Source organism: Macaca mulatta, chromosome 13 (genome assembly GCF_049350105.2).
Source record: "Macaca mulatta isolate MMU2019108-1 chromosome 13, T2T-MMU8v2.0, whole genome shotgun sequence".
NCBI lineage: Eukaryota > Metazoa > Chordata > Mammalia > Primates > Cercopithecidae > Macaca > Macaca mulatta.
Window position 1 is genome coordinate 119,221,744 of NC_133418.1, and position 72,089 is coordinate 119,293,832.

Below are 72,089 nucleotides of genomic sequence, written 5' to 3' on the forward strand. Positions count from 1 at the left end.
TGCCCCACCCCAGTCATACCACCAACAATGTTTTCTCTTGCATTGTCATGGACTTCCACAGCACTGAGTTTCAGGAACACTTTGGCACCATCATCTCCTGAATCCCTGCTATGGACTGAAAGCTTGTGCCCCTTCCTGCAAATCCATATACTGAAGCCCTGATGTCCAGTGGGATGGTATTAGGCAGTGGGGACTGTGATGGTTAATATTAGGAGTTGGCTTGGCTGGATTGAAGGATGGCTACATGGCTGGTGAAGTATTGTTTCTGGGTGTATCTGGGAGGGTGTTGCCAGAGGAGATTGCTGTTTGAGTCAGTGGACTGGAAGAGGAAGACCCACCCTCAGTGTGAGTACCATCCAGTCGGCTGCCACTGAGGCTAGAACAAAGCAGCTGGGAGAAGGGGAAAAAGACACAGCCTGCCGAGTCTCCTGTCTCTCTTTTTTCCTTCCTATGCCAAATGTTTGCTTCCACTTTTTCTGCCCTTGGACATCAGACTCCGGGTTCCTTGGCCTTTGGACTCTGGAACTTGAACCAGCAGCCTCCTGGGACCTGGACTGGGAGTTGCACTTTCAGCTCCCTGGTTTTGAGGCTTTTGGACTTGGACTGAGCCGTGCTACCAGCTTCTCTCCCCCACTTGTAGGCAGCCTGTCATGGGACTTTACCTTGTAATTGTGTGAGCCTAATAAAATTCTTTTTCTTTTTTTCTTGAAATGGAGTCTCGCTCTGTCACCCAGGCTGGAGTGCAGTGGTGTGATCTCTGCTTACTGCAAGCTCCGCCTCCTGGGTTCACACCATTCTCCTGCCTCAGCCTCCTGAGTAGCTGGGACTACAGGCACCTGCCACCACACCTGGCTAAGTTTTTGTATTTTTAGTAGAGACGGGGTTTCACCATGTTAGCCAGGATGGCCTTGATCCTCTGACCTGTGATCCACCTGCCTTGGCCTCCCAAAGTGCTGGGATTACAGGCGTGAGCCACCGTGTCCAACCATAAAATTCTTTTTATATAGACACATATCTTCTTGGTTCTGTCCTTCTGGTTAACGCTGACTAATACAGGGACTCTGGGAGGTGATTAGGTCATAAGGGTGCAGCCTTTGTGAATGGGATTAGTGCCCTTTTAAGAAACAAAAAGAGAGAGGTAATTTTTCTCTCTCTCTGACATATAAGGACACAGCAAGAAGGGGAGTAGGTAATTACCCTCCGTAAACCAGAAGAAGAATTCTCCCCAGGAACCCAGTTGGAAGTCATTTTCATCTTACATTTTCCAGCTCTCAGAACTGTTAGAAATCAGTGTGTTGTTTATGCTACCCAGTCTACGGCAGCTTTGTTATAGCAACCCAGAATGACTAAGACAAACCCTCAGCATGGGTTATTTGCTAGACCATTCTCTCCTTGAAACATTATCTTCTCTGTGCTTTCCTTTAAATGTTGGAATCCTTGGGAGCACCTTGATTTTTACAACAACTTGGGTCCCTGAGTACCATCACCCATGCCAATGGCCTCACTGACCTGCTGCCTTCTGGTGCCCTCCAGCATGAGCCTCTGAGTTAGATTCTTCCCAGCTCTGCCCTGAATCTGTAACAGCCACTTCAGTATCTCCAGTGATGTGCCCACAGGTGTCTCAAAACTGGCATGTCCAAAGTGAACTCAAAATCCCCCACTCTCCCCAAACCTGTTCTTCCAGTGGAGGATATTTAGAAAATGGCACTACCTTTTTTTAAAAATTTTTAGATTAAAACTCGGAAAGTCGATTGTAACTCTAGAGTCTTCCTCTCCCCCCTGCCTCCAGCCCCAGCAATGACCAAATCCAATCACTTCCGTCACCAGTGCAGCGTAAGGGGAGGGAGCACCCCAGAAAGTAGAGATGGAAGATTCTTGAAATATAACTCCTCTATTTCAACTGTCCCACAACTTTTTTTAATTTAAAAAAATGATAATTGGTTAGTCTTTCAAAATGAGAAACCTTAAATGTTCAAATCACTTCACCAAAAACACATTTGGGAAGATCTTAGTGGAATCAAAATGAAAAATTAAAAGAAATACCTGCTCTCTGGGAGACAACACACCTTTCTCATATTTCTGCTCTCTTGTCTATGACTTAGAAACGTCACACTGTGGGGGGCTCCCCCTCCCCACATGAGCGCGGCTTTGAAAGTGTAGTTCATGTCTAATTTCTACTTGTTAGAATTTAGAAACTGTTTTAAGTTTTGAATGTACAGGGCCTTATATTTCATTTTTAAAACTGCTTTCTTGGACACCAGATCCTCTTATTGTATAAGTTACAGAAGCACGTCTAGACCATGATTATTTTTAACTGAAAAGGAGAGTTCAGAACAAGTCACTAGGTTGTGTATGTTAAGGTGGGCATGAGACGCCAGCGTTTGCTCCGAGAGGTAGGAAGAGGCCTCATTAGGTTGAAAGCAGTCTGCAACCAGGGAGCTTGGAGCAGGAACTAGAGGAGACAGAAAACCCTGAAAATACAGCACCACATTGTAAAAATGTAGACGTGCTGCCTGTGATCTTTCATGGAATTGACATCTATAGCAAATAGCAACGACTTCACCTCATTCTTTTCCTGTCCTTAACTAGGAACAGACCTGGCCTCCCGGGAGCCTCAGTGAGAGAGGGTGGGGAGGGGCAGAGATGGTGGTGGAGGAAGGGGAGGGGCTCAGGCAGTGGTTGGGGGATAAGGCTGGAGGCAAGACTCAGAGGGAGAGAATGTCCACCTGGAGAATTCAGCTAAATGAGATTTGTTTTGTTTTGTTTTGTTTTAGGAAAATAACTTACTTTTGGTTGCTAAATTAGTCCACCTAATGAAAAGTAGTGCTTCCCTTTTCTTTGTAATGCAAAAATTTTAAACTAATATGTCACTCAATTGAAATCCACATCACCAGTCCTGTGGGCTTTCACAAGCTTCCTTTTCCTGTCATCCAGATTAAGGAGATGCTGCACTGGGAATATGATCACTTTTGCAAGAGTCATAGTTGGGGAGACAGGCTGGGGACCACTCCTAGTTTTTGTTGATGGCTTATGGGTGTTAGCAGGTAATTTCATCATTAAATAATTCTATAAGGTAGATATTGTCATTTTCACATCACAGGTAAAGTAAACTGAGGCCTAGAAATATAAGGTGATTTTCCAATATTGTCTACCTGAAGCTCAGATCTTGAGGGGCTGAGATGGCTTTTAAAATAGCAGCTTCACCCGGCTGGGATGCACGCGGGGTACATGATGGAGATGGGCTGGAGGAGGAGGCACTGGCGAGCCCCTCAGCATCACCTGTATTTTATAAAGATGGCTCAAATAGCTTGGATGACGTGTGCACGTGTCTGAGTTTGAATACAGGTGTGTTGCCCATCTCCTGGCCATATCGCATTGCTAAGTAGTTAAAGTTGACAAAATCCTGGCCCTGAGTTATACTAGTAATTTCAGGTCTATAAGAAATACGTTTAACAAGTCAATATGTGGGACATTCATGGAATCCAGCACCTGACGTACAAAAGCTCCACGATCATTAGCGGCCTTTAGAGACCGTGCTCCTTGCAGGATGCATGTGACTAACAGGATTGCCCCTGAAACAGCGGCTGCCATTCTGGGTTCTGTTTAGAGTCTTCTTACCTCACATTTGTGCAGAGCCTTCCTTTTCCCACCACGAGGGCCCAACGCTCTGGCTTCTTTCCCTTCCTGTCCTCACTGCCGCCCACACACACTCAGCCTGGCCCCCGCAGACTCCGTCCCATCCACCCAGGGTCTCTGCTTCACACTGCAGAAGGAAAAGGGCATTTTCTTAGCCAAAAGTCCTTTGCAGAGCAGAGTGCTTTTAAAATGTTTATCTTTATGTTACTGTTGGGGCAGATATAAAGTGGTGAAGGCCATGACAGGTAACAGATCAGAGCCATAAACCAAAGGCAATGGGTCAAGGCTGAGGTTAAGAGGCTGCAAGTTCCAGTGAATTCCAGGAGGCGTCTGAGGTCATGGTCAGCAGGGCTGGGAGGTGCAGGGTAGCCCTCAGGTGGGTTCTGAAAAGAGCAGCTGGCAGTCCCTGGCTCCGAAGGGTCCACTGAGGGTCTGCAGTGCTATCACGGACTTCCTGTGGTTCCTACGGCTTCTGATTCTGAAACTGGAGAGCTTTGCTGTTTTTATCCTGGAAATGATGAATTAAAGCAATCCATCTTCAGGTTAAAGTAGCTCCAAGTGAGGCAGATTGGATCTGTGTGTGTTTGGAAAACAGAAGACCTACCCCTACTAAGAGGAGTTCTTTCCTTGAAGAAATCTGTATTTTTCTTTGGGGAAATAACAACATTTTTCTAATTATGTTCAGAAATGTCATGGCTACTTCAGGTTTCTAAAGCTTTACCTCTCCCACCAACCCTCACTTTCCTCTTCTTCCTCTATCCCTAGTTTTCCTCCTCTCCCTCACCCTCCATTCTTTCTTTTCCTTCATCGGCTTTTCCTACGCTGAACCCAATAACCTAAAAAAACTGTTATTTCCGGTTTTAAGGGAAAAGCTTTGCACATGGCCAGCATCAGAATGTGAAGCGGTTTGCTTGGTTTGCATGTGGGATTAAGCAAACAGTGGTCTTGGCAGCGCATTCCAGTGGAGGGCATGCCCTGGGGTCGGACACTCAGTATCTGCAGGTGAGTGATGTTAGACATTTGAAAGCTTATGCATGTCAAACAGTCAGTTAAGTAAGACTAAGTTAATTCCACATATTACACTTCCCCTAAACGTTGCTTTACAACAAAGGTTGCAGTTGAGATGCATAAGGAAAATTGTATATATTCTGATTCAGCATTTTGAAGTGGAGAATTAAATCTTTGGATGATCTTTTTGTTTTGTTTTTTCCTATTTGAAATTTATTTGCAGTTTGCATCTCCTGCTCATCAGCTGTATACCTCTCAGCAAGCAGATCCACCTCTCTGGGCTTGGGTTTCCCCTCTAGACAATATGACGGTTAGGGAGGAGTTCTGAGCTCTTTCGCAGTTTGATGTTTACAATGCTTTCATTAATATAATCATAAGCCCGACTACTTCTCTCAAGTTGTTTTAAAAAGTATTGGAATTTACAAACCTCACAAATTCTACTTCCTATAAATATTGGCAAGATGCATCTGGGGTAGAGCCAGCCTGAGGCCAACCTGGAAAGGAGACAGCGATTGTCTCTCGGGTGTCCCTCCTCTTAATACTTTCCCTGAGGCTGGATCCTTCTTGTAGCTCCCTTAGCTTCTGGTGCCTCCATCCCAAGGACATCAAATTGCTAAGGGAGCCTCTGCCCTGCGGCCACTCCTCTCCCCAGTTCCCGACCTCATACTTTCATTCTTTTCATTTCCTTTCTCTTGTCTCCAAAATTCACACTAACCAGGGCTGTCTTTTCTTCTCTTGAGATATCACCAGGAAACTATATAGTGTCAGGGAATTTCAGGGCAGAGGAAGATATGAAATATTGCCTAATCAGAGCCCTTCACTTTACCACTGGGAATTGAATTCAAGAAAGAGGATGTGGTTTGACCGCAGAGCTCAGTACTGGCAGAGCCCGTGGTAGATATAGGCTTCTTGATTTTTGCACTCTCAGTATCAGTATGTCACAACTGCCAGACAGATTGCATATTTGCATACAGCCTTAAATATCAGTAAATAAGGACATTTAATAATTGTAATACATTAAAAGTATTCGTCAGTGCTAATAATCATTCACTGTATTTTAACAAGGATCTGGAAGGGAAAAAATCCTCTCTAAAAGTCAGGCTGGCCTAAAGAGGACGTATCCAGAAAATGTTTGTTTCTGAGGGATGACTGAGCTCCATCACCAAGCAGGGTGGTGGAGACAATGTCCTGAGTGGGACGTGGGGACAGATGTTTCCAAGCATCATTCAGATGGTGCCACATATGCTACGGAGTATGAAAATCATCCCTGAAGCCAAGAGGTCAATGACTTCTAAATATTTTCTTTGCTTTCTGGGCAGACCCGTTAAATTCTATCAGTCTCTTCTATCTGTGCAACTGCTTTGGGATTGTTATTTTGCTATTATTATTATTTGTGTAAGTCCACGGAAGCAAGATTTTAATTTTCTCTACACCTGTCTCCTATCAGCTTTCTAAATGATATTGTCTAAATGTCACAAATGCTTTCTTTTGAAGCAATAAAATTTGATTGGAAGGTTTCTATACCCAGAATATTGACTGGAATGGGTAGATTTGCCATTTTCATTGTCTCTTAGATTTTCCCTCCAGTTTCCCTCGAATATCTCTTATATTAGGGCTAGACCATCCCCTTGTGGGTACTATTTGGTATGATCTCAGCTGTAATACCTAGAAAAAATTTTGGAAAACACCCGTCATGCAAAAATTAAAGGCTTCCCATTCTCTGTTAGTTTAGACCACAGGGATTTTCCAAACCCAATTTCCTTCTCCAATTTGTAAATATTGCTCTGTGCTCCAAAATCTATCTAAAGTACCATGGATTTTTAATCTCCTATATTGTCCAGATCCATTGTCTACTATATGGTCAGAAGATTCTGAAGGCACGAAGACACACTTCTCTGGGCCCTGGGAGACTTCTGACAGGAGAAGTCACATGCCTAGGAAGTATCCTAACAGGTAATAGATTTTGGATTCTAGATATTCTTTAGTGGCTACATGCAACCCCTTCATAAGCCCTTCCAAAGTGCCAGGCACTGGCGTAGACACACTGCTAAACGTATGCATGCACAGTCTGCGGTTGTCAACATAACTCTGAAAGGCTATCAATAGGAGATGGGTAAATCAAGACACAGAGAGGTTAAGCTCCTTCTTCAAGGAAGGGTAAAATGTTATGAGTATATAGAGTAGATAATCCTGGGCTAAACTCAAGCTTCTCGGGTTGAATGTAGTAACTTCTCACTCTCTTGTCCTCTTGCTCTCTTGCTCTTCCACCTTCCATCACAGGATGATGCAGCATTAAGGTCCCCTCAGATGATGATGCAATGTTCTTGGACTTCCCAGCTTCTAGAACCATGTTCTTTCAACATTTTACAAACTGAATCTGGGCACTGGAGTTAGAGGACAGGCTATTCCAAAGTTCATGTGTTCACTCCTAGGAGTCTTTTCCATGTGTGTATATTCTGTAAAAGTATCTTAAGTTATAATTCTGAAGGACGATGCTGGGGGTAGGGAAGGGCGTAGAGCAAGCAGGAATCCAGTAACAGAGTTTGGGAAGCTATGCCCACTAGGCCACAGTTTTTAAGCTTTGTGGACTGAAATTATTGGAATGTCAGAATAAAGAAGACTGGACAGTATAGTAGGTAAAAAATCCATGGTACTTTAGATAGATTTTTGGAGCACAGAGCAATATTTATAAATTGGAGAGGGGAACTGGATAGCAGATGTTTGTTACTGTAGGGATTGCATCCATTTAACAAACTTACAAGAAGTTAAATGAAGTGCAGAATGAATTTGTAAAGTATTTTCAATTGTCTATTGTGGATTTATGAGGTACTTATTCACAGTGCCAAGAATCATGAAAGAGGCAAGGAATACAGACATGGATAAGATCAAGTTTTTCCCACTGAGATGCTCAATCTAGAAGGATGGAAGAGCTGAGAGAAGGAGTTACATTATAATCTGCTTGCTTCCCATCTGAAAGCCTGTGCAAAATGCTAGGGGTGAGAAGAAGACATAAAAGCAATCCAGGGATGCTGCACAGAGAGAGACTTGAGCTGAGTCTTCCTATCTGAGAAGATATCAGATGGTTGGGCAGGGGAAAAGTACTTTCCAGGCAGAGAGAGAGGTGCTAGCACAGCCATAGGAGGCTTGAAGAGATGAGGCAACAGCTTGGATGCCTAGACCCTGAAAGACACACATCAGGAAGTATGGTAACCAAGAGCAAGAGTGAGCAGCCATGCACAGATGTTTGTCAGTGCTTTTATGAATTTCACCATATTCCTATGTGTTGAAGCAAGTCACATGGCAAGCTCAGATTTAAGGGGTAGAGAAACAGGCATCAACTTTTGATGGAGTTCTGTAAAATTACATTTTTAAAGGGGCCTGAATAGGGATGGCAAGAATTCCAGACTGCTTTTGCAGTCAACCATAAATAATGTATACCAGCACTAACCAAGAGACATTCTACAAGGATGGAAATGCTCTATATCTGCGCTCTCTGTCCAGGATGGTGGAGTTAGCCACATGTGGCTATTTTAATGCTAATTGTATTCAATTATAATTAATTTAAACTTAAATAGCCACACGTGGTTAGTTGTTAGTGTATTAGACACTGAAGAATTCATTTCAAATGTTTCTGACACAGTGTAGCTTAGTAAAATTTTATTTATTTTCCTTGGTTTTATTGGGAACAAGGTCACTGTTCTCCTAAGCGCCATCAACAATAAACAAATTCAAATTCACTCTCATTAAGTCTCAGTAGCTTTTTAAGTTTTCTATTGTAGAAAATAGGTTTGACCTCCTTAAAGCTTGTGGTAGTGGCAGTAGTCTTGTGCTAGATCCCCTCATGGTGTGGCAAAGTGACTCCTGAACCACATGTTTAGGAGACTGATGGCTTCACACTTCAAGGGTGCTTTAGCTTGAATGTGTTCACAAAAGTTAATGTATTGGAAACTTAATTCCCAGTGCAACAGTGTTGGGAGGTGTGGCCTAATAAGAAGGCTCTGACCTAATGAATGAATTTACATGGTTATTGTGGGAGTGGGTTAAGTTATCACAATAGTGGGCTTGTTATAAAAGCAAACTTAACTACTTTCTTACTCTTTTGTTCTCTTGCTCTTTTGTCTTCCCACAATCCGCCACAGGGTGATGCAGCATGAAGGCCCCCCTCAGATGCTGGTGCAATGCTCTTGGACTTCCCAACCTCCAGAACCATGAGTCAAACAAATTTCTATTGCTTATAAATTACCCAGTCTCAAGTATTCTGTTATAGCAACACAATTGGACTAAGACAGAAGATTACACATATCTTTCACATGACTTCCTTGGGGCTTAATACAAACCCTTGAGAGTTCTAGCCCAGATACAGCCTAGAAATGTGAAGATGAAGGAGGTAGGTAGTAGGGTTGTTATTAACCCTAGGGGAAACCCTCCACTATGGGATTCTGAAATGAGCAGATAAATGCTGCAGCCCCCCAAACTTGTGAAGAAAAATTTTGAGATTCATCTTCTCTGGTTCTTCAGCACATCACCAAGGCATGGACCCGCAGTTGGCTCTAGCTGTAACTAGCTCAGTGACGCATCCTTCACTGTTTTTCTTTCTTTCCCCATTTTTCTCTGTATGCTTCCTTACTTTAGCTTCCTGGGATTGACTCCCAAATAAGCTACCTGAAGCCAAGTGTTTGCCCAATCCACTGCTTTCAGGAAACCCACTCTGAGACATAAGAAAACAAATCAAATGCTAATTCAGTGGTTCAGTTGATAAAAATAACAGAGACTCAGCCTAGTTGGCACCAGTGGAGATAAACAAAAGAGGACAACTTTGATATGCATTTTATAGACAGTCGTGAGGCATGCAAATTCGTATAACAAATGCAGCAAAAGAAAGGGAAATTTTCAGTGTGATACAATAGTTAGTCCACTGTATACCTAGAATTGTCTTTTTCAGAGAAAGATGGTGGCCTCTGGAAAAGGTACAGGTTTAGGAGGAAGATTGTTAATTCAATTTGGACATGTTACATCCAAACTATATTAAATACCTGAGAACTATTTCTTTGATAATGGATGAGTGAAGTCAGTTCATTTCCATGCTTCTTATTTGTCTTATCTGTAAAAGAAAAACTGTGATGTCTAGTATCCAGATATGTAAAAAGTAAATGTAATCTACCACATTAAAGCCCAAAATGCTTGATGTTTTTGCAAATATAAAATAATATGATTTACTTTGGAGATAATAAATTAAATAAGTTTCCTAAACATGCCTTTTTGATTTCATCATGTTTTCCCTGCTCATGCAACTGATGTGTGCTTATTCCTCTGGGCAATGTCACCTTATATTTCTCTTCATCCAAACAGCATCTGCCGCAGCTTCATCTAGTGGAGTAGATAGGAGACAGTCGTCATCTTTTAGCTGTACAACTGATCAGTTCATCAAATAATGAATGCTGTTCAGTTTCTAAAATAGTGATATTTTCAGACATTCTTTTTATTTAACCTCCCAATAATTATATGATGTAGGTATATTTCTGTTATAGATTCAAAATTGAGAATCAGGAAAGTGCATTGCTCTGTCCAAAATCATGTACAGTCATGCATCGTATAATGATATTTTGGTTAATGATGGACCACATATATGATGGTGGTAGCATAAGATTATAATGGAGCTGAAAAATTCCTGTGGCATAGTCAGAGCACAGCCATCATAACACCATAGAGCAACACATTCCTCATGGGTTTGTGGTGATGATGGTGTAAACAAACCTACTGTGTTGCCAATCATATAAAATTCTAGCACATACAATTATGTATAGTACATAATGTTTGATAATAAAAATAAAGAACTATATGACTGGTTTATGATTTACTATACTACACATTTAATTATTATTTTAGCATATATTCCTACTTTTAAAAAAGTTAACTAAAAAGTAGCCCCAGGCATGATCTTCAGGAGACACTCAAGAGGAAGGCATTGTTATCAGAGGAGGTTACAGCTCCATGGGTGCTATTCCCGCGAAGACCTTCCAGTGGGACAAGATGTGGAGGTGGAAGACAATTATATTTATGATCCTGACCCTGTGTAAGAATAGGCTAATGTATGTAATTAGGTCTTGGTTTTTAACCGAAATAAAGTTTAAAAAAAGAATGAATTTTAAATTAGAAAAAAGTTTACAGAATAAGAATATAAAGAAATAATACTTTTGTGTAGTTGTACAATGTGTTTGTGTTTTAAGCCAGGTATCAGAAAGTTATAAAGTTAAAAATTACAGTTTACAAAGTAAGAAAGTTACAGCAAGCTAGAGTTAATCTATTATTGAAAGAAGAATTTTTTTAGATGGAGTGTTTATAAAGTGTACAGTAGTGTACAGTGATGTCCTAGGCCTTCACATTTACTTACCACTCACTCAGTGATGCACCTAGGACAACCTGCAGTCCTGGAAGCTCCATTCATGGCAAGTGTCCTATAGCATTTTTTACCTTTTATACCATATTGCATTGTACCCTTTCCTTTCCTCTCCTCTCCTCTCCTCTCCTCTCCTCTCCTCTCCTCTCCTCTCCTCTCCTCTCCTCTCCTCTCTTCTCCTCTCCTCTCCTTTTCTTTGAGACAGAGTTTCACTCTTTCCCCCAGGCTGGAGTACAGTGGCACGATCTAGGCTCACTGCAACCTCCACCTCCTGGGTCCAAGTGATTCTCCTGCCTCAGCCTCACGAGTAGCTGGGATTACAGGTGCCCACCATTGCACCTGACTAATTTTTGTATTTTTAAGAGAGACGGGGTTTTGCCATGTTTGCCAGGCTGGTCTCAAACTCCTGACGACAAGTGATCTGCCCACCTTGGCCTCCCAAAGTGCTGGGATTACAGAAGTGAGCCACTGTGCCCAGCCGCATTGTACCTTTTCTATGTTTAGATGTGTTTAAATACACAAGTACTCACCATTGCCTACAGTATTCAGTACACTAACCTGCCTGTTTGTACCCTAGACGTAATAGGCCACACTATACAGTCCAGGTGTGTAGTAGGCACTACCATCTTGTGTGTAGGTACGTTCTATGATGTCCTCACGATGATGAAATAGCCTAAGGACACATTTCTCAGAATGTATCTCAGTTGTTAAGTGACACATGACTGTAAAGAGGTGTCAAAAGTAGGACTCTAAATTTAAAACCCATCTTCCATAAATTATACCTTACGTGGTAGAATCTTTGATCTAAATTTTGTGCACAAGTCTAGTTCAAAGGAATTCTGAAATTCCTATATCTTTCTATTGCAAATATTTAGTCTACTTTGGCATTTTGAATTTAAGAGTGATGAAATGAAACTCCTGCCTCACTCTAAATAACTTCCTTGACTATTTATGCCAGAAATCTCATAATTGCAGTTTTTAAGTGAAGCTTAAGCCATTCAGGAATTTTTTCTCCCTTGTGTTAGATCAAAAATTCTCCTAGTGAGTTTCCAAATTGTGTGAAATAATTTACTTTTACCTTAGTGTAAACTATTTAATATATAAAAATCACAAATCAACAGCAAACCTTTATCATTGTTAATTATTCTTTTTGGTGTTCCAAATCCCCTGTATCTGGGTTGCCGCTTTCCTACAGATGCAAGTGAGAGTTGGAAGGCACCTCTGTAACAGGATGAGTCATGGTTATTGAGCACTCATTCTGTGTGGAGGGTTGGGACCTAGAGTTTCACTTTGATTATCCCATTAATTATTTCAACAACCCATTAAGATGGACCTTGATACACACTTTTTTTTTTTTTTTTTTGAGACGGCAGAGTCTCACTCTGTTGCTCATGCTGGAGTGCAGTGGCGTGATCTTGGCTCACTGCAAGCTCCACCTCCCGGGTTCACGCCATTCTCCTGCCTCAGCCTCCCGAGTAGCTGAGACTACAGGCACCCACCAGCCCGCCCGGCTAATTTCTTTATTTTTAGTAGAGATGGGATTTCACCGTGTTAACCAGGATGGTCTCGATCTGCTGACCTCGTGATCCGCCGACCTCGGCCTCCCAAAGTGCTGGGATTACAGGCATAAGCCACTGCACCCGGCCGATACACCCATTTTTATAGAGAAGGTTATCAGACTCAGAGAGGTTAAGTGGCATGTTCAACACCATACAGCTAGGAATGGATTTGAAAAGGAATGGATTTGAAAAGTCCTGGAAAGATTAGAAATGAGATGTTTTGAATTCCAGTCTATAGGTTTGACCATATAAAACTTCTGGCATTCTGCCTTGTCTCACTAACAAAAGCAGCAATTCATATGGCGCCACCTAAACCCTACATGAGGGTCCCTGCAGGAGCTCCCTGCCGTTCCATCCTCCATCTTTCAAGAATTCTCTGTACGCTCATGCTGTTCACCTGTATCGGGCTCTGTCGTCTCTCAGCTACTGACTGGAGAGGTGCAGGATCCTAGAATCCGTTGGTGTCTTGGTTGAAAATATTGGATAGTGCCCTGAAATCTTCACAATAAAGTGTTGTCCAATGCACACATCCCTCTTGATTGCCCTGTTCTTGGCCGTGCAACCATATTCTGTGTCCTCAGACTTAATGTGTCTACTGGGGCTTCCTACCCATTTCCCACCTTTCTCTTCTTATTTGGGGAAATGAGCAGCACATGCAGCCTTACCCCCTTCAACAGCACGTAGGAAAACAAATTTGTCTCGGCTTTTGAATCAGACATACCGGGCTCTGTTCCTTTAGACTCCTGTAGAAGCAAACCCCGAAACAAAGATATGAGTGAAAAGTTTATTTAGAAAGTGATTCTAGGAATGAGACAGGGATGGGAAGACAGTCAGTAAAATATTTGTTATCAAACAAGTTATGAGTGTGGTTAACTCAGCTTGACCCTGCTGGGGAAATCTGAACACTGATGTAGAAGTCTCAGCGTTTATATAGTGGAGGGGAAGGGAACTGGGCTGTATACAAGGCAGTCTTTAAATGAGCACCAACCTGTCCAGGAGATAAGAATCCTGTTACTTCCGGCATGCTTGTGGCTGACAGAGGGGGCTTTGGTGGACAGAGAAAGCCAGCAGACAGAAAATGCAGGCTCTAGTAATTAGAAGTTGGCTGGCTCTTGATGGAGTATTCCAGGGTTGCTGATAGAGGGGTACCTACACTGGCTTTGAATTCAATCTGCAACATTATATGGCCTTAGGCAATTTTTTGACATCTCTGAGTTTCCATTTACTAACAAAACTGTGAAATGGTGATATTTTACAAATTTTATTAAATAGTGAAATGATTACAGTTGTTCTGTATTGATTAGAGATGTTATACACATGTAAAGTAACATTTTACTGAAATCTGTTTTATCTGTTTGGGGCTAAGTTTTTACAGAATTTTACCCTATCTCTGGATTCTATTCTAGAACTCTCTGAGAAAGAACCCTGGGTTCTACCCATCTACCTGAACTTTGAAGTTGTTGGAGAACACTTGCTTATTCTGAACAGTAACGAAATTATAAGGCTATCTTGTTTTTGGTTTTTTAAGTTTCTTCATAACAAAAGCTATGTCTTACCTTGAGCAACTGCATAAAACTCCTGCCTTTGACTCTTGTTTGGGGCAATGATTTTTGAAGAATATTTGATGCTGTTTCAAAACTGACCAAAACATCTCATAGGTCCACAAAGACAGGAGATACTGACGAATTTAATTTGGGCAGAGACTGGGCTACAATTCAGTCAACGCTGGCCTGTTAGCCTCCATTTTAGGAACTGGGAGCGATACTGGGGACACACGGGCATGGATGAATGACCTTGATGCAGACAGAGGTCAAGTGGCCCTCAGTTCTCCAACCAGGTTCCCAGTGGCAGGCGATGCCTTGGCTTCCTGTACCTCTCCAGCAGCTCACAAGCACCATCCAAGTTCATCTTGCTAAGGCATGAATCAAGCAATCAGCACAGACCTAGTCAGTAACCACCAGAAGCAGTGAATAGCAGCTGAAAGGGATTTGGACTTAGAGCTTATTTGGTTTGATCTGGGTAGATTTTAGTCTCTTGCAACTTCCATGCAATTTGATCACTTGGGTCTAATTTAGACTTTGAAGTGAGACAGACCTTTTGCTCAAATTCCAACTCTGCCCCTCACAAGATGATCAAGACAACTTATCTTTCTGTTTCCATTTTTATATAAAATGAAAGCAAAAACCATCCACTTAACAGGATTATTGTGAGGCTTAGCAATAAGTCTTGTAAAATTCTTGGCACAGAGTCTATGTTCAATAAATTACAGATGCCTCTATGCCTTTTAGAGATACCTGGTAAGACAGCCCATTATCCCTATAAACTCAACATGTCAAATAAATATCAAATTTATTTACTTCTTCCCAAACAGATTTTTCCTCTGATATTCCTTTTCCACATTTTTCATCTTTCTTTTAGAATAAATTTGCTTTTACGGCTCTTTCTTCCAGGCCTTTCCATTTAGTAAGTGGCAGATCCACTCATCCTCAAATCCAGCTGGTTTCCATTGACTGTGGCTCTCTCTGTCCCAACTCATCTTCACACTTCTGCTGCCAGCATCACCCTAGAATGTCACTTTTACCCAGTGTAGCACAGGCTTCCACAGCCTCAGTGAGGAAGGTCACAGCCCCACACTTGGTCTCCAGTGATGTGGACTGATGAAACCTAAGTTTGCCAGGAGCCATGCGGTGATCATGTACCGCACCACTGGATTTTACAGGAGCAATTGCAGCTACAGAACATGGAGTTGAGCTGACAAAGACAACCTTTCGCTGAGAAGCCAAACCAAGACAGTGCCATGAGTACAACCATGAAGAAGTGGGAGGGAGACTGGGATCCAGTGAGGAGACAGGATCTGAAAGGAAGCAACATCTGTGTGGGAATTTGTTTTTCTCCCATCAAGCATTCACCCTCTTTTTTTTTCTGGCTACAGAACCCTGGATTTCCTTTGAGGGGATCACCACTCTCTCATTCTCAGACAGTAGCTCACATGAGTCCCAGACCTGACCAATCAGAGTAGAAATTCTCTCATGGACAACAATGCCTATTCAGGAATGAGCATGTGATTTAAGAACATTCAAACCCAGTGAATTCCAAGACTTGCTTGGGAGCTACTGCAAAGACATGTCTTCTCTATCTATTCTTCCCATACCCCAGAACAGGCAGACTGTCCTGCCTTTGCATAGAAACTGAGGGTAAAATCAACACAAGAGAAAGCTGAGAGATGAAGCAGACTGGACGCTGACGATCTGTTTAGCCTCTGGATTAAACCTTACTCCAAAATACATCCCCTGTTTTGCCCAAGCCACTGTTTGGATTTTCTATCACTGCCTCTCCCCAAACCCCAATCCTCATTGACACATATCCCAAAAACCTGTGAAAATTGTTGATGATGGCATTAATATCTGAGGATATTCAATTCTGTGTCTACATGACAATGAATTAAGAATTGTACAGTCCTTATTGGTGATCACTTCTTCCAGGTTCATTTGCACATGAAGTCATACCATGACAGCAAGTTTCCTCTTACAGACATGGCTGTGACCCACGGACAGAAAGGACAGCAAGAAAGGATCACTCATTGAATCAGAAGCAAGCTATGTGCAACTTTGATTTTAGCCTTTGCCTAATGCTCTTGTCTTCTCCATCTCCACTGACTCTCCTCTGCCCCCACAAAATCCAACAACCTTTTAAGGTTTAATCAATGGATTCTCTCTCAGAGTTGGTCAAGGGGAGTCTCTTGATAATACATTAAATCTACAGTTTCCCTCATCACCTCCCCTTTACTACTAAAACATTTATGCTTTAGTCATCTCTCTTCAGGACTGCATTTCCACATGGAATTCAGGCATCGTTATAAAACGACCTCTCCTGTAAGTATCTGTTCTCCCCAGTCACTTTAAAACTTCAGGGCTCAGCTCGCATTGGTCACCTTTTGGGTGGTGAGTGTGCACGTCCCATGAAAGAGACTTGGTGCCATTCCTAGAGTGGCTGCACAAAAAAGCATTTGTTCAAAGGTGTGCCCTGTTCCTATACTCTGAAATTATCCTATCATTTACAACTTTGAAAGCTATAATCATGCAAAGTTTTTTCCCTTTTAAGAAGTGTTTCTCTAAATATTATTTTGTGGAACATTCATATTCTATCAGCTGAACCTACAGGTGCACAAGAAATTATATTTTCTCAGTTTACAAGAGAATTTTCCTAACTCTATTTCCCGCTCTCTCTTAACATGTGCGTGCGTGCGTGCACACACACACTCACACTTATTTTTGTGTATTGATTATTTGGTTTTTCTCTATTTTAAGACTCACTCCATTTTGAAAGTATTGTTGTAATAAGTCCTGATGTATAACACCATTTTTAATGAATCTACAAACATTAATTGAAATACTCAAAACTGGATGATTGTACTTGGTTTAGCTGTTATTTTTGGCTGATAATTCTCATGACTGAAATATCATGTGGCAAGCATGGAAGAGAGGCATATTTCTGTAGCAACATTCTTCACGTCCATATAATAGGATTAAATGTGAATGAACACTCCATGGTGTATTACAAAGAGTACTAGGACTTTTCAAGTGCACTACTAACCAAATGAGCGTGAGAGCTCTTGTTCTAGACTGAATAAACTTGATATTTGCAGTGGAGGTATGATGGGATTGTGATGAGTTTATGCAATGATCCACGGGCAAAAGAATTTCAATTTGAAATGTGAATAGTTGAAAAGCAATTACTTGTGATTGTGTAACTCAAATCCACTACAATATAGACTAATTCATTAGACAATGTCTATGTGCTTTGTCTTCTTCATCTCTGAACAAACATATTTTTGAGTATGGTGATTAAGAGCCCAGTACATAAGGGTTTGAGGCTGAGATTGTTAAATGGCGATCTCACCCATTATTTTGTGACAAATGTTTCTCTCAGGCAATAAGAGCAATCCTAGCAAGAAAACATATTCACATATTCTCTTAGTGCTTCCTTATTATCTACCTGGTATTGACGTTATCTGTGTTCATAAACTTTCCCTCAGGTTTTTTAAGAGTGAGGGCAATGTAATTTCTTCATTTCTTCAGACCGTGTTTACATTCTGAGATGCAAACTCGTGTGTGTGTATGTGTGTGTGTGTGTGTGTGTGTGTGTGATGAAATAACGTATATTCAGATTGTTGACTTCAAAGTGTTGCAGAGGATGGAGGCTTGTAGCTGGCCCGACCTTGTCTGTGTATGAGCTGGAGTTGAGCTTGGTAAGTCTCCCTAAGGAAAAGACAAAATGTGAATCCTAGAGGGACCCAGTTGCTCCATGGAGCATGTACACCCAGCGTGTCCACACAGGTGTCCTAAGGCAGGCGGCTGAAGCAGAGTGACCACTTTCAAGGATGTATCCACTCACCCACCTCACCTCTCACCCCATGCATCTGGATGTGTAAACAAATAAAATTTGGAAAATGTGGAGCTGTGCCTTGAGGAGACGCGTCCCGTTTTTCTTTCAACGATCGGAAACCCTGTGACCAAGAGCGTTTGTAGTCATGCTGTTGCAATGACAGTGATTTGGTCTCAGATTGTGAAAGCAGAAACAAATCATCTAGGAGTTCAGAAGATATTTCTCCTCTCCAGGAGCAACACTAAGGATTACTAATGGGAAGAGCCATGCTTGGTTGCTCTTTGTTCATTCATTCATTCAACAAACATTCCTGGAAAATGCATTCAGTTCATCCTAGCTAGAATTCTGAGCAGGGAGGCAGAGCCAGGCCAACAAGAAAACATTAGCCAAGACAAGAATGTTCTGCATAGTGACGTGTTTCCAGTTCTGCCCTCCAGAAGACCCAGTACAACAGATGTGTAATGCTCAATGGCTTTGTTTTATTAGTTCGGGGGAGGGGTCTTTTGATAGTATTTTGAAATGATTTTGCTCCTAATGAAACAGATGCTTTGAATGCTCATCCCACCCCAAAGATTTTTCTTTCTGTAACGGAATGCTTCTGCTTTTAATGTGCAGGAGAATCTTTGTTTGTTTTACTTGGTGGTTTGCCCCTGGACATTTTTCATTCTATGCTTAAATGAATTCCAGCAGAATGTAAGTTTTGAGCTGTTTTACTATTTTTTTTTCATTCCTTTTCTGCGGTTGATCTTTATTAGTCCCTGAGCTTGTGTCATTCATTTTAAAGTCATTAGTTAAAATATTATAAAAACAGAAACATTTTGGTTTGAAAGCACACAGAATCATTTCATGTAAAATCTTCAGCAAACTCTTTCATTGACTGCTGCCCGAAACGGAGCAAGCCTCAAGCCCCCAAGCCAAACTCCTTCTTCAATGTGACAAACTGTTTAGTTCCTCCTGAGCCAGTTATTTTAAAAAAAGAGTAGAGTAGAGCGATTCCTGAGTGTTTAGCTTCTCCACAGGCCATGGGACCTGACACCTATAGAATTAACCTACTGCAGAATGTAAGTGTGAGCCAACATATGTTGATATATGAATCATTTAGTTCCCATCATTTTACAAAGCATATTTATGTCCATTATCTCCTCCCAACTAAAAAATAATAATCATAATATTAATGCCTATGTCATTACCCAGTTTCCCTATGGTATGAGGAAGTTGATAGAAAGAGAAACTAGGTCTACTGTGTCCATAGGGACAACATTAGCAAAGGACAGATCACATCTCAAAATGACCCTTATGGATGCTAACGCCAGCACCCTGAGACTACGGTGCTGAGAGACAACATCGCAGTGTGTCTTCTGCGTGGTAAAGGAGAGAGTAAGAGAGTTTTGAAACAACCCAACAATAAGCCCATAAAATACCGTAAAGCATGAGAGCATTGATGCCCACATTTCTACCCTTTGACCTCTTTGTAAGGCCATGAACTGCTGGATGCGGAAACGTTTTCTTACCTGCACCTTGCAAGCAAACATGGGCTGTAGCTTCTGTTAGCTGTGCTGTTGGTGGCTACTTTGCCTTTCAGCTTGTGGTCTATATTCACAGATCATTCTGCTCTGAACACCACCTTCCATTTTTATAAAACTCGCCTCTCCTCTCTTCCTAGCCAAGCCTCACTCCTCCAGGGCTGCCTATGCCCCAATCTTCCTCTCAGGATGATTCCAGCAAAACTTCTTTTCCCCTCTGGCCGGACCCTTTGATGCTCATACTCAATCTTCAGTGCTTAAAACCCAACACGTAGCTTAAAAGTGCCTCGAAATCTTATTTCCATCAACCCCCACACATGACAATGGCATGCGATTCACGGCCTTCAATGTTGTAAGCCCCCCAAAACCTCTTTGCCCCTATTTCATTCCTTAATGTCTAATCGAAAGTTGTGAAAGCTGCAGTAGACAGGATGTAAAGCAGGATGGATAATAAATTCAGTCTCAGAATCATAGAACGTTGGAAGTATATGCATATCTCAGACTAGCATTTCTATATATTTCTTGGCAATACAACCTCCCCCCCTTCCCACACACACACACAAACTCCACAGAAAACCCCTCCTTGTGCAATTGCCGACTGTTGCTCCTCTGGCAGGAGGGGTGTGACGGGAGACCCCAGCCTCACTGGCTGCTCCCCTCTTAGAGGAGCCCTCTGGCCCCATGGAACCCAGCATGAAAATCCACTGACATAAGAAAATGTCCTACATTTTATGTTGGAGGAAACTGAAGTTCAGGAATATTGAGGGACTAATCCAAGGTCACAGAAGTCGTTGGTGACAGAACCAGCACCAAACTCCATCTGGCTGAGCTCGCAGCTGGAAGCGTCCCCTGTAGTGCATGCTGGGATGAAGTATTCCCAGGATGAACTCTCATCAGACTTTGTTACTACTAATGGCAATAGAAATATATTCCTGTTTCTGATGACGCCATTGCAAAATGGTCACAGGATGGGTGATTCTAGCCACAGAGAGTCCCGTGCACATCTAAGGGAAGAGCTCTTGGCCCTCACTCTCTCTGCCTCACCTCCCGCGCTCAGGCTGTGCTTGGCAAATGCGCTCCCGGGTCCTGCCAGATGTTGTGCTGCTTTCTGTGCACACTTCTGGGTGGTCTTCAGGAAGAGCCCCAAGTGGAACCCTTGCTTTGGCCCAGGCAGTCTGAGAATTTCCCACAGATAAAGAGCAAGGCCTCCCTGCCCTTGCGTCATCCGAAGGCTGGGAACAGCTGCTGGTGTGGGTGTGCCCAGGTTTCCTGCAGCGGCTGGCATGGCACCTTTGGTGGCCATATGGGATGCAGGCCGTCTTCCTCCCTTAGCTTTCCCTCAACGGCCACTGCACGTATATGCCTGCTGCTCTGCACTGTGCCTGCAGCCCTGTGGCAGCTGCCCGGTTGATTCTGAGTGTAAGCTCCTGGAGGGTGGGCCGTGTGGGGCCCCTGACTTTGCACATCATCCAGGGCAGAGTCGCAGGGTGCGGGTGCCCAGGAAGTGTCATTTGGAGGCAATGATGACTGTCACCTGGCATGGAGAACACACAGCTTGCTGCTTCTCATCTACAGCACGAATTTCATCAGAACCAAGGATGGGCAGATCAGTTTATGTTTGTAGTGAAATAAAAGTGTCATGGAAAAAACATTAGGCTGGAATGGAAGGACACCTACTTCAGCATCAGCTTTCCCCTCTCTTTCTCTGACCTCTGACTCTCTAATTCGTGTTGCAAAGATTGCATAGAACATACGTATGCCAGAAACACTTCTGTGTTGTTTATCTGAAGTTCAGGTTTCACCAGGTATCCTGCATGTCTTTATTAAGTCTGGCAGCCCTTCTCTATTTCCTGAAGCTGCCCCTTTCTTTTCACCCCCACTCTCATGACCCTGTTTCAAGCTGAACTTAACCTTCATCCTTCTAGCTGCTTCTCGAACACTCAGAATAATTGCAATCCATTCTCCATTCTGCCACATTAGAAGTTTTGTTAAGATGAAATAACACGGTCATTTTTGGGTTCAGATATTCTTCAGTGGAGTCCAAAATGGAAATACATGAGTACAAAATACAGCATGGAGTTTGGCCTCTGCCTTCCTGTCCTGCAGAACCCCTGAGCTCCTACTTTTGCACTTAGTGCTCTCATCTTCAAACTCATCTGTGGTTCTCCAAGCACACGAGGCTCTCTCTTGCCCCCGTCGGTGCCTCTGTCTGGAGCTCCGTCTGGTGCTTATCTGTGCACCCAGCGTTCCTGAGGAAAAATGCTTCTTCCACACACGCTTTTCTGATTCCATGAGCAGAGTTTGTGCCCTTACACCTGCCTCCACTCCTGCAAGTGTCAGTCACATTGTTTTGCTTGCTTACTTTTCTGTCCCTTTTCTCATTCAACAACAACAAAGGTAAGCACAGTCTTATCTCTGCTTAAATGGCTACAAAACCAGAGTTCCGGAGAGGGATTGAATTTTTTTAAATGCGCTTCAAATTTGAAAATGATGAGATATTTTGCCGCAGGCTATATTATGGTTTGGCAGGTTAGCAGCCAGTGCAATGAACGGCTTTGTCGTTCCTACTCCTCACAGATTTTAAATCCTCCAATGCACAGAGAACAAAACAATTTTCTATCTGGTGAGAATGTCCCAAATCATGACAGTTGATTCCATGGGAAGGAGATGGCTATAAGATCTCCCTGGGGCAGGGCAGAACATGGTTAAGAACATGATCCATGTGGGCAAGCCTGGTGCCCTGGCCTCATTCTGGAGCTGCTTTGTGGAGGGCACTCAGGTGCCGAGAGATGATTAAAAAAAAAAAAAAAAAAACAGGGCGGAATTCCTGTGCAGGGATGAAAAACACACCAGCCTCACTCAGCACCCCCTGCAGGCAATCCCTGTCCTGATAACAGTGCCTGGCCCATTCTCAGTATTGCCTTCTCTTCTCTGCATCCCTGCCTCAGCCCACTACCCACCTGCTTGAACAGGGATAGAGGTCCTATTGTCATCACGTGTTTCGAGGACCTTCGAGGTAGTTCTTGCTTCATGGTGTGATTTAGGGTTTCTAGGGTGGCCATCTGGGGATGGCCCAGTTTTTATTTTCCTGAGTGGGCAGCACTCCTGTCGACTTCCATTTTGTAAAACTTGTCCTCACCTGAACTCCACTGGTGTCTGCCATGCTCTCAGCATCAGCCAGATCTGCCCTGTAGCCAGAATCCTGGGACAGGAACGTCCCTATCTAAAGAATCCATCCTATCATTTCCAAGAATTAGACGAGTTAGCAATGACGTGTATGTAAATCAACACAACTCACAACTTTCTGGATAATATTTATACTTTTTAGGTGCTGAAATAGGTAATTCTTAAGCTGTATTTTCCCCACTAAATTTTGTTCCTTTGATTTGAGTATCCTGGGATACTCTTCCTGGGGTACTTATATTCCTAACTTTACTAAAATTCTACCCTCTGAGCTTTGCTAGAAACACTTCCTTCAGGGCACCTTCCGAACGCCCAGTGGTGGGCAGTAAGAGGGTATAGAGAAGAAGGCCTGTTGATATAGAGCCACGTGACTTCAAAGCCTCATGCTGGCACTTACTGCACAAACCACTGGTCACTTAAACCTTCTGAGGATTCTCTTTCAGGGCCTCATCGCAAAGATGGAGTCTGTACTGTGGACCTGTCTTGTAAGTTTGTTCTGAGGAGCAGAAACTATGTGATATACCAAAGGCAGCTTAGCATAATATCTATTATAGAATTAGTAGCAAAAAAAGCGACTTAAACTCCTGTGCTCCAGATGCATTCTGTGTGTGCCTTCTTTTACATTTACTACAATTTGTTATGTACATTAATGTCCTTCATTCCTACCCCCACAACTTTGTATCTACTTTGAGGTTAATTTAGTCTGAGTCTGGCCAGAGTCTGGCACGAGCTAAGAGTGCTTGTTGACTTGAATTAGTTTATAACCATAACTTTCAAGGTCTTAAGCAGAAAGAATGAGAAATTCCTGGAATTTCAGCTCTGGGAGAAGACTACTGGGAGAAATGGAAGAGATCCTTGGGAAGGAAAAACAATTTTCAGCCGTTCTTAACTCATACCAGCAAGAAATCACAACTACTGCTAAACCTGCTGTGTAGCTACCTACAAAGTCCCCTAATCAATGACAAGATGGGAATGGGTTTCTCCCTGAAAATTTGGGACCCACCTATGTTTAATTTCTTCACTAGGATTCTAAGCCCACCCCTTTCCATCTGCTTTGGCTAGGACATCTTTACAAAGAACAGAGAGAAGTGGGAAATTTGAAACTGTTTGGCAGTGGCTTTGCCATAATTTCCTCGGCTCCCCTTTCTGTTGGGGAATCTTTTGAAATATAAGAAAACTTAGTGGAAATACTTATCATACAGGGATTTCTTAAGTAGGAACATAACTATTCCTCCCTCCAAGAAGCAGATCCCTTACCATCCTCCAGCATGGGGCTGCTGGCCATCCAGCACCAAGCTCAGCAAGTAGCAGAAAAGCCCGGTGCTTCCAGCTTCCCTGTCTGGATGCAGCCTGGGATGCCATCTTCATTTTCCAGGTGGTATTTTCCAGGGCCAGAGAGAATTTTCTGACACTCACTGTGAGTCACACATAAAATCGTTGCTTTCATCCCAAAGCGCAGGCGCCGAGTCGCGGAGCCTGGCCCTTGCCTTTGTGCAGCTGACAGGAGGCTGCCACATGGCGGTGGCTGCAGAAGACTGTGGTGAGCCCAGTCAATGATGTTGGCGAAATATTGGAACTTTGCATGGTGCCATTCTTTCATCAAGCTCTCAATCTATTGTCATTCTGGCCATGGGATTTGTTTGATCTTTGTGGTGGGTGAGTCTGAATTGATTGCTGATGATTCATTATTCAGTCTCTGGCCAGTTGGCAGCAGAAATCAAAGCCTTTTCACACTCATTTATAACGTCTAAGAGCCGAATAATCGTGTTCTGTGGGAGAGAAATTGACTCCTTCATGTATTCAATCAAAACCTTTCTTGAGCCTTCACTCTGGAGCAGGCCAGCTCCTTGGCATCTGGAACACAGCTCTGAGCAGGAAGCAGTATCTGCCCTTGATGTGTTAGTGTCGTGGGGGTGGGGACTCACGGGTATGATAGGTGTGCTAACTGCAAGGAGCCCTTAAGCACGTGACATTCCACCTGCACCACGGAGGGCCACCTAACCCTTTAATGCCTAAAGGCTTCTTTAGGAGGCTAGCTATGAGAAAGAGCACAGGTTAACTAGCCATGGCCATACAGAACTCCAGACTTTCCCTGAGAGGAGGAATAGAGAAGCCAGAAAGACAGGATTATGGTATGAGTGTCAGCCCTGGAAAGGCAGAGGTTGACTATGCCTGGTTCTCTTCCTCACTGGATCTCCAGCATCTAACCTCAATTGTCCATTAGCCTCATTAACGGTAGGGCTCCAATATTTGCGAAATTGAACTGTTTGGAGACTCAATGGTGTCACGAGCCCCAAGGATCTAGATAGCCCACTGTCATCCACTGTGACACACAGGCCATTGATGTCCCCACATAGATCAGCACAAGGGCATCACTTGAAGGATACAGTATCCAGCTCAAGCTTATGGTTTGGTTTTGATTATAGGCTAGTGGTTCTCAAACTTTTTCATTTCAGGGCTCCATTATATTCTTAAAAATTACTGAGGATTCCCAAGATTTTCAGTTTCCATAGTTTATACGCATCCAAATTTATCATATAAGAAATGAAAATTGACAAATGTTTACAACAGAAAAATACACAAGCACACATCCCATTTATTGTCAGAAAAATAATGTCATCATGTCAGGGAGCTTCTGGAAAATTCCACTGCACAGTTATTAAAAAGTTGGACTAAAAGGGAAAAGCAACACTTTAGTTTTATTATGGTAAAAGTTTTGTCCTCATGGACCAATTAAAAGTGCCTTGGAGATTCTCAGGGGTTGCGGATTTTGCTCTGAGAACCACTGATGTAGACTAAGGCACCCACGTACACCAGGGCCAGCCCCGACAGGATTGGAGCTGCAGGCAGTGCAGTGGCATTCTAGGCATTCTAGGCACATGTCATGGCCCTCCCCTCATGTCTTATTTCTATCCTGGCTGCGCATCTCCCCAACGATGTCAGGGTGTATCCAGCCCATCACTTTTTAGTTTCATTTGCCATTCTTACCTCTTCTTATCCATGATTTAAGGCTTGGCTTCTACGGTGTTGACCTCAGTCTCACAGATGAATTTCTATTACTGGCTTTATTGAGATACAATAGTATATTCATGGAGTTGTGTAACCATTACCACTGTGTATTTTTAAGACATGTCCATTGCTCCCCAAAACACTCTGTGCCCACCAGCATTCATTCTGCATTCCCCCTCGTCCAGCCCATGGCCATCACTAATCTACTTTCCTTCTCTGTGGATTTGCTTGTTCTGAACTTTTGTGCCTCGCGTCTTTCACTTAATGTAATGTTGTCAAAGTTCATCTACGTTGTAGTATGTATCAGTACCTCACTCCTTTTTAGGAAAGAATAATATACGTCCAATGATATACCACATTTTGTTTTCTGCTCATCAATTGATGAACACATGAGTTGTTTCCACTTTAGGGTTATTATTAACAATGCTGTTATGAGCATATGAACGTTTATGTACAAGTTTCTGGGTAAACATGTGCTTATATGCTTTCATTCCTTTTGGGTCTATATCTACAAGTGGAATTGCTGGGTCATATGGTGACTCTAACATTTTAAGGAACTGAAAAAAATATTTTCCAAGGTGATTGCATCATTTTACATTCCTACAACCAGTGAATGAAGGTTTCGATTTTTCCTTACTCTATTATTGTCTATCTGGGTGATTACAGACATCTTAGTGAGTGTGGAGTGGTAACTCATTGTGGCTTTCACTAGCATTTGCAGAATGATGACTGATTTTGACCATAATCTTATGTGCTTATTGGTCATTTGCATATCTTCCATGGAGAAAATATCTACTAGATCCTTTGCCTTTTAAATATCTTATCAGATACATATATGTAAATACTTTCTTCCATTTTGCAGGTTGTCTTTTCATCTTCTTGATGCTGTCCTTTGAGACATAAATGTCTTCAACTTTTCACCAAGTTCAACTCATCTATTTTTTCTTTTACTGCCTCTGTTTTTGGTGTTATGTCTAAGAAACCACTGCCTAACCCAAGCGTACAGAAACTTACTCCAATGATTTCTTCTAAAAGTTGTATTGTTTTAGCTCTTACCTTTAGGTCTATTTTTAACTTGGAAGTAATATTTGTTTATGGTATAACATGTGTGAATTAGGTGTCCATTTTAATTCTTTTGCATGTGTATATTAAGGTTTCACAGCACCATTTGTTACAATTACTATTCTTCCTTTACTTCTTAGATGAATTTTAAAAACTTTCTTCTCATATATCAGCCTGGAATATCTTGATAACATCTCAAACTAGCCAAGCCTTCACTCTCTCCCCTTCAAGACCTTATCTTCCTCTTTATAGTTTCTCTGTCTCTTGTGAGAGGGGATTGGACAGCCTTTTAGTTAGGATACACTGAAGAAATCCTTCTGATCTTTAAGGAAGTTTGGGACACCCTGTATTGGCAATGGTCCTGTGAATGTTCAGGCATTGAGTGCATGTGGAACTCCAAAGTCTGAAGAAACAAATTCTTGTTCTGCTGTAATCTGACTTAGTAGATCAAGCAGATTTTTCAATATTCACAGTCATATGGTGAAGATAGAATCTTTTAAAAGAGAAAGTTGCTGCCACAGGGTTTGGCACATAGTTAAAATTAATGCTTTTTAAAAAATTTTCTTCTCTAATCATTTCAGTTTGAATATCTACCAAATGAGGAGTTGAAACACTATGAGACTCAACCTAGATGTGTCTCTATTAAATTAGTCAGTTTTGTAGGGTGGGAATTTAGATACATTTGGAGAAGAAAATACAATAATTGCTGGAATTCGTTGAGTGGTTATTATGATCCAGATAGGTTGCTAAAGATTTTATACACATTTTTAATTTAATTTATACAACTCCTTATGAAGTGACACTATAACTCCTCCACCTCTGCCAAGTGAGGACAATGCTGCTTTAGAGGAGGTATTAAGTTGCCAACAGTCCCAGTTTGAATAAGGCAGAGCTGAGACATGACCAGGAAGTTTGACTGAAAAGTTTGCATTTTTTAATCATTGCACTAAAAACTTCTAGGAAACCTGCTTACCCAATTTTTATGTCTTTTATAGTTGCATATTTATACCAGAACATATCTTTGCTTTATGTGTTTTGTTTCGTTTTATTGTGAATGCGGGATAGTTCATTCAATAAATATCAATGCTAACCTTGTTTGGATTCATAATCAATTAAATTGAGAAAAAGAAAAAAAAAGTACTGCAGGGGCACTTACTCTGAGTGCCTGAGTTCATGTTCCTAGTCAGAAAAGAGATGCAAGGCTTATTTGAACTTGGGGCCATGGAACCCAGTAACAACATCTAAGGATGGGTGATCATCACTCAGTCCCTGCAGGGCCAGGACTGCAATTGTATAAGCTCCTTTTGGCTTTAATGGGAGAGAGCTGAGGTCTACTAGCAATATAAAAGTCTCTTTGGACCCACAGATTAAAACCAACACAACGTTGGTTTTAATGCCTGCTTGACAAGCATCTAGAGCAATAGACTTTAGAGAAGATTACAGGGTAAGAAGAGTGCCAAGACCCCTCCTAGCAGCTGGTGAAACTGTAACATTTTGTCAGGGGTAATGTCTGATAGCATCAGGTGTCTCCACAGTGCTAACTTCTGGGAGGACCAATGAAGAGTTATTGAGGTCATTGTAAAGGTCAAAAGCCTTAGCAGTAGGGAGTCCAATCTTCTGTTCAGCTTAATGGACTAGTGCCTTCATGAGGCAACTGTTGCAAAAGCCCCAACCATGGAAAAGACAATAGGAGTGTCAACTGTTAGAAGTCTTCCCCATGAACCTGAGACGGAGGGACATTCAGGCTGTATAGACTCTTTGTGCCCACGTGACAGGTGCCAATGCAGAATGGGAGCACTCATACATCAACCTGAGTGGGAAAGAGGTGGAGTGTCAACCATTGTGATATGGTAAGCGGTCCAGGTCCAGAGAGACATTCTTCTGAACATTCCTTCTGGAAAAATCTGCCAGCGAGAGCTAAAACGCAGACAGAACTATCTGCATAAAGTGTTCATTTCAGTATTATTTATCATAGTGAAAAAATGAACATTACCCCAATGTTATAGTAATGGATATTTGAATAAATTATAATTTCAACAAAATGATGGATATTATACCATTATTAACATGAGGATTGTAAGGGATTTATTAGTACTTCCTGATGACATGTTGAATGACAAAAGCATACTGTAAAGTTACATGTACAATATGATTAAAACTATACATGGACTTAATAAAAAGTTGAGTAGCTCTAGTTATATGAACAACATTTGAATTTTTAAAAAAAATACCTCGAAAACAGGCCAGTAAACTAAATAATCAACATTTGAGTAAATATATAACACTATTGCAAGAAAAGAAGGAATCATAGAGTGGACATAATGCCAGAGATAGATGAAATCTGAAAGTTCATCACTAATACATCTTAATTTTGGGAAGAGAAACCGAAGCCAAAAAAGAAGTTATTTGTTGTTGATTAAGTTAGTGACAAAGCTGGAGTTAAAATGTGCTCGTACACCTTTTCTCTTCTCAACTTCTTGAAAGATTTTTTCACATTCACTGATGTGACTATTTCTCTTATTTCCTTCCCTCCTCCTCAACAATTCCAGATCCATCAAAGGCTCTGGAAAAGTTGAATTAAGCCAAGAGACTTGAACTATGTCCAGCGACCTCAGTATAATTCTACTCCATTCACTGCAATTGAAGAAAATAAATGACATACAAAGGACTGAAGATAATGTTGTGATGTGGATATTCAATTATGCTGTAAATATTTAAATATTCATTTGGAGTATGAAAAATCCATTATCAGTAAAACATTATTTTATATTCACTCACCTTTACACAGATTTTATGGTTGAGAGCTATGCTTTAGGTCTCAAGGTCCCTTTCACCCAAAATCTGACTACTTTCTTAGAAGAGGAAAAGTAAATTTAAAAGACCCCTTATTAATGAGGCTAGCATTTCAGTGAGCAGTATTCTGGTCTTGCTTTCCTAAGCCCTGATGGAAAGTTTCTATTTTAAAGGAGTGGCAGCCATTCTTCTCATACTTCTGTCTAGCTCATCCAAGCAGAGTGGCAGAATAAGTGAGCGTTCATCAGCCGATCTTCTCATGAGAATGTTTAGAGCTTCTTATGGAAGTCAAGGATCTTCAGTAACACAAGACTAGCTCATTCTCTGGGCATGTTTTTTACACTTCCAACTAAAAGTCACTGTCATGAATAAAAAGATCAATTATCGGAAAGGCATAACAATCCTAAAGGTATATGTACTTAATAGAAGACCTTGAAAACACATGAGAATAAAACTGATAGAAGTTAAAGGAGAAATATGCAAATACACAATCATAGGGAGAAGTTTCACAATATCTTTCTCAGTATCATGTATAACAAGTAGACCAAATATGAATAGAGATATAGAAGATTTCAATAAAATTATTAACCAAATTGATCTAATTAACATTATAGAACACTACATCTAAAAATAGCAGTATACATTCTTTTCAAGTGCTCATTAATTATTTACCAAAATAGATCATATGTTGGGCCATGAAATCAGTCTTAATAAATTTCAAAAGTCTGAAGTCTTACAAATTATGTTATTTTACTCTAACGTTTGAATTCGAAAGCAACAGCAATTTCATATATAGAAAAAAACACAAACATTGAGAAAATAAACAACACTTCAAAATAACTCCTAGGTCAAAGAAAAATGAATTATAAGACAAATGAGAAAATACTTCAAAATATATTTTTAAAATATTTCAAAATAAAAATAAAAACAAAACATATAAAATATGGGGATGTGCCTAAAGTAGAGCTTAGAGGGAAATTTATATTCTACATGTTTCTATTGAAATGAAAATTTTAAATCAAAAGTCTGAGATTCCACAGGAAAAAAAAAAAAACTAGAAAAAGAGAAATGGGGAAAATTTTTAAAAATGAAAACTAGACATTAATGAAATACTAAGCAACAATATAGCAAATTATCAAAGCCAAAATGTTGTTCTTTAAATAACTTAATAAATTAAGTAAAACTCTAGGTAAACTGGTCAGAAGTGAAAGAGAGAAAACACAAATGCCAATATCCTGAAAAAGCAAGAGGATACTATAGATTACACAAATATGAAAACATTATAAAGCCCTATTCCTGAATAATGTTATACCAATAAATGTATAATGGATAAATTTCATGAAAACATGATTTACTAAAATTGACACTAGAAGAAATGGAAAATTGGAATAGTTTATATACATAGGATAAGTTGTATTTATAATCAAATACCCTCTGACAAGGAATACTGCAGATCCAGATATTTTTACTAGTAAATTCTATCAAACATATAGAGAATAAATAATAAAATGTTTTAAAACTGTCTAAGAATTGATATTCTAACATTCACCAAGTCATTTTGTGAGGCCATCGTGAACCTGATACCAAAAAATTACAGTAACACTATGAGAAAAAAAAATCACATTATAAAAACAGATGCAAAAAGACAGTATCTGTCTTTTTGTGACTGGTTTATTTCACTTAGTATAATGTCATTGAGGAAAATCCATGTCATCGCATGTGATAGAATTTCCACCCTTTTTAAGGCTGAAAAATATTTCATTGTATGTGTATACCACATTTTTTATTATTCATCTATTATAGACATTTGGATTGCTTCCATCTTCTAGTTATTGGGAATAATACTGCTGTGAACATGAATGTGCAATTATCTATTTGAGATCCTGCTTTCAATTCTTTGAGATATACACCCAGAATATGGATTACTGGATCATATGGGAATTATATTTTTAATATTTTGAAGAATCTCCATCTTGTTCTCCACAGCAGCTGCACCATTTTACCTCACCAAACTGCAGAAGGATTCCAATTCTTTCCATATCCTTGCCAACAGTTATTTTGCCTTTTTGATAGCTGCCATCTTATTAAATGTAAGGTGGTATTTCATTGTGGTTTTAATTTATATTTCTCTGACGATTGATGACGTTAAATATATTTTCATATACTTACTGGACATTTATATGTCAACCTTAGAGAAATGTCTATTCAAGCCTTTTATCCATTTTTAAGTGGGCTATTTGACTTTTGTTTGTGAGTTATAAGAGTTATTTATATATCCCAGATATTAATCTTTTATCAGATGTATTATTCATAAATATTTTCTCCCATTCTGTAGGTTACCTTTTTACTCTACTAATTGTGCTGTTTTATGCACAAAAGTTTTTCAGTTTGATGTAGTACTATTTACCTATTTTTGTTTTTGTTGTCTGTGCTTTTGGTGTCATAGCCAAGAAATTATTGTCAAATTCAGTGTCATGAAGTTTTTCCCCTATACCTTTTTCTAGGAGTGTTATAGTATTAGGTGTCAATTCCGGTCTTCAATCCATTTTGTTACTTTTAATATATGCTAAAAGATACAGGTTCAACTTCATTCTTTTGCATGTGGATATTAAATTTTTGCAAAACTATTTCTTGAAGTGATTTTCCTTTCCATATTGAATGATCTTGGCACCTTTGTTGAAGATCATTTGACCATATACTCTATGATTTATTTCTAGGCTCACTATTCTAGTCTGTTGGTCTGTCTGTCCATGTTCCTGTGCCACACTGTTTGATTACTGTAGTTTTATGTGTTTTGCAATCAAAAGGTATGAGTCCTCTAGTTTGTTCTTTTTCAAAAATATTTTTGCTATTTAGGATTCCTTGAGATTCCATATAAAATTCAAGATGAACATTTTTCTATTGCAGCAAAAAAATGTCATTGGGATTTTTGTAAGGATCGAATTGAGTCTGTAGATTGCTTTAGGTAGTGTGAACATCTTAACAATATGAAATCTTCCAACTTATGACCATAGGATAGATTTCCATTTACTTGTGTCTGTAACTTCTTTCAGCCATGTTTTAAGGTTTTTATTGTATAAGTCCTTCACCTCCTAAGTAAGGTTTATTCCCAAGTATTTTATTCTTTTTGATTCTATTGTACATGGAATTGTTTTCTTAATTTGCATGTAGGATTTTTCAATGTTAGTGTGTAGAAACACAACTTACTATTGTGTGTTAATTTTGTATCCTGCAACCTTGCTAAGTTTATTTATTAGTTCTAACAGGCTTTTGTGGAATCTTTAGAGTTTTCTACATATACTGACAAGCAGAAACAATTTTACTTCTTCCTTTCCAATTCAGATGCACTTTATTTCTCTTTCTTGCCTAACTGCTCTGGCTAGGAGTGGTGAAAATGAGCCTCCTTGCCTTGTACTTGACCTGAGAGGGAACATTTTCCATCTTTCACCATTGAGTATGATGTTAGCTGTCGTCTTTTCATACATGACTTTATTATGTTGAAGTAGCTTCTTTCTATTCCTACTTTGTTCAGGGTTTTTAATCATGCAAAGGTGTTGAATCTTGTCACACTATTTTTTGCATCAATTGAAATGATTATGTAGTTTTTGTCCTGCATTCTATTAATGTGGTATAGTATACTGTCTGATTTTTACATATTGAAACATCCTTGCATTCCAGAAATAAATCCTACTTGGTCATATCATAGCGTCCTTTTCATGTACTGCTGAATTTGGTTTGTTAGTATTTTCCTGAGGATATTTTCATCAATATTCATAAGGGACATTGGTCTGTAGTTTTCTTTTCTTGTAGTGTTTTTGTCTGGCTTTGGTATCAGGGTCATAGAATGAGCTTAGAAGTGTTCCTTGTCTTCAATTTTTTGAAAGAGCTTCTGGAGAATTAATGTTAGTTCTTTAACTGTTTGGTAGACTTCTTCAGTGAAGCTATCTTGTCCTGACCTTTTCTTTGCTGGGAGTATTTATTACTGGTTCAATCTCCTTACTTTTTCTTGGTCTATTCAGATTTTTTATTTCTTTATGATTCAATTTTGGTAGATTGTGTTTCTAGGAATTTATCTATTTCTTCTAGGTTTTCCAAACTGTTCACAGTATCCTGTTATAGTTCTTTTTATTTATAGGGTGTTGGTTGTGATGGCCTCCTTTCATTTATGATTTTAGTTATTTGAGTTTTCTTTCTGTTTTTCTTAATCTAGCTAAGGATATATCAATTTTGTTGATCTTTTTCAAAAACCAACTCTTTGTTTATTTTTTACATTGCATTTCTCTTCTCTATTCCATTTTTCTCTGGTCTGATCTTTATGATTTTCTTCCTTCTTTTAGCTTTGGATTTTGTTTGTCCTATTTCTAGTTTCTTGAGGTGTAAATTTAGACTGCTGATTAAAGATTCTTTTTCTTTTTTAATGTATGCATTATAGCTATAAACTTCTTTCTTACCACTACTTTCACTGGATCCCACAAGTTTTAGTATATTGTGTTTTTATTTATCTAAAGGTATTTTAAAAATTCCCGTGTAACTTCTCATTGACCCATTGTGTATTTAAGAATGCATTGTTTACATATTATGGATTTTGTAGTTTTCCTTGTGCTAGTGATTTGGTTTCATTCCATCGTGATCAGAAAAGATTCTTCATGTAAATTCAATCTTCTTGAATTTTAAGACTTGTTTAGTGGCCTAATATGTGGTCTACCCAAAGAATTGGTCCATATATACTCAGGGAGAATGACTATTCTGCTGCTGGTGGTGGTCTTTCACAGTCCAATTGAAAGGTCTCTATTCCCTTATTAATCTTCTATCTGCTTGTCCTATCCATTGTTCAAAGTTAAGTATTGAAGTCTCTACTATTATTGTATTCTTGTCTATTTCTCCCTTCAATTCTGACAAAGTTTGCTTCATATACCTAGGGGCTCGAAGGTGTTGCATAACTAATTATAATGGTTGTATCTTCTTGGTGAATTGACCCTTTTATTATTGTATAACGTCTTTTGTCATCTCTTTTTTATTTTTTTTGAGACGGAGTTTGGCTCTTGTCACCCAGGCTGGAGTGCAATGGCACAATGTCGGCTCACTGCAACCTCTGCCTCCTGGGTTGAAGTGATTCTCTCCTGCCTCAGCCTCCTGAGTAGCTGGGATTACAGGCGCCCACCACCACGCTCAGCTAATTTTTGTATTTTTAGTGTAAAGGGGGTTTCACCATGTTGGGCAGGCTAGTATTGAACTCCTGACCTCAGGTGATCTGCCTGCCTCAGCCTCCTAAAGTGCTGGGATTACAGGCATAAGCCACTGCACCCAGCCTTTTGTCATCTCTTGTAGCAGTTTCTGATTTAAAATCTGTTTTCTCTGATATTAGTATAGTCACTTCTGCCTTTGTTTGGTTACTTTTACAATATCTGTTTCCATCCTTTAACTTTCACCTGATGTGTATCCTTAAATGTGTGTGTTTTTTGTAAAGAACATATAGTTGGATGGTGTTTTGCTTAGTTTTGTTGTTTTCCATTCAGCTAACTAATCTGTGCCTTTTCTTCAGGGAGTTTAATTCATTTACATTTAAAGTAATTGTTGACTGGAAAAGATTTGCTATTGCCATGTTGTTAATTCTTTTCTGTACATTTTGTACCTTTCTTGCCCCTCCTTTCCTCTAGTACTGCTTTTCTTTGTGTTTCATTGATATTCATTGTAGTGATATGCTTGATTCCCTTCTAATTTCCTTTTGTGTAATTCTATAGGCTTTTTGTGGTTACCATTGAAATTGTATCATGCTATTTTAAACTGATAACAACCTAACTTCAATTGCATATGAAAACTCAACTTCTTTACTCAATTGTACTTTCATCTACAAAAAACAAATACAAAATAAAATTTAAAATATTCAATTTATAATATCGTAAGAACAAAAGTTTATAGTAATAAACTTAATAAAAGACATGTAATCACTCTATACTAAAAGCTATAAAACATGACAGAGATATTTTAAAATGATCAATATTGAGAGAGAAATATTTCATACTTATGGATTGCTATGTAGTTATACTGACTCCTGAGTTTTATCTATTACTCAACATGTTCCCAACCAAAATTTTAGTAAGCCGTTTCATAGAAATTGACAAGCTGATTCAATTTATATGTAAATGCAAAGTACTTTAAGAAGCCAAAACAATCTTAAAATGAAGAGCAAACTTGGAGGATGTACACTATCTGATATCAGTATTATTTACTAGATAGCTTTAGTAATCAAAACAATGAGTTAAGGATACGTGAATTTCTCAAAGTCAAGTCAAGAAATTGACCCTCACATGTGTACTACATAGATTTTCAATGAAAGTAACCAGGCAATTCAGTGAAGGATACTAAAGTATTTTTGTCAAATGATGCTGGGATAAATAATTAGGTAAAAAATTAACTTGACTTATGTCTCACACCAATTATGATTATATGATGATTATATAATCATTCTATATAATTAATGATTATATAATCATTCTATATAATTAGATAACGATTATATAATCATTCTATATAATTATGTAATGACATAGTATATGAAGTTTCTAGAAAAAAATTTTTTTTAAAAAGAGAATCTTTGTAACCTTTCAGGGAGGCAAAGATTTCCTAGACAGAGCATAAGAGCATTAGCCACAAAAGAAAAATAAAAAAGGATAACTTAGACTTCATAAAAATTAGAAACCTTGGCTTATCAAAAGACTATTAGGGGCAGGGCATGGTGGCTTACACCTGTAATCCCAGCACTTTGGGAGGTCAAGGTGGGCTGATCACTTGAGGTCAGGAGTTCAAGACCAGCCAGGCCAACATGGTGAAACCCCGTCTCTACTAAAAATACAAAAGCTTAGTTTGGCATAGTGATGCGCACCTGTAATCCCAGCTATAGGGAGGCTCAGGCATGAGAATGGCTTGAACCTGGGAGGTGGAAGTTGCAGTGAGTGGAGATTGTTCCACTGTATTTTGGCTGGAGTTTTTTAGACTCGGTCAACAAAACAAAACAAAACAAAAAAACTATTGGGAAGATGAAAATTAGTCACAGAATAAAAAAATATAACTGACATAGGACTTGTATCCAGAATATGTATAGAATTTCTACAAATCAAAAATAAAAATAAAATAAAAAAAACAAGCAAGCCCAATTAAAACTGGTTAACCTGTGTGAACAGATACTTCTCATGGAGATGCATGTAAATGGACAACAGACACAGGAGAAGAGGGGCTTGCTACTCTTAGCCCTCAAGGAAATGCCAACTAAAACCACAGTAAGAGCACATAAGACTCACACTTTCTACATGGTCAAACCTACATGGCCAAAACATCAAGTCAAAATATAGGAACGAACAGAGAGAAATGTATCTTAAAAATGAAATACCAGCTCACATATTCTAGAACAACTAAAACTACAAAGATTGACAATAAGATCATGAGCGCCTGGCACTTTACATTTTTACTAACCCGAACCCAACTTCAATTTCATATGAAAGCTCTTCTTCTTCACTGAATTGTACTTTTATCTATAAAAAACAAAGAAATTAGAAAATAAATTTAAAATATCCCATTTATAATATCAAAAACATCAAGTTTATGGTAATAAAGTTAATAAAAGATATGCAAAAACACTATACTGAAAACCACAAGACATTGCTGATAGATACTTGAAAATAATCTATACTGAAAAATTAAAATGTTAAAAAAAACTTTGGAAAAGTGTGTGGCACTTAATTTATAATCCATCAATTCCACTCCTAGGCATTTATCCAGAAGGAAAGTAAACACAAAAAATTGAAATAAACATATTAATAGCATCTTTATTATAACCTCAAATTCAGTAAAACCAAAATGTCTACAAACAGAAAGATTGATAAACAATTATTAGTACATGTATACAGTGAAATACTACTTAACAATAGAAAAAAAAAAGAATTCCTGGTATTTGCACCAATATGGATGAATCTCAAAAACTCTGTCTTGTGAACAAGGCCAGGTACAAAAAGTACACCCATAAGATTACATATATGTATAATTCAAGAACAGACAAAACTAAGCTGTGATTATAGAAGTCAGAACAGCGAGAAGTGAGGAAATGGACTGGTAGAAGACTTGGAAGCTTTCTAGATCTGAATTGGGGTGATGGTTACACAGGTATATATACAGGTATTTGCAGTTAAAATTTAGTTAAAATTAAGATCAGGGCCAGGCACAGTGGCTCATGCTTGTAATCCCAGCACTTTCGGAGGCTGAGGGGGGCGGATCACAAGGTCAGGAGTTCAAGACCAGCCTGGCCAACATGGTGAAACCCTGTCTCTACCAAAAAAAAAAAAATTAGCTGGACATGGTGGAATGCACCTGTAATCCCAGCTACTTGGGAGGCTGAGGCAGAAGAATTGCTTGAACCTGGGAGGTGAAGGTTTCAGTGAGCCAAGATCATGTCATTGCACTCCAGCCTGGGTGACAGAGCAAGACTCCGTCTCCAGGAATTAAAAAAAATAAAATAAAATAAGATATGTGCATTTACTTTAGATTTACTTGAAGTTTATATATATATATACACACACACACACACACACACACATATATATATATATAAAAACTCATTTTTCCACCCATTTTTGTGTTACTTAGCACATGTGCAGAATTCCATATTCACAATGGCTTGGTCTCCTGCAGGAAGGAGAACTCTGCAGGCCTCACAGCCTGTGCCTTCCTGTTATCACTCCTCACCTCCTCTTCCGAGAACAAGCACCAACTGATCCAAATGGGTAAACTGGGCTGTCCGGCAGTTCGTTCAGAACATAACGTGGTCTCCACACAGACATGAGTTCATTTTCTTTGTATAGATTATCTAACCAAGCAATGAGGAAACAGAAAAACATGGACTGCTAATTGATAAAATGGAAAAGATCAAACACTTGTCAGAGAACAGAGCAAATCTTCCCTTCAACTGTAGATGTTCCTAATTTGGAAACATCTGAAAATGGTTTACTTGTGAGATGTTCAAGTTCAGGAATGGAATATGGGCCTTTTCTGAAAACACTGTATCTGTATTGTGGTTTACAATGTAGGCATGTCAGGAAGACTCTCTAAGAAGTTCTAGGAAGAGGAAATGGCCATCTGGCCCATCAGCCTCCACTCTCTGCTCTAGTTTAATTTTACCCGCCTGCGTTTTCACTCTGCTCTTTAATCGCTTCCTTGTCCAGAAAAGGACTGAGGTGGTTATTGAAGTCATTTATCCTGTTGCCTTCAACACCCTAGTCTGGTAAGCTTTTCCATATGTTTCGTAGCCTTCACTTTAAAATAAAAAAGCTGCCTACCTTCCTTTAGCATTTGTATATGTTCAATATGTCAGTTTTACTCTTCAGTCTTTTAACTGTTTCCCAATAAGAGATATTGAATTTCTAACTATTTGGTTTAGTCTCTACAATACGTAGAAACTACAAAATGTAGGAACTCAACCAAATAGATAGAAATTCAATATCTCTTAATGGGAAACAGTTAAAAGACTAAAGAGGATTCCTGATTTCTTTTTAATTTCTTCCATGGCAGATTGTTAAGGTCTTTCAAAATATTCTTATAGCTTGATCACATTTTCTCACACTCAGTTTTCCTGAATTGGAAAGTTTTGCCATGTCATACACAACCAAAGAGAAAAATGACTCCTTAATGTTCGTTAGGAGAAAGCAACAAACTGCAGTGACAATGCTACAGTTAAAAACAATCTGACCTTTTCAATTCCTTAGCGCAACACTAGACATTTTTCTTGCTCACCTAATGTATCCAGCGTGAGTCACAGCTGAGCTCTACTCATGGTAGTCCCCCGAGATCCCAGGCTGATGGGGGTTCCTTCGTGGTGACACGTGCTTTTGTGATCACTCCATCAGTAGGATGGAAATATAGTGGATGCACACTAGATCTTAATTCTTCTCCTTGGAAGTGACACATTTCACTTTTGCTTACATTATGTTGGCCAAATCAATGAATATCGCCACCTAATATTGATGGGGTAGAGAATTACATTCCTTACAAACAAGGAAGGGGATACGATGAGAAGATTTGGTAAAGCTCTAATGACCACCATACAAAGTGACGTTGACGATATGGACCAGATCGCAGTTGATGCTGCTGGTTTCAGGAAAAACGGCAGTGCCTAGCTGGGACTAAACTTCTGCATGGTAGAGTAACGATGGGGCTAAGAAGTGGGCTTTATTATTGAACGGGCATAGCTAGGCTTCCAAATACTGCAATGAGAGAACTGGTATCTCTGCCGCCTCAATGTACTTCCTGTTTTCCCACAGATTGTTTCTGGCCCTAGATCTGTAGGTATGGCTGTTAATCTAGGAGGATATCCGGGGCTAGCACCTGAGTGAGGGAAAGAGGAAGGAGGTGACCAGAAACAGCCCAACAGGCAGAATAAAAACAGGTCAGGAACAAGGCCCTCTGCCTCATGTCAGGATTAGCCAAATCCACACAAGAACACGGTTCCCATTAAGACTCTGACTCCCAGCCTCTGGAGCTTATATTTCTAGGGGACCTTCAAGCTTTTAAAGCACATTCACATAGACTATTCATTCAATGAAACTTAATGAATGCTGCAGAAAATAGTAATGTCTTGTCCTGGGAAAATAAAATGTTTTCTCTGCCTATGAGATGCAACCAAGTGGCCCTGTGGTTGAGAGTGAGATACAAACAAATAAACCATCCATTAAAATATAACCCATGCAGCAATGGCATGCAGGGAATCCTAGAAAGATCGTTAAGTCAGATATCTCACATAATGGGCATTAGAAGAGATTTTTTTAAGGTTTTGAAATAACATGGGGAAGACACCTACCAGAAAAAGAAAACGACTATGCTAGGGAACCAGATTGAGTAAAGAGCATTTCTGAAGACTCAGATGCGTGAGGACATGTGACTGCAAGGCAGTTGGTAAGAAGGAAAGAATTTAAGACTTGTTACAACACAGTAAGGTTGGGATATGAATGCTGAATTTAACATGGGACCATGTGCTTTTAGAAATGGAGCATTATATAGCTTGGAGAGGTGTCACTAGCGTTATCTATTGACATTCACTCTTCCTCTCTCTGAAAAATCCCTAACATCATGTGTGCCATTGGCCTTTCCTATAATTGCCAGGTAATCACTGCAGGATACAGAGCAGTTTATGATGGTGTCAAAGTTTCTCACGTACCTCCCCAATTACATACTGCTCCCCACCTCTTCTGACTCAACTGTCTTCTTAAAGGAAACTTGAGTACTTTCTAAATGTTTTTGTAATGAACATGATAGTCTACCCCTGTTTCTTGTAGCAGGACCAGCACTATGATTTTCACAATATCAATCAACCAGGAGGATCAAAACTATTTCCAGAATCCAATGTAAATGCCAAAAGGAAAATAAGCTAAGGCATGACAGCACATCTTACCAGGCACTTTCACATCTCAGGAGAGGGCTTGCTGGCTGCGAATGTCTGTGGTGGAGAACATGTGCTCATTAGCCCAAGGCTATTGTCAAGTCCCCAGTACATCTCTCATTGACTGATCATGTAGCTGACCCTCAAAGTGTGAAGAACTGCATCAAAGTTGATGAGTATTATACAAGACACATCAATATAATTTGGCACAGGTTATAGCATGTCACCAATTATTTTTCTGAAAGAGGTTTCAAACTCCTTATCATGGCATTGAAAACTTCTGAAATCTGCGTCTACCAACATGTCCAGTTTCCACAGCGATGCACATTGCACTCTGGCTATGGTGGACGGCTGCCAATTTTCCAGGCGCAGCAGTTGCTTTCAGCCCTCTGTGCTTTTTTCTTTTTTTTAAGCTCTTTTCTCAGCACAGAACACAATATCATTTTCTGCCCATCATAAATTCCTCTGTTTCAAGCTCCAGGGTGAATGACATCTCTACCATAATAACTATTTTGTTCCCTGTAGTCAGGATGCATCATGTCTTTCCTCTCACTTGTACCTCTGTTACAGAACTTATTGAAATTTTGCTAGTTTTGATGGTAGAGGATACAGTCTAGCCCCACTGATGACCAGAACTCATTTCAAAGATCTGTTTACTTAAGGACAGCCTGTTACTCCCACATGTGCACCCACCAAATCTCAGTGGAAAAGAATGATCTTCCCAGAGAGAAACTAACCAAAAGAGGTAGACTCTTCTTGCATGGAAGCAGAGCAGCACTGCGGCTGATGGCCCTGGGTCTCTGCAGTAGTGGGGCGTGGAGGGAGCCATTGCTAACTGTTACATCGTGTTACTGCCAAGTGGCACATGGAACCCATGGGAGAGAAGCAGAACTGTGTCTTCAGATTCCGGTATGTTAGAGGGGATGGAATTGCAGGAAGGATTTTGCAATGGGCTGTGAAAGGAACAAGGGGATTTCTAAGTGGAAAAATTAAATTCCATTTATCCCACTTTAAGCATGGCTGGAATTTAGCCAGTTTTAATACTAAGCAAGAGGTCCAGGGGGAAAAAATGGAAATGGAGTTCTACTCTAGTATGACACCTACTTCTTGAATTCACTCTCCCCTTAATCCTCCTGAAGGTACCTCTAACACCCAGTGGGGACATAGATGCAGTAAACTGAAGGAAATACCACACTGAGGTCCAAGCAGTTCCTTTGTGCGAGCTTCCCTTTCTCCTCTTCTTTCTTCTCCACAGGCCAGGACTCAAGACCAGAAGGCTGTTTTCCCACAGGACAGAGAAGAGGCAAGCAAGAAAGTCAAGAGTGGATAAATGCCACCACATGAGTGGATGGGGCAGAGCACAGGTGGGTCATGAGATACGCTCCAGTAACATCCACATCAGAAAGTGATGCTGGAGAAAGGCAAGCGTGGCCACGAGAGCAAGCGTGTGGGCTGCACTGTGACGTGGGGGTGAGACAGTATCATCATTAGGGTACTCCCATGGCGTCATAAGAAAGACTATTTGGTAGGCAGGTAGGGGCTGGGAGTTGAGTGGCTACTGAACCAATGGACTTGGATGCAAACTCTTAAAACGAACTTAACAAGACTCCTCACACTGGCAGGCTGTGGGGACATTTGGTTTGCCTGAGTGCTACTTGCAGTATGTTTCATAGGTTTCCCTAACTGACGATGAGCCTGTTTGTATATATACTATTTCTGCTTCTTCTGCTTATTCTTTTAGTCTTTCACAATGGTATTTCAGGTAGACCCTAAATAGAAATCTGCTTTTTTATGTAAAATAGTAGCAGAAGATAACGGAGTCCTAAACCACATGGATAACATTTCCATTTCAACCAAGAGTTTTCAAAATCTAATTTTAGATTAATTTTAATTTCTCATTGATTTCATTAGATCACATTTAGGGCATTTATGTCATGACAAAGGCTCCATTATAATGACTTTTCTTATTTTTGTAGCCCCATCTAGAGCTCTAGAGCCCTAGGCAGCCTGGGTCTTTACATAGTAATGACCCATGTTTAGCTTATGCATATGTAGCCTCTGTTATTCAAATTGTAGTTGAATATCCAGAGGGCATTGTTAGAAATCTCTCACTTCTTTTATTTTTCCTCTTAAAAAATTATGAATGCTGCATTACAAATAAATTAATAAATATCAGATGTTTCATCAATTTCGTCCCTTTTACCAATTTTCTGTGATTTATCTCAGCCATGCATTGACCTCAACTCATTTTAAAAATGAAGGACATACCTGACTCCCATTGTATTTCATTTCAGAAATGAGTATTTTTCTCACTTTATTATAACTTTATCATTATTTGAAGATTATGTTGTATTTGGTTAAACTCTTTCCTTTCATCCAGTGGCCTTAGAAACACTTTGCTATCTTTCAGAAAATAATTGATAAGAGAAACTTTGCTCTATTTCTCTTCCCAATCATTTTCTGAAATAAAGCAATTAAAAAGGCATTGTGGATCATTAGGGTCATAATGAATACTCGTGGGCCATATCTTGCCTTTCTAGTTGCTCCCGTAGTGAAGAAAATAACTTGTTTCTTGGTATCAAAAACAAACGAAAACAAGGCAAGGGCTACAGGAACATTGTTGTAAAACTAGTATATTTTACAATAACTGTAATTATGTTATTTTTTCTTGCCAAATTGGCCTTGCTCAAAAAATTAAAAAACTTAAATATCAGGATTACAATAACCGTATATTTCTAAAACTATGAATAATAAATTTTAACAAAATTTATCTCTGTGTAACTAAGATCTTTCACTCATTGTGATTATATTTTGGCCATTTCTTCATTTCCTAGAGTTTAAAATCAAATTGGTTTATTTTAATGATGATAATCTTGAAAGATTGACAAGAGAACAAGATGTAGAGTTTTGACCTTTGTAGTCTCTAGGTATAATTTCTGTGTTATTTTTGACAGTATTGTTTTATAAAGACCACCCCAAAGAGTTCTTCAATTTCTTCTTCACAAAATAAATAAAAGGCACTGGAATTTGTGTTTTAAAATTTTGAGATAAATCACACATCCATACGATATTCTGTATTTACTAAAATTTCCATTAATTAAAGTTTCGATATTGAACGTTTTAATTCTACTTCTTGAAATGTCTACTGAATTCAGATATAAATAAAATCCTGTTTCGATACTCATTGATAACATTCTAAAGGTATTAGAGTATGTTATCTTGTGAATAGTCTTTTGATTGAAGTGCAATGTCTGTTTGATGTTTAAGTTCTTATTTAGCCCAATAATAAGTAGAAATACCAAATATGAGTAAAATTTTTGGTACTGGAAGCTTATATGAATGTGTATTTGACTTAAGGAATGTCACAGAAATTGTTCAGGTTAAAACAAAGAACCTGAATTACCAATGCTAGTTAGTTTTGCTCTTTCTTTCATTCATTCGATAACATAATTTATTATTGTTGCAGTATCTGCTAGAGATCTGGAGACATGGAAATAAGCAAAACTGATCAGGTTTCTGCTTCCATTCACTTTACCATCTAGTGAATCACCATTTGTCAATCTTTTTAAACCAGAGGCTGTTTAAAAAAACATACTCATGCCATGCCACCCAAGTGTCTGTTCATTTGAGGGTGCTAAATAAAATAAAATAAAGATGAATTTATTTAGAAGTTAAACCTTAAAATTCACATTTATTAAAACTTATTGAATGTCAACTACATGCTAGCCACTGCCCAAATACTGGCATGTGTATGACGAGGAGAAAAGAAATGTGAGTTTACACAATGGCAAAAAGTTGGATGAGACTGCATTTTTGTCCTAAGGTACTTCCAGCTAGTGAGGGAAACACACCAAAAATAGGAAGTAATAATGGAATCTGCGACTCATGAAGAGAAAGCTCTAGAGGAGTTCAGAGAAGGGGTTTAGGCACAACTTCTGAGAGGCAGTGTATGCCGTTAGGAGAACAGGGCTAGATCAGGTACACCTAGCCTTGAATTACTTCCTGGATGGGTACCATGGAGCAAATTACTTAATTGTAACTTCTTATCCTGTAAAATGAAAGTAATAATGTCTGCCTCGTTAGGATTGTAGCGAGGATTAGATTTGATATGCTGGGGTTTTGTTTGTTTGTTTGTTTGTTTTTTGAGACAGTGTCTCACTCTGTCACCCAAGCTGGAGTGTAGTGGTGTGATCTCGGCTCATTACAACTTCCACCTCCAGGATTCAAGCGATTCCCGTGCCTCAGCCTCGCGAGTGACTGGGATTTCAGGTGGGCACCACCACACCCAGCTAATTTTTGTGTTTTTAGCAGGGATGGGGTTTTGCCATGTTGGCCAGGCTAGTCTCAAACTCCTGGCCTCAAGTGATCTGCCCACCTCAGCCTCACAAAGTGCTGGAATTACAGGCACTAAATTAGTTTTTAAAGTAGCAAATTGACTGACACTGAATAAATGTTAGCCACCATCAACATCATCATCATTGTCACCAGCATCATTATTATTATCATTGTCATCATCAACCTTACTCATATTTTGAAGGCTATGTAGGAGTTGACTTTCCTGAGAGCAAGGAAGAGCCATCATGGGACTTACAGCTGTAGAATGACAGGACCATATTGAGAAAGTGCTAATAACCCATATATAATGCAGATCGAGTTGGTTTTGTCCACTGTCCATCTGCACCTCCTCACACTGTCCTCACTTGCCTTTTCCTCCTAGACTTTTGCTCAACCTCTTCTCCCGAGCAGCTCAGGGGCCCTACTGGGAGGCACATTCCTGCCTTCATTCATCAGCTCCCCTTTCTTAGCAGCTCATTCGCCTCAAGGCTTTATTGTTTAAAAATCTCAAAGCCTAAGGATCTGTTCCCTGACTCCTAGATTAAAACGAATAATAGCTTTTATAAAAGGAAAATAAATAATGGGTCTGAAAATGCAAATAGCATATATATAACTCCATCTGTACATGTGATCACATTTAGTCCTCACAATGCCTGCATCAATGTCCCATCAACCCCACGTTGTGGACAAAGAAACTGAGACTTTAAGAAGCTCAGGGGCAGCAAATGACAGAGCCAGGCCCTTAACTTGGGCAGAATGAACACCACCTACTGGCTTTTTGCACTGTGTTCTCTTGTCATAAACATACAAGAAATCTGAATGCCTTCCTTGCTTTCACTCCGCATTCCTATTCCAGCACACTGACCACAGCCACCTTTACTCTTTCTCCTTCCTCTAGTTCACTCTGCAGACTGAGAAGTGTTCTAGATTCTTCCCCAGAGAAGCCTCTCATGGTGAGGAAGGAGAACTCACATTGCACAGGTGGTGAAATACCTGGGTGTGGTACAGGTGGTGGATACCCAGATATGGCACCAGTGGTGGAGTGCCCGTGTATGGCACAGGTGGTGGAATAGCTGGGTGTGGCACAGGTGGTGGAATAGCCGGGTGTGGCACAGGTGGTGGAATAGCCGGGTGTGGCACAGGTGGTGGAATATCTGGATATCAGGGTGCTTTTTGTGTGTGACATTATAGTTGATTCTTTTGTTGCTTTTTAGAAAACTTTTAATTAAAGCATAAAATAGATTAAAGAAAAGCAAACAAGCCATAGTCATGGGCTTTCCGCAGAGGACACCAGTCCTGCACCCAGAAACAGACCACCACCTGCACCCGAGCAGGCCACCCAGGCCCTCCCTGGTGCCTTCTCCTGGCAATACTAGAGTGTTATATCATTGCTAGATATATTTTGACATTGAATCAGACAAAACTAATGCAGTATAAGCTGTTGTATCCACATGGAAACAATTAACAAAACTGTAAAAACAATTCATAAAAAGAACAACTTAAACGTAAAACTCATTATGAAACAACTTAATTTTCCTGGAGAATGTAGGAAAGACATCCCCTCCCTGAGTGGCTCGGATTCACCTGGAGCCAGCTCCCGACCAAACGGCTTCTGCAGCAGCCTTTGGAAGAGCCTGGGCACCAGTGCTGTGGTGTGGGTCTCCACGCTGGGACAGTACCTCTGCATCCGCCATGAATCCCCCAGCCCAGGGCTGCACTGCCCGCACTGTCACCGTGAGAGGGCTTCTGATCCTGTGATTGTCCCAGGAAGACATTCCCACTGCATCCTTCTACATTTCCCACCTAGATGTGGCAAAAAATGCGATGATGCCATGGCTCTTTCTCCCAGGTGGGCCCCTGTGCCAGTCTCTCCCGGGCAACACTCACATCTCCTGGTGTCCCTGTGAGGTCATTTTCCTGCTCTCTTACACAGACATGCACACACACCACACATACACGCACACACACACCCATACCACACACACACCACTGCATGCAAAATATCATACACACACTGCACATATCACATCTCACATAGACATACAGCACACACACACTACACAGGCCCCCCCCACACCAAACATCCCCCACAACACACATATCCCACACACCTCACACACAAAACTCCTCTCCCAACAACCCCAACACATTACATCTACTTCACCACACACACATCCTGTGCACAGCTCACACACTACATACGCCATACACATATCATACATGCCACACACACACAGAGACACACCCCACATCGTACACACATACCACACGCACCACACACACACGCATATATTCACTCACACACGCACACTCACACTCACATCCCCACATTCACACACACAGGCACACATTCACACACACACGTTACAGTTTGTCTGAAGGGTTTGCTTCAGACATTCTGGGCACCCCAGTTCAGAAGAATTATGTTCTCTAGGAAATGGTGCATGCTTTGTGGAGCAGGAGAGTTACAGAAACACAATGCAAACCCCCCCCTCCCCACGCCCCGTGGATGCACAGACAGAGCCTCTCCTTCACTCCCAGCCTGAGCCTGACGCGCGCGCTTTCTGCCTGCCTGGCTGCCCACCTCCCTCCCTTATCCTTCCTGTGAAATTTGTTTCTGATTTGCCTGCATTTTTTCTTCCAGCACAGACTTAGTGTGACGAAAGGGAGAATACCGCCTGAAGCACTCATCACACCCGGCACACGCTCTGATGGTTCCCAGCCAACTCTAGAAAGAAAGAAAAAAATCTGTGTGAACACATACTCTCGAATCCGGAACAAACTCTGCGGAAAAGAAGTGCTCTGCAGATCTGTCTTGTACGATGAACTTCGGGAGTCAGGTGAACTTCCCCCAGCGGGCGGAGACCCGGTGCAATCGCTTCCCTGGATGTAATTGTTTCTCATGGTGAGACGATTACTTCAACTTGAAATCTCCTAGTGGGAACAATCCTCGGGATGGCTAATGTCATAACAAGGTGATTATTCCAAGTACCGCAGTGGGAGCAGCCTCAAAACTTGTGTTTAAATTTGTGGGGTTACATTAGGGAAACTCTCCTGATTACCTCAGTTTGTTGATAAAAGATATGATGATGAATGGCACAGCGAGGTCTTATATTTCTAAGGCACCATCATTTTTGCAAAGAGATACATGGTATCCTCACAAGCATGTTAGAAAGTGTCATAAATAATTAAAATTAAATTTCATTTGTCCAAGGGCAATAAAGAAATTGCACTTGGTAATGAAATCTCCATGTAGTTTTATCTTAATCTCCTTAATTTACTGGATAGCAAAATTTACCAGATGGTTGCATCTTCCTGTTACTAATATAAATAGTGAAGTTTTACTAGGTGTACTCGAGTCCACCGTAGATCACAAATAGTGAATGTCAGCACTAAATAATATGCTTCCCTGAAACAAGTATACATACATACATATATATATATATATTTAGCACATAGAAATATATGACAGGTTGGGTGCTGTGGTTCACGCCTGTAATCCTGGCATTTTGGGAGGCCGAGACAGGCAGATCATTTGAGGTCAGGAGTTCAAGATTAGCCTGGCCAACATGGTGAAACCCTGTTTCTACTAAAAATACAAAAGAAATTAGCCAGGTGTAATGGTGCATCCCTGTAGACCCATCTACTCAGGAGGCTGAGGCAGGAGAATCGCTTGATCCTGGGAGGCGGAGGTTGCAGCGAGCCGAGATTGTGCCACTGCACTTCAGCCTGGGAGTAGAACAAGACTGTGTCTCCAAAAAAAAAAAAAAAAAAAAAATGACAAGTATTCTCTACTGGTTACATGTGTATATGTCTACATATGTATGTATATGCGTGTATGTCCACACACACATTTGTATACATACAATAAATAGAGATAGCTGACTTCTGATGGGCCCTTTGAGGGCAGTGGTGACTGTAAGGTGAGGTTGAGCTGAGCCTTTGCCCCAGCACTCTGAGGCTTCCAGTTGGTTGGGGATGCCACAGCCCCTCCCTTTCCCCATGTGGCATACTCACCAGCTTTTTTCCCACCTTCTGCCCTTCATTTATTTATTTACTTTCTATTATTTATTTATTCTGCTGGCTGGATGTGGGTCATGATTCATAGAGCATGTCCACTGGCTCTGTCCTCCTTGGCTGCTTCAGCCACTCCCCACTCTGTGGAGCACTGGTGGGGAGCCATCCAACAACAACACCCCCGCAGCCAGCCGCAGCTCTCACTAAACAAAACACATGCAGAAGCCCAGTCATCTGCTTGGCAAAGACACCGACAAGGCTACCATCAAACTAGAGCAGCAACATGAGTGCCGGCGTTCAGGGCTGAGTGCTGTGCTGGGAGACCTGGAGTTGTGTAGATGTGTTTGTGAGTCTGCTCCTGGAAATGCCTTCCTCCTTGTGACTGTCCATACATGAGAGGAAGCTGCTCACCCAGGAGCCTCGGAGCAGCGAGAGAGGTTTCAGCCCTCGTCATTTGTTTGAAGATGTCAGATGTGCCATTACTTTCCTAATGCCGAATTTGTGGAAAGGAGGTGGAAGTAAAAATGACAGCTGAGATTTAATTATTGTAGGGAATTCTTTTTTTCAGGATGTAACCATCATAATGAGAAGAAGTCACGCTCAATAAATAGGGTGTCTATAATCATATGTGTTAAAACAATCAATCCGGTAATAACATACATGATACGGTGGCTGGAACTCCTATGTAGAGTTTAGTACATTCACCAAGGAATTTCAATTTCTGAATATTAATGTTGTCACATATATACAAAACTGACTTTCAAAAATAAAGCTACAAGTATAGATTTTTAGAATTTTTGCCAAAGATAAGTCATAGCCAAGAATGACACTGAAGCTACGTCATCATTAGAAAAATCCAGAGATAAATTGAGTTGTTATTTGAGAGCAATTCATATATAAGGTGCTTTGATTTCACCTTTCAAATTTCAATTAAACATACAATCAAAAGTTTTTTTATTTGAGAGAGGGTCTTATCAGTGTGTTTGTGTTGTTCTGTTTTGTGCAGATTTAATCCTACTTCTGAGCAATTAATTAAAGCAATTTATTCTGAAATTTGAGACTGTTTAGAGTTAAGCTAAAATCTGTTTACTTACGTACTTTTCTCAGGGATTTTGTTACCACTGACTGAAAAAGGTGAATTTTATAATAGGGAAAGTAGACATGTAAACATTCTGCAGACATGCATTTATTTTAAGTGACCAGTCTCTAATGAAATAAAGGTGTGGTAGTGTGCTTGCAGAAAAGCAACAGGTACTTACAACCTAATTTGATAGGAACTTACAACCTTCATTTATTTAATGCATAAGAAAAGTAGATTTCTCTTGTCCTCTAAATGAATTTTTAATCTCTTTATCATCATGTTGGAATGAAATCTGAAAGTCAAGTTGTTGGATTTCATGAATTCAGTCTTTTGTACTGTTAAATAAAATTAAACGACAAAGTCATTTGCTGCTCCAGTGTCAGACTTTCCTAAAGAGGTGATATGGTTTGTCTGTGTCCCCAACCAAATCTCATCTTGAATTCCCACACATTGTGGGAGGGACCCCATGGGAGGTAATTGAGTCTTGGGGTCAGGTATCTCTCATGCTGTTTTCATGATAGTAAGTAAGTCTCACAAGATGGTTATTTTAAGGAGGAGTTCCCTTGCACAATCTCTCTTTGCTTGCTGCCATCCATATAAGATGTGACTTGCTCTTCCTTGCCCCCTACCATGATTGTGAGGCTTTCCCAGCCAAGTGGAATTGTAAGTAAATTAAACCTCTTTTTTTTTTTTTTTTGTAAATTGTCCAGTCTTGGGTATGTCTTTATAAGCAATGTGAAAACAGACTAACACAGTAAATTGGTACCAGTAGAATAAGGTGCTGCTGAAAAAATACCTGAAAATGTGGAAGCGACTTTGGAATTGGTAACAGGCAGAGGTTGGAACAGTTTAGAGGGCTCAAAAGAAGACAGGAAAATGTGGGAAAGTTTCAAACTCTCTAGAGACTTGTTCAATGGCTTTAACCAAAATGCTGATAATGATAACGATATGGACAATGAAATCCAGGCTGAGGTGGTCTCAGATGGAGATGAGGAACTTGTTGGGAACTGGAGCAAAAGGTGACTCTTTTTGTGTTAGCAGAGAGACTGGTGACATTTTGTCCCTGCCCTAGAGATTTGTGGACTTTTGAACTTAAGAGAGATGATTTAGGGTATCTGACAGAAGAAATTTCTAAGCAGCAACACAGTCAAGAGGTGACTTGGGTGTTATAAAGGCATTCAGTTTTATAAGGGAAGCAGAGCATAAAAATTTGGAAAATGTGCATCCTTACAATATGTTAGAAAAGAAAATCCCATTTTCTGAGGAGAAATCCAAGCCAGTTGCAGAAATCTGCATAAGTAACAAAGAGCCAAATGTAATACTCAAGACAATGTGGTAAATGTCTCCAGGGCATGCCAGGGATCTTCACAGTAGCTCCTCCCATCACAGGCCTGGAGGACTAGGAGGAAAAAGTGGTTTTGTAGGCTGGACCCAGGGTCCTTGTGCTGTGTGCAGCCTAAGGACTTGGTGGCCTGCATCCTAGCCACTCCAGCTGTGGCTGAAAGAGGCCAACAGAGAGCTCAGGCTGTGACTGCAGAGGGTGCAGGCCTCAAGTTTCCACATGGTGTTGAGCCTGCCAGTGCACAGAAGTTGAGAACTGGGCTTTGGGAACCTCTGCCTAGATTTCAGAGGATGTATGGAAACACCTGGCTGTCCAGGCAGAAGTTTGCTGCAGGGGTGCAGCTCTCATGGAGAACCTCTGCTAGGGCAGTGTGAAGGGAAATGTGGGGTCAAAGACCCCACACAGAGTCCCTACTGGGGCACTACCTAGTGGAACTGTGAGAGAGGGCCACTGTCTTCCAGACCCCAGAAGGGTAGATCCATTGACAGCTTACATAGTGTGCCTGGAAAAGCCACAGACACTCAATGCCAGCCCATGAAAACAGCAAGGAGGGAGGCTGTACCCTGCAAAGCCACAGGGGTAGAGTTGCCCAAGACCATAGGAAACTACCTCTGCAACAGCATGACCTGGATGTGAGACATGGAGTCAAAGGAGACCATTCTGGAACTTTTTTAAGATTTGACTTCCCTGTTGGATTTCAGACCTGCATGTGGCCCATAGCCCCTTTGTTTTGGCCGATGTCTCCCATTTGGAATGACTATATTTATCCAATGCCTGTATTCCCATTGTGTCTAGGAAGTAACTCACTTGCTTTTGATTTTACAGGCTCATAGATGGAAGGGACTTGCCCTGTCTAAGGTGAAACTTTGAACTGTGGACTTTTGAGTTAATGCTGAAGTGAATTAAGACTTTGGGGGGCTGCTGGAAAGGCATGATTAGTTCTGAAATGTAAGGACATGAGGTTTGGTAGGGACCAGGGCAGAATGATATGGTTTGGCTGTGTCTCCACCTAAAACTAATCTTGAATTACCACATGTTGTGGGAGGGATCTGGTGGGAGGTAACTGAATTATAGGGGCAGGTCTTTCCTATGTTGCTTTCATGATAGTGACTAAGTCTCATGAAATCTGATAGTTATTTTAAGGGGGAGTTTTCCTGCATGGGCTCTCTCTCTCTCTTTGCCTACTGCCATCCATGTAAGACCTGACTTGCTCTTCCTTGCCTTCTGCCGTGATTGTGAGGCCTCCCCAGCCACATGGAACTGTAAATCCAGCTAAACCTCTTTCTTTTGTAAATTGCCCAATATTGGGTGTGTCTTTATCAACAGCATGAAAATGTATTAATACAAGGGGCATATTTAGTTTATTTACCACTGAAAAGTGAGTTTTTGGAGTAAAATGTATCAAGGTATTGTACCCAATTAGATTTTTATAGATGTTGTTTTGTTCTTTAAACTCCTGCTTTTCTAGTAATTGTACACATTCTTCATTGTTGAAATCAAGCAGCCTTTAAATTTAATACATTGTCTTTTAATTAACTGAAACTCATGCTTGTAGACAGCAAAGATATGCTTAACTTGAATATGGACTCCTTACACACACACATACACATAACCTATTTTTTTTTTTTTTTTTTTTTTTTTTTTGTGAGACGGAGTCTGGCTCTGTCGCCCAGGCTGGAGTGCAGTGGCCGGATCTCAGCTCACCACAAGCTCCGCCTCCCGGGTTCCCGCCATTCTCCTGCCTCAGCCTCCCGAGTAGCTGGGACTACAGGCGCCTGCCACCTCGCCCGGCTAGTTTTTTGTATCTTTTTAGTAGAGATGGGGTTTCACCGTGTTAGCCAGGATGGTCTTGATCTCCTGACCTCGTGATCCGCCCATCTCAGCCTCCCAAAGTGCTGGAATTACAGGCTTGAGCCACCGCGCCCGGCCACATAACCTATTTTTTAAGTTTGAGAGTTTGAGTTTTTTTATTTTTTTTCATTGCAAACATTATGCATTTTCAGGTTCCAAACTTAAAACCTCATAGTAAAGCGTTTTTTTGTTTTGATTTTAGAGCCCAATTTTATTAACCCATGGTTGAAATTTGGAGGTCTTAAGAATCTTACAACACTGAGCTAAACTCATCTTAACTGGTGACCTCTGACAGGGATTCAGCTTCCATCATTAGACAGATTGCTCTACCCAACCTATGTGCCTGAGAGAAATGTAACAAGATATAGCAGCATGTGTGTGTAACCGTGAATAGACAGGCAATTTCCATACATGTTTTCAACATTTAAAAGTATTTATTTTTGGCCAGGTGTGATGGCTTACTCCTGTAATCTCAGCACTTTGGGACGCCAAGGCGGGCAGATCACCTGAGGTCAGGAGTTTGAGACCAGCCTAATCAACATGGTGAAACCTCATCTCTACTAAAAATACAAAATTAGACAGGCATGGCGGCAAATGCCTGTAATCCCAGGTACTCGGGAGGCTGAGGCAGGAGAATCGCTTGAACCCGGGAGGCGGAGGTTGCAGTGAGCTGAGATTGCGCCATTGCTCTCCAGCCTGGGCAACAAGAGTGAAACTCCGTCTCGAAGAAAAAACCAAACAAAAAAAAATTATTTTTTGGTTTCTCCACTTAAAAGTGTGTATATGTATACACACACACACACGCACACACACACTCAAAACTCACACAGAGGTGGACCCCAAAGGGTATAAAAACCACTGTTGGTCCAAGATAAGAAGAAAAATGAATTGTATTTGCATTTCTCCACATAGCAATTAATAGTTCAGCTTTTTTTTTCTTTTACTTTGTTCTTTAAGGATGTTGCTTCTGAAGTATGTGCCAGGTGGGCATAAGAGATATTTTCAACAGGACATGTTTCCGTAGACATTTACCAACATAGGATGAGGCTGGCGTGCTCACGTGTCCCCATTGTTCATGAAGGGATGTGCATTCGTCTGCTGAGTAAATGTCCCTGAACTCATATAGCTCATGCTGTAACGCTTTTATTCGACAGTCTATTAATTTTACTCTTAAGTTCCTTCTAGTCACTATAAATTCCTGGCAGAAATTCACGTTTTGGGTTCAGTAACTGTCTGAAAAAATGGCAATGTTTTATTGTGCAGTAATTCTTGTATTTAAAAAAATCCTTTGGTTTAAAGGAAATGCTTAGCACAGTGTATCTAACACGAATTTGCAGCCACACTGAGCTCGGCTCAAATTCCACCTCCGTGATTAACAATGTATCATAGGAAACTTAGAACAGCTTTCTAAGTTGCCCTTTTGCTACTATGTGCCCCATGAAGCCTCATTCTCTCTCCTCTTTTTATTGAACTTTCCCTCTGACTTTACAGAATATTCATATTCTTATTTAATTGTAGTTTCCATAGTTATGATTCAGCTCAAGTCCACAAAGATTTCTCTCGCCATGCCCTAGGCTGAGGTTTGAAATGTGAGACCCAGTCCCTGCTCTCGCTGAGCTTTTTGTCTTAATAGTCTCATCCCCACATATTTTCATCTTCCTGATGTGCGTGTGTGTGTGTACGCACACTACTTCTTTGGTTGTAATTTAATTACATGCAAATTCTAGGCTGTATTGCCTTAACAATCCCCTCCTGTTTCTGTTTCTGTTTGAAAAGGTGCCGTAGATGCATTTTCTGGCATAAGGGAATTTTCTACACTGGTCTTCCCAAGCTCTTTTGCAAATATCATCGTATTTGTAAGTGGTTGTTTCTGAGTCTTCCTCATTGTCCCTTGACTGATTTCACCTCATCTTCCCCACCTCCTTGGACTAAACTCTAGACCAGACTGGAGCTTGGCTGCTACATGCCTTGATGGTGGTTTCTTCCCTGAAGTCCTCAGATGCTAAGCTTCACCAGATCCCCTCCAGGAGAAGTCCAGAGTCCAATGTCCTGAGTCTTCACTTGTTCTGGAATATTGATTGAACAAATAAAAATTTAAAATGCTCTTCCCTTGGAACAAAATATTTCTCCTTTAGACTTCCTTCTGAACAAAGAACAACGGTGGTCCTCCCTAGAACAATAGTGGCCAGAGACCACACAATCCCTTTCCATTGGGAAATGCAGAGAGCCAATGAGTAGAGTTGATAGAGAAGGCGGAGATGTTGAAAAGGGTAAAGAAGGTGGAGCTGGTGGAGATGGCAGAGGTGGTATAATGGTAAAGAGGTGGAAAGGGTGCAGGTGGTAAAGATGGTGAAGAGGGTGGAGAGAGTGGAGGTGTTGGAGACAGTGGAGATGGTGGAGAGGTTGGAGAGGGTGGAGAGTGTGGAGGTGTGGAGGTGGTAGAGATAATGAGATGGTAGAGAAAGTGGAGGTGGTGGAGATGGTAGAGGTGGTAACTGATGGAGAGGTTGGGGAGGGTGGAGGCGGTGAAGGTGGTAGAGATGATGGTAATGCTAGAGAAGATGGAGATGATGGAAGTGGTGAAGAGGGTGGAGAGGGTGAATATGGTGGAGATGGTGTAGATAGAAGACGTGGTAGAGATGGAATCAATGGTGGAGACATTGTAAAGGGTAAAGAGCGTGACGGTGGAGGAGTTAGGTAGAGGTGGTAGATGTGGTTGAGATGGCATAGGTAAAGGTGGTGAAGATGGTGAAAAAAGTGGAGAGGATGAAGGTGCAAGAGATGGGGAAGGTGGCGGAGGTGGTGGAAAGAGTGGAAAGAGTGAAGTTATGGGAGATCGGGAGCTGGTGGAGAGAGTGGAGACGGTGGAGAGTGTGCAGGAGTGCAGGATAAGATCTGTCACCCCTCTCACCAGCAGTGCTATTACAGGGAATGCAGCAGCATTATCACATCTTCCAATTTTTCAAAAGAAGACAGAAATACATATATATATATATACACACACACACATATATAAAATCTATATCATCAAATTTTGGCAGCACTTTAAAACAATTTCAAATCATGATCACTGCCACATCTGCAAACATTCATTTCAAAACTCTATTTAAACATTCAGAGTCTTTCCTTAGCCTCCATACTTATTCTAGTAAATATGTGAGAGTGGGTTAGAACAGAATTGTATTTTTCCAACATAGTAAGGGTTTTGCATTGAGATAAGCCAGTAATTTTGTTGTTCCCTCCCCCTAGTCCCTATGACACCCAAATGGAAATTTATGTGACATCCTCGTGGTAGGTACATCTGAGCAATCCATATTATTTGTTGGTCCAAATCAGGCCAAGCCAACAAACATGGTAGCACTCATCCACATCATCTTGAAATCCTACAGTAGGACTCTAATTTGGACTTCAGTGGCATGCAGTTAGTTGAAATAAAAGGACTTGAGAATTAGCCCTGCACACCAGTGACCAGATAGCTGTGGGGCTCTGATCAAGTAGCCCATCCTTTGCAGGATTCAGGGAGGGCCACCTTTGTGATCCCTGCTCCCTCACCCTCTCCAGCCTATCTGACATCTTCACCACTTACACCATTTCCACCACCTCCATCACCTCTACCCTCTCCAACCTCTCCACCATTCATCACCTCCACCACCTTCACCCTCTCCACTTTCTCTACCGTCTCACCACCTCTACCACTTCCACTGAGCTTGAGAGCTTGGCTCGAGGGGTTAAGACCATTCCTAAATGCCAAGAAAAGCTTCTTTCTTGGAGAAAAGCGCCATGCTAGGGGGATTTCCCTGATGGAGGAAGAGACTTTTATGGTTCAGTAATTTCCAGCCGTGAGCCCCTCTGGGTGCCGTCCAGGCCCTTCTGTAGCTCTTTGAAGTTGGACTCAGAAGCAAATCTCGACTGCACTTTAAACAAAGTTGTTCTAAGTGGATCTCATGTCATTTTTCACTTTCAGTTACATGAAAGAGTTAAATAGCTTTTTAGAGAACCACTGATGGAGACTGTTTCTACTTCCCTTTTTGCATTGGTTGTCAGAGGACTCAGAATCTCATTGTGTCATCTCCCATGGCTGGCAAAAATGAATTTTATCTTTCACAATGATTTACATCAGCATAGCATAGCTTTGTAGTTATTCATGTTTATCTACTTTATTTTACATTATTTTAGAAGCCAGTTCAAATATTCAGAGAATGACTTTGGACATTAAATAAAATGAAAATGTATTGTGCTGTTGCACTGTTGTCATACCATATATGCATGTATTGGTCTGTTGTCAAACCCTGGTACAGGCTCTGTTAGGTCTACAAAAGAAATAGTTAGGGGGAAATAGGTTGGTGGTTTGTGGTTCCTCAAAATGTTACTCACAGAACGATCATATAACCTAGCAACTCCATTCCTATGTATATACACAAAAGAATTGAAAACAGGGGTTCAAGCAGCTACTTATGGACAAACGTTCATAGCAGCACTATTCCCAATAGTCAAAGGGTGGAAACATATGTTCATTAACTGATGAATGAATACATGCATTGTGATATATCCATACAATGGAATATTATTCAGCCATAGAAAGAAATGAAGTTCCACTACTTGCTACAACATGAATGAATTTTGGAAGCATTATGCTAAATGAAATAATTCAGACACAAAAGGACAAATTTGTATGATTCTACTAGTATGAAATATCTACGTTGGGTGCAGTAAAAGAGGTAGGAAGGAGATCAGAGATTATCGGGGCTACATGAAGGGAGAATGAGAAATTATTTCTTGATGGGTAAAAACTTCCTATTTGTGGGTAATGAAAAAATATTAGAAATAGATAATGGTAGCCAGGCGTGGTGGCTCACACCTGTAATCCTAGCACTTTGGGAGGCTGAGGCTGGTGGATCACGAGGTCAGGAGTTCAAGACCAGCCTGGCCAAGATGGTGAAACCCCATCTCTACTAAAAATACAACACTTAGCCAGGCATGGTGGTGGGCGCCTATAATCCCAGCTACTCGGGAGGCTGAGACAGAGAATTGCTTGAACCTGAGAGGCAGAAGTTCCAGTGAACTGAGATCACACTACTGCACTCTAGCCCAGGCGACAGAGCGAGACTCTGCCTCAAAAAAAAAAAAAAAAAAAAAGAAAGAAAAAAGAAAAAGAGAAAGAAATAGTGGTAATAGTAACAACTGTAACTACCTACTATAATGTGATAGTACGACATTGTGAATAGAATTAATGCCACTGATTTGTACACTTAAAAGTAGTTAAAATGGCAATTTTTATCATTTTTTCATATATGTAACCACAATAAAAATCATTTCTACAAAGAAGTGCTTAGAAAATACATCTTGCTTTTTTCTAGATTAATAATAAAAATAAGAAAAGGTTTGTGAAAAATAACTGCAAGTGATTGGGAAGCAGTGTGTGTATTGGGCTTTGATTTATTTCAAAGATCATCCAAATTAGAATCTGAGCTTATTAAAATGCTGTTTCCTGGACAGACCTCAGCCTGCAGAAACAGAATCTCTGTGGTCGGATCCAGAGCTTGCATCTTGGCCAAGCCCTCCCAGAAGTTTCTAACATACACTGAAGGTTGTGCTGCGTCAAGAGTAAAGATCCTCAGACACCTGGGCTCTGCCCTCGCTTGTGTAGTTCTGGAAACGAATGCATTTGGAATAGGTGATGTTTAATGATGCTTTCTGTTCTTAATTCCTGTAATACAAATAAACAATAAAAATTGTTGCATCTTTATTATTTACATTATAGTTTAAAGTTGTTTATATTGATGCAAACAACTGGGTAAGATAAAAAACAGGAAAAATGACAGATTTGTTCATCAGAAAATACGATCTGTTCATCAGAGACTATCAAAGAAACCCAAGAAATGTCTTTGTATGAGGAAAATGAGCAGTTGTGGATTTTACCGAAGGATTAGAGACACTGGGTTTTCTTCAAATCTGTCTGTGAGGCCTTCAAAGAGCAGGGCCTCAGCCGGGAGCACGTGCTTGGTACACACATGCATCAGTGGTTCCTTGAGCTGTATTAAATTTATGGAGAGAAAAAAATCAAGGTCAACTTGTGCTTTTTTCCTCGACTGTAAAGGTTTTGCCTGTAATCCCCTGCTTTATGTGAATAATTTGTTTCACATGAGTTGAATACTGTTTAAACAAGCCAAGTATCACATTCCTTTTGTCTGAAGAGCTGTAGAGGACATATTTTAAGGTAAACTAATTAAGAATGGGCTTTCAAAAGCTCTATTTTTAAGAAGGTGAAAAATCAAGAGATAGGAAGTGTTGTCTGGGTAAAATCAAGCAATGTGAAAGCCGGTTGGAATGTTTATGACCAGCTCCCTCTCACTGTGGTCTGAGGGCCAACCTGAACACAAATTCTTCTTGTGCTAGGAGTGGGGTTTGGGGTTGTAATTTGATCCTTTCAATTATACAGCAAATGCAGCCACTGTGAATTGTACCAGGACTATCCAGCTTCCACAGTGCATGACTATATTGATATTCTGCTGCAGAAGATGAAATCTTCCAGACTGCCATTGGTTCTGGCCATTTGAATGTTAAATATAGGTAATAACTACAGTGATTTACACTCAAATATTTAGAAAATGCTCTTTAGAAATCCTAATGAAAATCAGATGTCCCTTGCCCCAGCCCCACATAAGCACTTCTGTAAATGTCATTTGTGAGTCTGCAGCTTGCTTTTCTGTCAAGAAATGCGTACCACTTTTGGGGAATATTTTCAATTTACAATCCATTTTCACTTGGGAGCCTCTAGACTGATTACTGGGGGATGGGATTTTTTAGATGGTATAGGTCATTTCTGACTATTCCATGGCATGGCGCAGAATTTTGTGAATTACAAAGAAGTTAAGATAAGCATTGTTTTTGATGATTGTCTGGTTGAAAATGTATCAGTCAATGAAGAATCATGCCCACTGTGATTTATTTTAAAAATTTTCCCTTTTATGTTGTCCTCTTCCTTAAGAGTTCTGTTACAATTACATAATACTTCACTCACAAAAAGAACGTGATTTTCATTTTTTCTGTATTATTGTCCTTCATCTAAAACAGAAAATTTAGTTGGAGAACTCTGGGAATCTTTTTCATTTTTATACAACATCAGGGTGGGTCTGAGTGTGGCCGTGGCACACAGTACAGAGGTGAACTGACAGAGCTGTTGCTAATTGACCACAGACTTGTTAGAGGCCCTCAGACCAGTTAGTTACCCTCCCAGCCTCAGTTTTCTCAACTGGAAATGGACATATGTGTTGTGTAAGATCATCTGTAAGATCTGTGGTGGAAGTCTTATCCAGATAAGGCAGGATCTTTGATATGATTTGGCTGACATTAATACTTTTGGATTTAACCATTGACTGGCACCACGTGGAGAGAGATCCAGGCTTGCCTGCCCACTGGGAACAGGGCCGTATGTATGCATCAGGTCAACTGAAAATGAAACAGAATATTCTGGATCTGCCATAGTTCATGCACACCCTCCTTTAGTTTGAACTGGTACCAACTTCTAAAAGAGGAACAGGAGATCAATGGCTCTTCTCCTGAGGAGATTGTTCTTATTCTTAGTCATCTCTGATTTTTCTCAAATGCCAAGTTCTGGTTCCCAGATGGTGCTTTGATGAAAGGTGAGGCAATATGGACACTCAGCCCATCCTGAAATAGGAAGAGTTTTGACTCATCAAGTGCTTTGGCTCTCTTTGCCCCTTTCAGAAATTTTTAAAAATTTACACGTTGGAGGAAGATGCTTTAGTTTAAACACACCTTCCCAAAGGGCATGGTTGGAAAGGAGATTCCATCCCCCTTCCACTTTGTCACCTGTGCTGTGCCCACACTCCTTGGCAATGCTAAGGCAAGGAAAATGATTCGTCTCCTTTGTGCATTTTGGAGGGGACAGTGAAATAGCAAGATCAACAGATGAGGATCACCCACGTGGGTCAGTTTCAGCCGGGCTTCTGCCATGGATATACTGTCCACATCTCTTTAGTAAATCCAAGTCACAGGTCTTCATTTCCATGAAGCAGAAAACATTGGATGCAATAATTGATAAAGTCCATTGTGGAGCTTATAACTTACCATTTTGTTGTGGTTAGAAGGGGTTTGTAGAGGGTGGTTTTGAATCCATCAGAATCCCTTGGGAAGCCTGTTGAATATGCAGATCTTGAGCCCCCTTCTAAGGAACACTGAGGCAGTAATAGAACCCACAAATCAGCATTTCACAGAACTTTCTCAAATGATCAGGAAACCCTTTATTGAATTTATTGATGAAAATTGGCCTGGGTAGTTTATTTTAAATTGGAATCTAGTGATCGTCAAGATTATCTGCTCGAATATGTTTTACTCCTTTTTCTGTGATCTTCATGGTATTGATACAAATAAAGATGCCATGGTCAAATAGACTTGGTAGGAGAAGGAGCAGGTTTCTTCACTGTGGGTTCTCTGCAGCCTTTAGCCTGCTACTGTGTCATGAAGGTTCAGGGTGGCCATGGGGTATGCAGCATCTCAAACATTCTTGACCTGGGGAATATTTTATCCCCACACTGTCCCCCATGTTTCCAGAAATACACTTTGCAAATGCAAATTTATTTACTCTCTCTCTCTCTCTCTCTCTCTCTATATATATATATATATATACACACACACGCACACACACACACTGAAACTGGGAGGGTAACTGACTGGTCTGAGGGCCTCTAACAAGTCTCTGGTCAATTAGCAAGCACTCTCTGTTAGCTCACCTCTGTACTGTGTGCCACGGCCACACTCAGACCCACACTGGCGTTGTATAAAAGCAAAAAAGATTCCCCGAGTTCTCCACTAAATTTTCTGTTTTAGATGAAGGATAATAATACAGACAAAATGAAAATCACGTTCTTTTTGTGAGTGAAGTATTATGTAATTGTAACAGAACTCTTAAGGAAGAGGACAGCATAAAAGGGAAAATTTTTTAAATAAATCACAGTGGACATGATTCTTCACTGACTGATACATTTTCAACCAGACTGTGTGTGTGTATATATATATGGAGAGAGAGAGAGAGAGAGAGAGAGAGAGAGAGAGAGAGAGAGAGAGAGAGCTTCTTGAGACCTCCAATGAGGTCTCAATACCTCATCATTTTCAAGGAAACTTATTCCCAGGAGATTTAATGACATCACGATAGGAAGTCAGTTTTTCTTTATTGTCCTGTAATACTCATCATTGTGTAAAATAGTTACTGGCCAGCTTTGAATAAATCATCTAGATGAAATCAGAAGATGAATATCAGGATATACATTTGTCTCTTGCATATTCAGACTTGTGGTAAATGGCACAAAATGGAGGTGACTCCTCCAGAGTTTAGTCACAGGCTCTTGAGTCATTTCTATGAGCAGGTTGGTGAGCAGTATCAATTCAGCTTTTATGGTGCACTTTCTTATTAATTTTATTAAAGCATCAATAAATGTAGTTCTCCTTGGTGCCTAAGCACTGGTTACATTTACTTCTTCAAAACTAATGTTTTTCTTGGTGTATAAAGTAGGGTAATTTAAAAAAATCAAATTCCCCTTATTGCAAATTAAAGAGGTGCAAAGTTGTGTGGTCAAAATTAAAGCTAATTTTAGAATTTTTTACAAACTCATTTTTTAAAAATTTCAAAACTTTATTAGTCATTCCTAAGATACCATTTTTAGCCATGACTTATTTTTTCCTCATCACTCTCTAGGTCTCCAGCCCTCCATTCCATCTCTCTCTGTCTATCAGAAATCAATACATCCCTCAAGGTCCTGCTCAAATATCCTCTTTTACTTAAAGACTTTTGCGATTATCTTCACTGGGAAAATCTCTCTCCTATCCCAGAGTTTTGATATTGAAATATTAAATTTAGCACTTTTGTAAAACTTACCATTTTATGAAATATTATAGTTAGTATGTACATGTTTCTTGTCATATTATAAACTCTTCAAGATAAAGACAACTGTGTCACATTAGACCCACAACAGAGTCTTGGTCAGTGCCAAGAACGTAGTTGTCTTTGTAAGCTCTGGCTACTATAACAGAATATCAGAGGCTAGGTGGATTACATAACAGACATTTCTTTCTCACAATTCTGGAAACTGGGATGTCCAAGATCAAGGTGCTCACAGATTTGATTCTGGTGAGGACCAGTTCCTGGCTGCCTGCAATATGTGTCCTCACACTGTGGGGGAAGAGAGAGAAAATTCTGGGGTCTATTGCTTTTCTTATAAAGACATTAACCGCATTGTATTAGTCCCTTTTCGCACTGCTAGAAAGAATTACCTGAGACTGGATAATTTATAAATAAAAGGGGTTTAATTGGTTCACAGTTCTACATGTCTGGAGGTCTCAAAAAGCTTACAATCCTGGCAGAAGGTGAAAGAGAAGCAGTACTTTCTTCACTAGGTGACAGGAGAGACAGCAAGCACAGACTGCCACTTTTAAACCATCAGATCCCATAGGCTCTCCCTCACTATTATGAGAACAGCATGGGAAAACTGCCACAATGATCCAATCACCTCCCACCAGATCCTTCCCTCAATACATGGGGATTACAATTCAAGATGAGATTTCAGTGGGGGCCCAGAGTCAAACCATATTATTCCATCACTGGTCCCTCTAAAATTTCATGTCCTTCTCACATTGCAAAATCAAACATGCCTTCCCAACATTCCCCCAAAGTCTTACTCATTCCAACAATAACTCAAAAGCCCACAGTCAAAAGTCTCATCTCAGACAAGGCAAGTCTCTTCCACATATGAGCCTGTGAAATCAAAAATAAGCTACTTACTTGCAAGATACAATAGGGGTACAGGCATTTGGCAAATATTCCCATTCCAAATAGGATAAATCAGCCAAAACAATAGGGCCACAGGCCGCCTGCAAGTCCAAAACCCAGCAGGGCACTCATTAAATCTTAAAGCTCCCAAACACTGTATTTTGACTTTATGTCTCACATCCAGGGATGCTGATGCAAGGGGTGGGTTCCCATGGTATTGGGCAGCTCTGCCCCTGTGGTTTTTCAGAGTACAGCATTCCTGGCTGCTTTCATGAGCTGGTGTTGAGTGTTTGCGACTTTTCTAGGTGCATGGTGCAAGCGGTCAGTCCATCTACCATTCTGAACTCAGGAGGACAGCAGCCCTCTTCTCATGGCTCCACTAAGCAGTGCCCCATTGGGGACTCTGTGGGGGTTCCAACCCACATTTCCTCTATGTATTGCACTAGTAGAGGTTTTTCATGAGGGCTCCACCCCTGAAAGAGACTTCTGCCTGGACATTCAGGTGTTTCCATACATCCTCTGAAATCTAGGTGGAGATTTCCAAAGCTCAGTTCTTGTTTTCTGTGCACCCACAGTCCCAGCACCACATGAACGCCACCCAAGCTTGGGGCTTGCACCCTCTGAAGCAATGACCTGAGCTGTATATTGGCCCCTTTTATCCACAGCTGGAGCTGAAGCAGCTGAGATGCTGGGTGCCAATGTCCTGAAGCTACGTAGACGAGCAGGTCCCTGGGCCTGGCCCGTTAAACCATTTTTCTTTCTTAGGCCTCTGTGCCTGTGATGGGATGGGCTGCCATGAAGATCTCTTAAATGCCCTGGAGACATTTTTCCCATTGTCTTGGTGATTAACATTGGGCTCCTCATTACTTATGCAAATTTCTGAAGCTGGCTTGAATTTCTCCCCAGAAAATGGGTTTTTCCTTTCTATTGCATAGGTCAGGCCACAAATTTTACAAACTTTTATACTCTGCTTCCCAATTAAATAAAAGAACCAGCTTCAGATAATCTTTTTGTGAATGTATATGATTGAATGCTTTCAGAATCATCCAGCTTTTGAATGTTTTGCTGCTTAGAAATTTCTTCCACCAGACACCCTAAGTCATTTCTATCAAGTTCAAGTTCAAAATGCCACCAGTGTCTTTGCTAAAACATAGCAAGAATGACCTTTGTGCCAGTCCCCAATAAGTTCCTCATCTCAATCTGAGACCACTTCAGCCTGGACTTCATTGTCCATATCACTATCAGGGTTTTGGTCAAAACCATTCAATAAGTCTCAAGGAAGCTCCAAATTTTCTCACATCTTTCTGTCTTCTTCTGAGCCCCCAAAACTGTTCCAGCCTGTTACCCAGTTCCAAAGTCACCTTCACATTTTCAGATACCTTTATAGCAGTGTCTCAAACTCCTAGTATCAATTTCCTGTTAGTTCATTTTTACACTGCTATAAAGAACTGCCTGAGACTGGATGATTTACAAATAAGAGATATTTAATTGACTCACAGTTCCACATGGCTGGAGAGGCCTCAGGAAACTTACAATCATGGCGGAATGTGAAAGAGAAGCAATACATTCTTCAAAAAGTGACAGGAGACAGGGCAAGTGCAGGGTAAACTGCCACTTTTACACCGTCAGATCTCATGAGAACTCCCTCTTTGTCATGAGAACAGCATGGGGGAAATTGCTTCTATGATCCAATCACCTCCCACCAGGTCCCTCCCTTGACACGTGGAGATTACAATTCAAGATGAGATTTGGGTGGAGACACAGAGCCAAACCATATCACCCATCATGGGGGCTCTGCTCTCATGACCTCATTTAAACCTAATGATCTCCCAAAGGAACCACCTCCAAGTACCTGAGGGTAAGGGCTTCAACATACAAATATGGAGAGGCAGAACTATTCAGTGCATAAGAAGGGTAGTATTCAAAGATTTATTGAATTAATGAAAAATGAACCTGTTTTTAATGTTAGATGGTATTGGCAGGAGAGTACTTAATAGTAGATCTATGCATTCCTAATACTGTAGAGGTTTGAAGTCTTTGTGGAATCCCCAGCTTCTTCCATCAGCCCTGAGTGAGAAGGACCTATTATGCTATATTTTGTTTATAGAGGAGGTGCTGCCATTCAGACGGTTAAGTGACTTGCATGGGATAGCAGTGGTGAGACCAGAATCCAGGCCTGGCACCTTCTCATAGCCCAGTGCCGTTCCCTCTGGGCCATCCAATCAGTTATTTTTTCCAGATAGTGACAAGGTCCAGAAACTTTGCACAAAAATTTTAAAAGTATGTAATATTGTACCTGCTTGTTGGATTTGTTACAATCTTTTTTTTTTTTTATTTGTACAAATGGATGGGGTACCTGTTCAATTGTGTTACATGTATAGGACTAAGTAGTGGTGAAGTCAGGGCTTTTAGGGTATCCATCATCTGAATAACATGCATTGTACCCATTAACCAATTTCTCATCTTGATAAATCAAAATGAGTTTACCAGTTAATGAGAGTCTTACTTTCTGCTATTTATTTACCAGATTACCAAATACCCCAAAACAACCGTAATGATAGTTATTGTTTATTATGTACCTATTATGTCTTAGTCCATTTGGGCTGCTCTGAAGGATACTAGAGACTGGTGGCTACTAGAATGCTAGGTGGTTTAAACAGAAGAAGTTTGTGCTCTCACAGCTCTGGAGCCTGAAAATCTGAGATCAGGGTGCCAGCATGGTTGAGTTCTTGTGAGGACTCTCTTCTTAGTTGGCAGGTGGCCACCTTCTTGCTGTATCATCATATGGTGTACACCAGGGTGAAGCAAGCTCTCTTCTATCTTAATATAAAGACACTAATTCCCTTTCATGAGGGCTGTATATTATATTAGCTCATATCATATTATGTGCAAAATACCATCTAGAAACTTAACATTTAAAATTTCTATTAATTGCCACAATCATCCTAAAAGTAAGAATATTCTTTTTTGTACAGAAAGGGATGAGAGAAATGTAACTTGCCTGAGACCACAGAGCTCATAAACAGGGGAGCTTGGATTTGAGCTTGGGAGTTTTTAGTTTCAAAGTCATACTTTTTTTACAGTACTATACTACATCTCTAAACTCTGCATGAATGATATTAGGTGTGTGGGATCACAAGCCCTGTTGGCGTCACTGCCTCTTGCCTACTTCTGCAGACTTAGATGGAAAAGCATGAAGTTGATAGATTTCACTCTTACTTTGGTTACCTTTTTTTTTTCTTCTACTCCATGCCTTTTATAGCCTTTCAAATATTTTTTGCTGGAGAGCCAGTATTTTTGCCTTTGTTTTGCTTTTGTCTTTTGTTTCTTTTTAAAAATATGTAACTAGAAAAAATACATATATATTAAAACATATATCAGTTTATGATAAAGAGGGAGACAATATACATTCATTACTTAGGTAGAAAAGAGATGTTAGAAGCAGGCATTTCCCATTCCTTCTCTTCCGATTATTGTAAACAATAAATACGATGACAATTGTTTGCTAGGTTCACATCCTCAGGCTCTTAGCTCAAAGATAAATTTGTCTCTAAACCTCAACTGTCCTTTTTAATTTTTCTAATGTCTTCTTTTCCTCTGGAATGGAACTGGAAAAATATTTCTGAGGACTCTCACAAGGAGAAAGGAAAAAAACAAGAAAAATAAATGGAAGAAAGAAAACATTAAAATAATTGAGGCTGGGTTTTGTGTGTGTCTGGGGTTTGGCATGGTGTGCCTGTTTTTTATTAGCTCTGCCCACAGCCCAGGGTTAACCTGGCAGCTCTCTGTGGAGTTGGCTGGCCTCTTTATTGCCACGTGTACCCACCAGCTGAGCCAAATCCCTGAATATGGAGCCATGGGTGTATAAAATAATACGTGGTTTTAGTGGCATTAGCCCTTTGCTCAAAGTAATGATGGATGCCTTAGCTTTGCAGTAATTTCATTTGACTGGATCAGTTTTCATATGAGAATTTTAATTTTCTATTTTCTTTGATTATTGCACTTACGCATTTCAAAGGACACATTTATGTAAACCATTCTGAGTCTTTGCTAAGAAGCCAGCCCACAAACTTACCTTTTCTGTTATGGATACAAACAAAATCAGTTTTGTTTATTTAAAAACAACAGAGACATTGTAGTTGTTTATATCAGGGTATTGTTTCTCTTAATTTTTGTAATAATGTACTTATTGATCTCAATTATAAAGAAGTAACAATGGAGAGCTAACTCTATATGTTTATATCGTCTTTTAAGGCAAAACAAACAAGCAAAAAACAGCAATTAAAAAAAAAAAAAAGCTGTCCACTTTACTGAGGCAAGAATCCTGGATTTATCAAAAGGAAATAGGAGTTTCAACTCCCATCTCTACCGTATATGGGACTTCAGTTTTCTCACCTGCAAAATGGCAGCACTAGGTCTACTGTGGGGACTAAATGACAAAGTATGTCAAGTGCTGCGTGCACGGCGAGGGCTCCGTTATCTGCTATCACCTTTCTTTGACTTATCTGTACAAATTAATGATACATTAAAGAATCCATCTCTTAAACTTATTATGGTTCATTGCACTCCTCTGCTGTGCGGGTAATTTTTGCATCATCCAGTTTTAAAGTTTGTACGGAGAGTTCTATCCCATGGAGGGTATCTTTAAAAATCAAACCGGACTGAGAAACATACACCAGCAAGCAGAGGAGTTCGTACTCCAGTCCGGGGAGAGCTCTTCAGCCCCCTTCTGAAAATATAAACACAAGCAAAAAACTCCCGCAGCAGCCAGAGCACTTGAATAAACACAGCGGCCCCCTCCTCGTCTCCTCGCCTCCTCTCCACCTCCCTCACCGCCTGTTTTTCCGGAAGTCTGTGAAGTTCAACAGTCTCTCCTTCAGACCCGCAGAGCAGGCAGGTTCTGTCCCACAGCTCCCTCCCCTGACCCTGGCCCCCGGGGGGCTAAATCTCCTCCCGGTGCAACACCCTGGAGCCCTTCTGGGGTGAACTAAAGGGGACAAAGGAACTTCCCAAGCAGAAGGGACCCAAAGGTTACCTAAAGCTGCACGTCTGATCCTGGGGAGTCAGACACTGTGAACTTGTCCGCAGGGCTGTGTGTAAAAGTGGTTTTATAAAATCCTTAACTAGAAGGTGCCGGCTTCTCCTGCTGGGGGTTGGGGGCTGTGCAGTCTGAGTTGTTTATCAGATGGTTTTGCCCTGGGTCAGCCATCGTTTTCACCCCATCCTTCTTGTGGTCAGTGACTGGGGTCAGGAGGTGTCTCTGGTTCTTGAGTAGTTTTTTTTTCTCTTGTAAGTGAACTGGGTCCTATGAGGATTGAACCGGTGACCTCGCCTCCATTAGCACCAGGCTTTCATCACTGGAACTCACCAGCCCAGATGAACTAAACACACTCTGATGTGTGCTCTGCCGAGTTTTGAAAGCTGCTCTGTTTAAATTGCTGAGGGCCAGACCCCACCGCACACCTCAAGTTCACTCCCACACCCTCTTCTGCTGTGATTTGGGTAGCCTCGGAATTTTTGTTGAATGTTCATTGTTAGGTGAAGCACGAGAAAAGAAACGCATGAGGCTATGTCCAGACATGGACAAAGAAATGCACAAAGGGCAGCAAGTCCTTCCCCCAGCAATGCTCAGGAGTAAAATGTAATGGATCTGTGTGCTTTCTTCCTCTGATTTCAAAGAGCCTGCAGCTTGTAATGAGGCAAACCCTCAAAACCAGAGCATGCCCCATGCTAAAAGTATGAGGTCTTTCTGATACCTGAGGGAATGAGTCCCGGCTTCTGCATGCGATGGGCTATATTACACACAGCTTGTTAAGTGTGTGACAGATCAGCTGGAGGGTAGACTTCTTGTGGGCCCCAGGCCTGCACACTGGCTAATAAACCACCTCCATACACAAACAGCCTGTTCCGGCACTCAGATGCCCTGGTTCATGTTTCAGCCTGCAGCCATTCTGAAGCCGACGCTCTCTGCAGGACGAGCGAGGCCACGTCTGTGCATTTCCCTTCCAGACGCCAACCTGCGCCAGATGTGGGGCCTTCATTCTCGGTGCGGCAGGGGTGTCTGCTGACCCCTCGCCCCGTGTCTAATGAAAGATGGACTGTGCTGCATTTTCTTATGGCGAATTCTATATTAGAAGACACGAGATTTAAAAATTAATTTAAGATTAATTTAGGGATGACTGCACATGGAATTATTTGGCCAACCAATGAAAAATGAAATTTTCACTATAAAGAAGGAACATTATAGAAGTGTCCAATTTTAATCCCATTTCCCATAAAGAATGATCATGTCCCAAGACCTATCTTGGAACCCCAATTAATCACTCAAGCACCAGGCTTTCCCACACTGTCTGAGTGAGCACACCTTAGCCGTGATGCCACGTGTGTTTGCTCAAGGATTCCTGTTCGAGGGTAGGAAAACACTAATCAGCCCTATACTAAGCCTTAAGGGAAGAAACCAAAAACAACAGCAACAAAAAAATAATCAAAAGAGTTTTTTTTTTAAAAAAATCCAGATCAAGAAAAATTTGTTAATTTTTAAACACCTGAGAAATAAAATAAAAACAGGAAAAATATTTTCTTATTTGAGGTCCTGTTAAATTTTAATGTCTACTAGAAACAACGCAGGCCTCACTGTCTCATTGAATCAACAGGAAAACAACAACTCAAGAAAAATTGTAAATGTAAAGACCTTTTTGATGATGGTGGGATTGTGGTTAACTCTAATTAAAAAACATACGTGCCAATGGAATCTACAAGAATTAGGTCCTTCCCTCAAATTGAGAGGTGTCTTGGAGAAAAATATACATTTTTAAAAAACAAAGGTATTACCCATCTAAGGCATATGCTACCCAAATGAAAAAGCATGCAATAAAATCACCCTGGGGTGGTTGTGCTCTATTTTGAAATATTAAAAGCTGAACTTTCTCTGCACATCTCCCAGCTTCAAAAAGCAGAATGCATCTGGACAGCTTTTTATGGCTTGCATTTTCTCCTCCTCCAGTTTTATAGGCGAATGCACGTTAAGCAGGAGACTAACCTTCAATAATGCATTTTGTTTAATGCCCTATTTGGTCCGATCATTTCCTGAAAACTACTCACGTGGTCCCTTATTTTCTAAGCACAGACCAAAAAAAAAAAAAAAAAAAAAAAAAATCAGGCAAATTACGGTGGAACTTTGAAAGAAATGGAATGGAATCGAATGTGTTTTCTGAGCAATCCACAGTACATTACAGGCCCCAGCAATTACGAAACTAGCAGTGAGTCCTCACACTCCAGCTACATGCAAATTAGATGGGCCACCGACAAGGCAGGATGGAAATTTTGCCAAATCAGGTGCTTTCATCCTTGGGGAAAGAGTCCTCATTTACATAGCACTCCCCTCCCAGTTCATCTTGTGCCTCTCTGGGGCTGGTTACCTCATTAAAGGAAACTTTCAAAGGGACTGCTGTCTGCTGTGGTTGATGGCTTTTTTAAATTTTTCTTTTGCTGAATCAGCAGGCTTGATGTTGAATCAATTTCTACCGCCTCTACCTTTTGAAAGCAAGAAAATATGGTTAGCTGAACAACGCCTTTAATTTGCAGAATATGTGAAGACAGAGGTAAGAGAAGCCAGAGCTCAGAGAGAAAACTTTTCTTTGTAGAAGAGATTGGTGTTGAGTTTACATTTCCTCACTTTATTGTTGTTATTATTACAGTTT